A 72,089-nucleotide genomic window follows, 5' to 3' on the forward strand; every position below is an offset into this window, starting at 1 on the left:
ACATGGAACAAGCTCTTTGGTCCAACTCATCCAAGTTGCCATTCTGGGCTGGTCCCATTTGCCTGTGCTTGGTCTATAACCTTTTCAACTCTTCCTATCCATAAATCTGTCCCAATTAATGGTTTTTGAATGTCGTTATTGTGCCTGAAGCTTTAGTTCTTGAGCACTACTGAATTTTAGATCAATAATGCCAATGTGCAGTGGAGCACCCTGTCAGCCTCCTGTTAATTGGACCAAATAATTTCCACCTTGGATCATTCAGTCAAACAATTACAGTGTGTGTGTGTGTGATATATCAAACAGACTATTTAAGATGCTTAAGATATGAGTTGCTCAGACTGGTCACAATTTTCTTGTTCGTTAGATCTGATGAGATCATAATGTAAATTCCATCTGGAACGAGAACAAAGGGACAATGCCTCAAGACTCAAGGGAGTAGATTTCAGATGGAGGTGAGGAGGAAATGCTTTTCCCAGAATGTAATTAATCTGTGGAGTGTGGTGAATTGGTAGCGGCTGTCTTATTAAATATATTGAAGACCTTGTATGACAGATTCTTTTGCATTGTAGAGGAATTTAAGGATTCTGGGGTAAAGAAAGGTAGGTGGAGTTGAGTCCAGCCATGATCTTGTTAAATGGTGGAGCAGGTTTAAAAGGCCAGATGGCCTACTCCTGCTCCTATTTCTTATGTTCTTCCGTTCAAACAGATTTGTCAAAAATGATTTTCATTTCTTAGATCCATATTGATTCCGATCATCTCTGGAATAAAAAAATGAATATACTACTGCCATTTAAATGAAGAAAGTCTTAGGCTGAAGGCAGAAAAAAACATTATTTCTAATATTTCTCAAGTTCAAATTTATTGTCACATGTACCAAGAGGAAGTGATAAAGTCTCAGATCTTTAAGGAGGTACTCCCTTGGGGAACAGCACACACTGGAAATTCACATTAAAGGAACACAAATTCTGTCCAATAATTTAAATTGTAGCAGAGTGATATGATGCTCAACTAAAAATGTTCTGCAAACAGTGCCTTGTCGAGTAGCAATTTTTTTTTAACTTCATAGACACAGCACAGTAACAGTCCTCTGTGGTCCATAAGCCCATGCCACCCAAATACACCCATATGAATAATTAACCTTTTAAAGCCATATGTCTTTGGAATATGGAAGGGAATCAGATCATATGGGGAGAACATAGAAATAACTTACAGACAGCACTGGATTCGAATCTGCATCGCGGGAGCTGTAATAGTGATGAGCTAATCCCTACATTAACCATGCCATACAACTAAATTATTTCCAGTGCAATTGCGATGGAGCAAAGTAGAGTCTATAGCCATAGGTGATTAAAATTGTAGAAGGTGTGAATTTGACTGTGTTGTGGGCCAACAGCAGTCTCTGCAGCAGCTGTCAGCAATTTTGGTTTTGAACTCGAAATAACTCTAATACAGTGGAACCCCATTATGACGTGATACTTGGGGTCCAAAAAATTCCATCGTGATAAAAGCGGGTTCACACTAAATCAAGGTTTTGCTACTGTGTACAATCAATCACAGAAGCAACCCCACCATCCTGTTCTGTTCGCAGCAGTACACCCGTCTGTTCATGGCAGGACTCACCCCTCCCACTGTTAGCGCCAGCACTCACCACCCCCTCCTGTTCATGGCAGCATATATTCCCCCCCACATTCGTTGCAGCACTCACTCCCTCCCTCCCACTCCCGCTGTTTACAACAAGATCCTCCCTCTTCATCAAAGCGATGAATTTCCCACCAAGATAAACATTACTGTATTGACCTTAATCATTTAGGTGCACCACTTCTAAACATCCGCTGCACTACTGGGTGGCCATCCCTGGTACTGTATCTTTTTTAAATGGGCTCGCTTAACATCACATTTCAAAGAACAGAACGTGGACATTAAGCAGGGCATACCTTGTATATATTGCATTATATCCAAATTCGCATTAAATCAGGGCACGTTAAATAGGGGTTCCACTGTAGTCTTTGGCTTGGCTTCGCGGACGAAGATTTATGGAGGGGGTAAAGTCCACGTCAGCTGCAGGCTCGTTTGTGGCTGACAAGTCCGATGCAGGACAGGCAGACACGGATGCAGCGGTTGCAGGGGAAAATTGGTTGGTTGGGGTTGGGTGTTGGGTTTTTTCTCCTTTGTCTTTTGTCAGTGAGGTGGGCTCTGCGGTCTTCTTCAAAGGAGGCTGCCCGCCGAACTGTGAGGCGCCAAGATGCACGGTTTGAGGCGATATCAGCCCACTGGCGGTGGTCAATGTGGCAGGCATCACTGTAGTATTACATAAAGTAATAGGTATCTGTTCCAGCTATTTGCTGAAATTCAATATTTGGAACTTGGATGATTTTACAAACATTTTATCTTCAGATATCACCAGAAACAACATCCCTACTGACACCCTCAACACAATTTACTGAATTTCAAGCTAATTATGTGTGTATTTCACAGATTACTGCAGGGATTATTTAGAATTCAAAAACTTGCAAACTTCAACATCTACTTCAGCTTTTTCTCAACTATGCATATAGAGATGAGGTGCAGTCGTTAATGGACTGTTGCACAGCCAACAATCTGTATCCTGGTGCGGACTAGAAGGGCCGATATGGCCTGTTTCTGTACTGTAATTGTTATATGGTTACATGAACATTAAAAAAAAACAGAAGAGATGGTTGTCAACTTCAAGAGGGCCCAGAGGACCACACACTGCTGACCATAGACAACTCCACCGTTGAGGTAATTAAGAGGATCAAGTTCCTTGGCAGAGAACTTCACCTGGTCCCTTAACACCAGCTCCATAGCCAAGAAAGCCCAGCAGCACCTCTACTTCCAGCCAAGGCTGATGAAAATTCACCTCCTACTCTCCATCCTCACTACATTCTGCAGAGGATGTATTGAGATCATCCTGTGGAATTGCATCACTGCCTGGTTTGGAAACTGTACCTCCTCAGATCTCAAGACCCTGCAGTGGATAGTGAAGTCAGCGGAAAAGATCATTGGGGGCTCTCTTCCTACCATGAAGGACATTTACAATACTCAATGCATGTGAAAGGCAATACACATGAAGGATTCCATACATCCCTCATGTAAACTATTCTCCCTTCTGTCATCTGGTAGGAGGTATAGCAGCACTTGGGTTCTTACATCCAGATTGGGCAACAGCTTTTTCCCCCCAAGCCATCAGACTCCTGAACTCCCAGCACATTTAGGGATATGGTACCATGGACTGTTAATTTATAAGTCTTAATATTTTAATGTGTTTAACTTCTATTCTAACAAATTTATGTAAACATGTTTCGTGGTCCTGGAGAAATATCAGCTTGTCTTTGCCGTGTGAGCATTTTTGAATGATAAACAAAGGTGACTTGACTTGACCTGACTTGAATTTAAAAGCGGAGCACAGCATCAGCTGGTACTATATTGGCTGTTTGATGTTTATCATCCATCATCCCTCAGGAAAAACCTTTTATAATACCAGTAGTTTTGCCTTCAAGTCAGTCTCCATTATTCACTGAGGTGGACATTTACCACACGATGACATTATTTACAGAATATTTTGGGGTGTTGTGACTAATAATACTTTGGCATAGACTAGATAGGCTGAAGATCTCTTGCTGTGATGCAGTGTTCTATGTTTCTAATAGATAAGACTGAAGATTAGCAGATCAGATAACTTGGCCATTTATCTTGCTCCTGCCTGTTTGCCTACATAGTGATTACACTTCAAAGCATTTAAGCATGATTGAGGGTGTGAAAGGTATTAAAAAAATGATGTGATTAAACAAGAAAGTAATGCAGATACCACTGTCACAAACACAATTATGAATTGCAAAAAAAGGATATGTGATCACTTTCTATTATTTAGGGATGAATGTTGTGACGTTCCCGATTCAGTGACTGCAACTGCCTTTCATTTCAACTAACTGGTCAAGCAATATTATGCATCTATATTTACGACACAATCAATGAGATGGTGCCAGTTGTAAAAATTAGACAGTTTTCTCTTGTTTGTATTAAAAAGACAGCGTTCATCTGTCGTTAAAAAAAACACAAAATGCGGGAGAAGCTCAGCAGGTCAGACCGTGTCCTTTATGGAGCAAAGGTAAAAATACAGAACCGATGTTTTGGGCTTGAGCCCTTCATCAAAGTATTTGTATGAGAAATTGCCAGCAAAAGAGTAGGTGGGGGAAGGGGGAGGCAAAAGCAGGAGATGATAGGTGGAGAAAGAAGGGAGGGGACAGCAGCAGTGAAAGGGAGGTGGGATGGCTGGGTGGGTAGAATTGGAAAGACAGGAAAAGGGGAAGGGAAAGAAAAGGTGAACAGGTTTAATGGAAAGCAGTAAAGTCAACGTTCATGCCATCTGGCTAGAAAGTGCCCAGACGGAAAATAAGGTTTTTTTCCTACAATCTGCGGGTGGTCAGGGTGGGGTAGTGCACAAGCCCATGAACAGACATGTGAGCGCGAGAGTGTGGCTCAGAATTTAAAGGGTTGCAAATGGAGCAGAGATGCTGAGCGAAGCGATCTTCCAGTCTGCGACCGATCTCTCTGATAATCTGTGGGATAAATTTAATAACGCTACCTTATTTTTCTTGTATACAAATACTGCAAGTTTGGAAGATTAGGGGTGGTTTGGTAATTTAGTTCCACTTAGATTGGTCTCATGGAGGAAAACTATTTAAACTGGGTGCAATATACAAAATTGCTGGAAAACCTGGTCACGCAGCATCTAGAAGATGCAAAGGGTTAGAACCAACATTTTGGGCGTGAGACAAAGGCATCTTGATAAAGGGCTCAAGTCTGAACAATGGATTGTAAATATCCTTTTACTGTGACACTGTGATTTGGAATCGATACTCAGACTTTATCTTGAAGATGGAAAAGGATCCAAATATAAAGGCAATGGTAGGGGACAATGAACTACAGTAGTAAGAGGAAAATGATATATAATACCATGTCTTTCTCATTTCTACATTTAAAATGGATAACTTTTCATTTAACAAGATTTTGGGAATATGTATCCACAAGCTGAAGAAGATGGCTCGTCACTACCTTCTGAAGAGCAATTTCAGATAGATGACAGATGCTGGCCTTGCCAGCAATGCCAACACATCAAGGTATGAATAAATTGATATCAAGCTCAGCTTACAGGCAGCTGTTACTGCCAATGGAATATGCTGGTACTTAACCCAATCAGAGAATCACGGGAAGCGTATGAACAGGATGAGTCCAACAGGCACATCAAGTCCATATTCCCCCTACTTCTCTGTATTTATTGTCTTGAAAATTTTAATCTTTCACAGTGAAAGCACAGTTAAACACCACAGTAGAATCACTGTTGGAACTTCTTCCATTTCATATTCTCTAGATTTCATGTATTTCAAACTGAAAGATTAAATTGAGTATCTATGAAAGGAACAAAAGAACATTGTTAAAGATAAATCAGTGTCATCTATTTTTCATATATTAGATTAGGAATTGATCCAATACTTTGCCAATCTCAGGGTTCAGGTGAAGGGAAGAAAACACTTGCAATTATGCTAAACCTTGAACCTCCTTGGTCTGTGACTAGAAATCAGTCACTTCGAGGAAGTTGTTGACTTTATTTTAATGAAACTGCTCCTTAGTGTCATGATAATGAATATGTATGAGATGTACCGGAAGTCACGTGGTATGAGAGAGAGATAAGAACACAAGCAGGAGAACATTTCATATTGGAGCTTGTGTCAATTCAATGCAGTCATACAAGGATATGAAGCAAGAATTCCCCGCAGTCTTCCAAGGAGTAGGAAAGCTGAAAGGTCAACAATTGAAGCTAGCGGTAGATGAAACGGTCAAACCCAAGGCACAACCAATGCGCCGAACTCTGTTTGGACTTCGTGGGAAAGTCGAAGCCAAAATTAGAGTAGATCGAGCAAGACATTATTGAACCGGTGGAACAGTCGACACCGAAAGCTATGACTACAAAGGAAGTCGAGAGAGAGAATCCGAACGTGATCCAGAACTCATGGAAGTAAGAGAATGCATACAAAGTGGACAATGGGGCTATCATCAATTAGAGCTGGACCCAGAATCCCGAGACGTAACAACATTTGTGACTCACTGTGGATTGTACCAATACAAAAGACTATCGTTCGGCATTAATGCAGCTTCTGAGATCTACCAGTATGAGATCCATCGAGTGATTCAAGGCATTCCTGGAGTTGCCAACATTTCTGACGACATCATAGTCCATGCACCCACCAAGAAGGAGCATGACAGACGGTTGAGGCGTGTACTATCTAGGCTACAGGAGGCAGGCCTTACCGTGAATGGAAACAAGTGCCAGTCGGTGTGTCAGAAATGGACTTCATGGGACACAGACTTACACGGGAAGGACTAAACCCTACAGAGGCCAAGGTGAAAGCTATTGAAGAGGCACGTGCACCTCAGAATGCAACAGAGGTGAGGAGTTTCCTGGGATTGGTCAATTTTTGTGCAAAGTTCATTCCTAATTTCGCTACAGTGGCAGAACCACTAAGGAAACTAACCAGGAAAGGTGTACCATTTCATTTTGGATCTGAGCAGAAGAAAGCGTTCACAGCGCTGAAGCAAACTCCTGGATATTACGATCCGGCGGCATCAACCAAAGTCATAGCGGATGCCAGCCCGGTTGGTTTAGGAGCCGTGTTGGTCCAGATGCATGATGGAGGACCAAGAATCATTGCCTATGCCAGCAGATCGTTATCAGATGTGGAAAGAAGATACTCTCAGACAGAGAAAGAAGCACTCGGACTTGTATGGGCCTGTGAGAGGTTCCATGCATATTTATACGGCCTTGAATTTGAACTCATCACAGATCATAAGCCATTAGAGGTGATCTATGCACCTAGATCCAAACCATGTGCCAGAATAGAGAGATGGGTACTCAGACTACAACCCTACAAATATAAAGTAATCCACATTGCAGGGAAAGCAAACATTGCAGATCCGTTGTCCAGATTGGTGAAGGTTTGTGGTCCACAATCCAAGTCAGAATTGGGAACAGAAACAGAGAGCTTTGTACGCTTCGTAGCTATTCAGTCGACACCGAAAGCTGTGACTACGAAGGAAGTCGAGAGAGAATCCGAACGTGATCCAGAACTCATGGAAGTAAGAGAATGCATACAGAGTGGACAATGGGACAAGTGTACTCACAAGGCTTACATTCCCATTAGAGACGAACTTTGTTGCATCGGACAGTGTGTATTGAGAGGTTGCAGATTGGTGATACCACAAAGATTGAGACCGAAGATCATATCCTTAGTGCATGAAGGACACCTAGGTATTGTTGGTACCAAGCAAAACCTCAGAACCAAGGTATGGTGGCCAGGTTGTGATAAAGACGCAGAGAAATTTGTTAAAACTTGTCACGGATGTCAAATCACAAGTAGGAGTAATCCGCCAGAACCGATCCGGAGTACGCAACTCTCGACAGAACCATGGATCGACGTAGCTGTTGATTTTCTTGGACCTTTACCGACGGGTGAATCAATTATGGTAGTGATAGATTACTACAGCAGATACTATGAGTACGTGGTGTTGAAGTCCACAACCACTGAAAAAACAATACAAGCATTAGCAGAGATATTCGCAAGATATGGATTACCTGTTACATTATACTCTGACAATGGTCCACAATTCATTTCAGAGACATTTGCGGAATACATGAGGACCACAGGTATCCACCATCATAAAGTAACTCCGAAATGGCCGCAAGCCAACGGAGAAGTAGAGAGACAAAATCAGTCCATTGAAAAACGATTGCGGATTGCACACGCAGAAGGACAAAATTGGCGAGAAGCATTGCTATCTTATGTGGCTGTCTATCGAGCAACGCCTCATGCAACCACTGGAAAAAGTCCTGCAGAAGCATTTTTTGGGAGAAAAATCCGCACAAAAATGCCAGAAATAAAGGAAATCCGAGACGACCAGGAGATGAGGGACCACGATGCTGAAAAGAAAGGTGCAGCAAAGCTGTACACAGATTCGAAACGTGGAGCCAAGTACTCAGACATCATGCCAGGAGATAATGTTCTAGTGAGGCATGAAACTGGTGGTAAGCTAGACACACTTTATTACCATCAACCCTATACTGTCGTATCCAGAAGTGGCAGTATGGTGACAGTCAAGTCTCCGACTGGAGTCCTGTATAAGAGAAATGTATCAGGTGTAAAAAAGTACCAGTCCAGAGATACATCGAGCGAAGAGGTTGAAAGGCCAATACGAGATGCTGAAACTGAGAGACCTGATGATGTTCCAGAGGCAGTTACCAGCACTCCTGATGAAGTGACTAGAGCGCCAGAAACACCCGAAACCGTGGCGAGCAGTATTTCCGACGCTGAGAGTGAACAATCGAGAAGCGACGACAATATCGTAGGCAGGCCGAAACGAAACCGGAAAGCGCCCAAACGATACGAAGACTTTGTGCGATAGTTTTAATAAGAACTTTGGGACAGTATTTTAATCTTATGTCATAAAGTGCATGTATGAGTGCTGTAGGAAATAAATTTTAAGTAGTTGAGTTATAGTATTACCATTAGTTACGATGTTTGTATGTTTCCGAGGGATATTGATAAGTGAAGGTAAAGTTTATTTCTGATTAAAGGAGGGATGTCATGATAATGAATATGTATGAGATGTACCAGAAGTCACGTGGTATGAGAGAGAGATAAGAACACAAGCAGGAGAACAAAGGAAACTGGAAAATAAAGACACTGAGAAGTTTACCTGATAAAACTTGTGTTCGATGTTTTATTAACTTCACATTTCGGGCCACAAATGTAACACTTAGTGGGTTTGAAATATCAGCAAAAAAAATAACTTCTTCTTTCCAACTAAAGTTAAAGCATGATTACTGTTCCTTCATGTAATCTTTTCCACACTTCCAACTCAACTGCATTAAAGCAGCCTTCACACAAGTTTCGGAAGCACGCCTAAACTCTGACTATTCCTTATACTAGAAGTTTTGACAACATTTTTCATTGCTAATATGGATCATGACGTCAATAAATATCCAATCCCTGCAGGGGTAATGTCCTTCGATGACTCCCACTAGCTCTGCTACAATTTGTCTTCCATAAACTGTCAGCGTACAATAGCAAACCAACCCCAGGGATGATCAATCAGCAAAGATTTACTGTGTGTGCAAGAATAAAGTACAGCACTGGTCAGGCAACCAATCATCTTATCAGAGCATAATCTTGGATTTAAGTAATTGATGATCTTGTTTGGAGTAATTGCAATGCAGTATCAGTGACAAAAAGAGCTTTACTTAAAGTGATGGTTTGAACATTGACAACTGATTATGCTTTTGAGTGCTGTGGAGATTGTTAAGTGATGAGGTCAAAAGCACGGCTGATTTTTGTTTGTACACGATGTGAAGAGGTATTGAGTTCCAGAAAAAGAACATTCCAACTTGTGATTGACGTGCAGTAAATAACTTGAGAGGCTGAGACTCAGTTACTGATCTACAGGCTTTTATTCACAATGGACAAGGACCTCATCTTGTGCCACGACCTGGGCTTTCTGGGCAAGGGTCAGCATGTTAGAGGCTTTATACAAGGTCAAAAGATAGAGGGGCCACAGGTACAATCACAGGTAATCAGGAATATCGCAGTTCACCACATTCACCCCTTGTTTTTTTATTGTCCGGCGGGGTGATGTGGGGCACAAAGTCTTATAGGTTAAGCCAGTCTAGTGGTTTCATCTTCCGCACTGACCGGCAGAGCACTGGTTGTGGGGTTGTGGCTAGAGCCGCTATCTCATCCTGGATATCTAATGCTAGGGATAAAAGGGGCCCTTGAAGTCTATGCTCAGGCGCTCAAAAGGGCACGTGAATTTATCAAGTGTGCCCTGTCCAGTTGGTAGAAATGGGGCTTTCACTCTGCCCAGACCCTGCAGACCCTGGTCATGTCTCTGACATCCCCAACGGAGTATGGCAGACTCTAAGATTTGATAAAGTGAAAAAATATCGTGACACTAGGGTGGCAGACGTCATTATGGAGGGCTTTAAGGCGATCATCTTGTATGCTGGCACATGTCCCTCTTGACAGGGCATATGAGAGCTCATTGAGCTTCCTTGGCCGGTACAGGATGTCATAATTGTAGGTGGAGAGCTCGATCCTGCACCTCAAAATTTTATGGTTCTTTATCTAACCTCGTTGTTTATTGTTGAACATGAATGCCATGGCCTGTTGGTCCGTGAGCAGGGGAAAATATCTGCTGGCCAAGTAATGACTGCAGTGCCATACTGCCTCAACTATCGCCTGAGCCTCCTTCTCTATGGAGGAGTGCTGGACTTCAGGGCCCTGGAAGGTGCGGGAGAAAATGGCAATGGGGCAGCCTGCCTGATTAAGGGTGGCAGCCAGGGCGAAATCAGATGCATCGCTTTCCACCTGGAAGGGGGCAGATTCATCCACTGCATGCGTTGTGGCTTTCGCGATGTCCTCTTTATGTGGTAGAAGGCTGCCCGTGCTTCATTCGTAAGGGGGAAGGAAGTGGACCTGTTAAGGGGCGGGCCTTATCTGAATAATTTGGAGCCAACTGGGCGAAATAAGAAAAGAACCCCAGGGACTTTTTCAGGGCATTGAGGCTGTGAAGAAGGGGGATGTCTAGCAGAAGCTGAATGCGGTCAGACTTATCTTTATTGTAGGTCAGATTCAGATGTTTGGCGATGGTGAGGAATTTCTGGAGATTCGCATTATGGTCTTGCAGGTCGTGACCGCAGATCATGATGTTATCCAGATATGGGAAGGTGGTGTGCAGGTTGTTTTGGTCTACCAACCAGTCCATTTCCCATTGGAAAACTGAAACACCATTGGTGACATCGAAGGGACCCTGAGGAAGTGGTAGAGGCGGCCGTCCGCCTCAAAAGCTGTGTACTGATGGTCCTCAGAGTGGATGGTGAGTTGGTGGTAGGTGGATTTCAGGTCTATCATGGAGAACACATGATACTGGGTGATCTAGTTAACCATATCCGCGTTACGAGGGAGGAGGCACACATCCAGCTGCGTGTAGTGATTATTGGCTTGACTATAGTCGATCACCATTCTGCGTTTACCCATGCCCTTGATCACCACTACCTGAGCTCTCCAGGGGTTGGTGCTGGCCTTGATAATCCCCTCATCCAGGAGTTGTCTTACCTCCTCCTTTATAAACATCCTGTCCTCCTCGCTGTATCGCCTGCTTTTTTGTAGTGATTAGCTTACAGTTGGGGATGAGGTTGGTGAATAGCAGCAGGGGGTCAATGGGGAGGGTAGAGAGACTACATATCAGTTGGGCCTGTGGGGGAGGAGGGGATCAGAGTGGCCAGTTAAATAACTGTGGGTTGCCAACTGTGAGGGGTGGGAGTGGTCCGACATATTGCATAATTACTCTTTAAGTTGCACTCGAAGTCTAGGACCAACAGTACTGGCACACAGAGCTGCAGCATAATGAGAAGCTTAAAGGATATATATGTCATGCCCCACACCAAGAGAGTCACCATAGTGTAGCTATGGATTTCTGTGGAGTGAGATTTCGAGGCAAGGGTGACTTTATAAGTGACTGGTTTAGCTTCAAGTGGGTAGTGCTGGACAGTGTCAGGATGAATAAAGCTCAGTGCTTCCACTATCACCTGGTAGTTGATGGTGATTTCTATCATGGAGCAGGCATGTTGGTGAGGGCTGTTCTGGTCCAGCACCAGAGAGGCAAGGACTGGTCTGTGGTCTAACCTGCACTGAGTCACCATCTAGGGACATGATGGTGGAGCCCATGCAGTGACATGGGTCTCCCCGTATGTCGACAGCATCCAAGATGGTGGCCCCCATGTCGCACTGTAGTCATTCTTGGTAAATGCCAGCATCTAAGATGGTGGCTGCCATGCTGCACATGAAGTGGTGCTGGGGCTGGAGGGCTGTAATTGGCATACTCTTGAATAGTGGTCCTTCTTCCTGGTCTTGGAGCACGTCATGTTTCTCACTGGGCAACGTTTTCGGGGGTGTTTTGCCTGGCCACAGCAGCAATACTTCAGTTTCTTCTGGGAGACAGTGGCTGTGGTGGGGTCATTAATCGGGCATAGTAGCAGACCATTGGGCTGTAGATCCATATCCCAGGATGGCGACCTCCATGTGGGCCCATTTGCAAAGTACGCTTCTGCGTTTTGGGCGATCTCCAGCAACTTTGCAAGATTAATCACTCCTTTTAAGTCTAACTTAAGTCCCGCATAAACGACTGGCTTCCAAAATCAAGGCTCATGGGTTTGGGGGCAAAGTATTGATGTGGATTGAGAACTGGCTGGCAGGTAGAAGACAGAGAGTTGGGATAAATGGCTCGTTTTCTGAGTGGCAGGCGGTGACCAGTGGGGTGCCACAGGGATCTGTACTGGGACCCCAGCTGTTCACAATTTACATTAATGATCTGGATGAGGGGATTGGATGTAATATCTCCAAATTTGCAGATGACACTAAGCTAGGAGGGGTTGTGTGCATGGAAGAGGGGGTCAGGAAGCTCCAGTGTGATTTGGATAAATTGAGGGACTGGGCAGATACATGGCAAATGCACTACAATGTGGATAAATGTGAGGTTATCCACTTTGGTAATACAAACCGGAGGGCAGATTACTATTTGAATGGCAATAGATTAAGAGATGGGGAAGTGCAGAGAGACCTAGGGGTACTTGTACATCAGTCTCTGAAGGCGAGCATGCAGGCGGTTAAAAAGGCAAATGGTATGTTGGCCTTCTTATCAAGAGGGTTTGAGTATAGGAACAAGGATACCTTACTGCAGCTGTACAGGGCCTTGGTGAGACCCCACCTGGAGTATTGTGTGCAGTTTTGGTCACCTTATCTAAGGAAGGATGTTCTTGCAATGGAGGGAGTGCAGAGGCGATTCACCAGGCTGATACCTGGAATGGCAGGAATGACTTATGAGGAAAGATTCCACAAATTGGGATTGTATTCGCTGGAGTTTAGAAGACTGAGAGGGGATCTCATAGAGACATATAAAATTCTGGCAGGACTGGACAGAATGGATGCAGATGGGATGTTTCCAATGATGGGAAAATCCAGAACCCGGGGCCATGGTTTGAGGATAATAGGCAAACCATTTAGGACCGAGATGAGGAGGAATTTCTTTACCCAGAGGGTGGTGAATCTGTGGAATTCATTGCCACAGAGGGCAGTAGAGGCAGGTTCATTAAATATATTTAAGAGGGAATTAGATCTATTTCTTCAGTATAGGGTATGAAAGGTTACGGAGAGGTGGGGATGGGGTACTGAACTTTAAGATCAGCCATGATCTCGTTGAATGGCAGAGCAGTCTCGAAGGGTCGAATGACCTACTCCTGCTCCTATCTTCTATGTCTCTATGTTTACTGTGCTTGAGTAACATCTGGCGCATGTAGTCAGACCTGATGCCTACAACATGGGCATCCTGGATCATGTTCTCCATATTTTTGGTGACTAATACTGCCTGGAAGTTGCACACTCGCGTGAGTCCCCGCAGGGCCTGCAGAAATTTATCGCCCAATTCCCCTGGTCGCTGTCTGAGGGTGGCCAGCATATGTCTGGCATATACTTCATTAATTTTCTCCCTGTATTGAGCCTTGAGTATATCCATTGCTTTCATGTGTGTGGAGGTATCCCTGATCATTAGGAACTCTCGGGCTCTGACCTGGGAGAAGAGAAGATGCAGCCTGTTTGCATCAGTGGCTACGATGCCGGCTGAGTTTTGGAGGAAGACCTTGAAACTGTGGAACCAGAGTTTGAAGCTGTCTGAGACATCAGGCAACTGTGGATCAATCTCCAGCTTGTCTGGTTTCAGGAATTGGTCCATTATTAACGGTGAAAACAAAAAAAAATTGTGAATAAAATTGATGCAGAGTAAATAACGTGAGAGGCTGAGACTGAGTCACTGATTTACAGGCTTTTATTCACAATGAACAAGGACCTCATCCTGTGCCGTGACACGGGCTTTCTGGAGAAGGGTCTAGGTATTAGAGGCTTTATACAAGGTCGAAAGAGGGAGGGGCCACAGGAACAGTCACAGGACAGGGCAGAACCAGGTAATCAGGAATACAGCAGTTCAGCTCAGTGATTTAAGAAGTGAACAAGCAAGAAGAAAAAATACATCTAGCCAAGTTGAATAACAATGCCAGCCCCTTTAGTCTACTTAGTATATCTAAGCAAATGCAAGAAACAGATTCTGAACCAAATAATAAAGTCAGTGGGTAATAATGGCAGTAACGTCTATCCCTGCTATGTTCTAACTTTTTATTTGGTCTGAGCTGAAGCCACAGAAAGATCAACTACATTAGTGGTTTTGAAGTCATATATTGGCAAAATCATGTAAAGATGGCAGGACTCTTTCCCAGATGGATATTAATGAACTGAACTGCTTTTCATCAACATCTATTATTTCATGTTAACATCACTAAGACGTTTCTTTTAAACCCAAGTTATTTACGAGAATTTAAGTTCCCGTCTACCACAATGGAATTCTTTGCATCAAAGATCCATATTTCTGACTGCTTGTCACATGCCTCTGAACAAGTAGTCATTATTTTCAGTTAAAGTAATTTATTTCACCTCATCAACTTCTAAACTGGAAGCCATCTCAGAGCCACCAATGGTCTTGGTTTAGAATAATGTGCATGCAATAGAATTCAGTTTTTGAGGTGATTACTGAAAGTTTGGCAAGCTGAAGAAGAACATATATGTGCACAGATGTTAGGAAATTTATCTTGTCCAACCAGACTACCATTTACCCTCCACAACTGTTACTTTTCATGCAGGCTTATAATCCTGCAGGTCCTAATATCCTTTCAGAGTTCATCCAACTATCCAATTTCTCTTTCCATATTTTGATATAGTTCCTGTCTCTTGAACTCAATCAATCCCCCGACTAATGAAATGAAAGTGAGATGGAGAACTCAAGTTGACTGTGACTTGAAGCTCAAGGTCAGGTTTTCTGATTGAATGGAGATTTTTTTTTTGCAAAGGAGTGTCTGACATTTGCTTCTGTTGAAAAGCAAATAGTAAATTGACAAATGTTCAGATGAATCTTTGTTTCAACCAGAAGGGGGGTATTGGACAGTAGGGAGATGGAGGTAAGTGTTGCACTCCCCCCCCCCCTTTTTCCCCCCCATACTATTACTTTTAGTAATTGATTTTCATGTCTTTATTGATGTTGAAGCAGGAGGGAAGGTGAAAGATGTGTGTGGGGTGGGGGTGGGGGTGGTGGAAGAGGACTGGACAAAGAATGACATCTACAAGCAGAGGAACGTTCCCCTACAATGCTTGTATAACACGAGTTTGTAAATCTATAAATAAATTTTTTAAAAAATAGTTGAACTTTTTGTCATTTTAGGGGAAGGTATTTGTGATTTTTTTTGGCAGACTTTGCATAATGCTGAGTGTTTAGGCAAATTCTAACCATGATACCTGCGGGAAGCAGGAGCTTCAAAATAAGGTTATGTCATTTATTCAAATCCAACAGCAATGTACATCAATATCTGTATCTTACTGGTGATGATGTCATAACCTTCTATAAAAACAAGACTAATTTACATGTTAATTTACATGTTATATTTTATACACCACAGTGCTGTAGGGTGGGTGTGGATATTGGGGTTAATTGACTAAGATGCTGTGGAGGAATGATTCCTTCAGAATGTTAAAAGAGGAGGGGATACAAGAATACAGAGACTATTAAGGTGGAAGGTGAGGACTAGGTGGTCCTGTACTATGATGCTGGGAGGAAAGAGAGGGATGTGAGCACATTTGTAATAAATGAGACAATACGGTTTAGAGCCTAATACTAGTTCTAAATTCTACAGCACAGAAACAGTCCCTTCAGCCCAACTTGTTCACAAGTTGTGATTCAAGATGACCCTCTGCTGGGATAAAAGGAAATCGGAAGCACAAATTTAGGAGATGTGCTGGAGAAACAGGAAAAGTGGATGAAAAGCAGTCCATCTATATAGTCACCTCTGCTGTCATGATGTCCATCCCACACAATGGAAGCAGAGCACCCACTCCAGTAACATTGTGTGTGTTTGTGATCAATCCATATGCTACCCTGGTTTATTAAAGTTCGTTCAGATTTTTTGTCAGAATACACACATTGTATCACATACAACCCCAAGATTATTTTCCTGCGGGCCAGGAAGAATTTCTACTTATCGTATAACCATTACAGTACAGAAACAGGCCATCTCGCCCCTCTAGTCTGTACCAATTTAAGTGATCTCCTCTAGTCCCACTTACCTGCACCTTGCCCATAACCCTCCAATCCCCTCACATCCATGCACATATCTAACTTTTACTTAAATGACAAAATTGACCTTGCTGCAACCACCTCTTCCGGAAGGTAATTTCACTCAGCCACCACTCTCTGAGTGAAGAAGCTCCCTCTCATGTTACTTCTGAACTTTTGCCCCCTATGACCCCTCGTTACAATATCACCTACCTACAAGCAGAAGAGCCTATTCACATCTACTCTGTTTATCTCCCTCATAATTTTAAATATCTCTATCAAATCCCCCCTCAACCTTCTACGCTCCAATGAATAAAGACCCAGTCTACTCAATCTTTGTTTGAATTCTAGATACTACAATCCAGGCAACAATTCCCTCCCCCTTTAGGATGTCATGGACATGAGAAGTTACATCCCAGACCCTGGCATCAAGGGAGGCAAACCACCATCCAGTTTCCTTTATCAAATCCACAGAATCCCCTATCTGTCCTCTGACCATCAATTCCCCTATAACTATTGCCCTTACCCTACACTTCTGGGCTACAGAGGCCAACCTTATGCCAGAGGTACAGCCACTGATGCTTTCCCCAGCTTGACTGTTTCCCTTCCCTGCCCCCCCCCAACAGTACTCAAGGAGGAGTACCTATTGTTGAGTGCTACAGTCACAGGGGCCCTCTCTTGTACCTGTCTCTTCCCTTTCCCTCTCCTAACTGTAACCCACTGACTCTCCTCCCATGGCCATGGTGAGACCACCTGGCTATAAATCCTATCTATGATGGCCTCACTCTCCCTGACCAGAGCGAGGTCATCGAGCTGCAGCTTCATTTCCCTAACTCGGTCCCTGAGACACTGCAGCTCAGCACACCTAGTGCAGATGTGGATGTCCGGGTAGCCAGAAGACCCCAGGACCTCCCACATCTGACATTGAGATCAGCAAACTGCTCTCACACTCATCCCTTCTCTCTCCTCCCTCACCTTACAAAGAGAAATAAAAACAAAAAGTTAATATGTGACAAATATACAGTCTTACCTTAATCAGTAGTGGGAAAAAAAACTGTACTCAAGAAAATATACATATACAAAAGACAGAAATGGAAACAAAGAAAAAATGTAAACAAACAAACTGTTCAATAGAGAAAAAAAATCCAATAATAAATAATGTGCAAAGTAAGAGCCCTTAAATAAGTTTCTGATTGAGTTTGTCGTTGAGGAGTCTGATAGGGGAGGGGAGCAACTGTTCCTGAACCTGGTGGTGCAGGTCTTGTGGCACCGATACCTCTTTCCTCATGGCAGCAGTGAGAACAGAATATGCTTTGGTTAGTGCGGATCCTTGGTGATTGCTGCTGTTCTCTGATGGCAGCATTCCCTGTAGATGGTGGTGAGAGTTCTGCCTGTGATGTACTGAGCTGTGTCCATTACCTGTTGAAGGGCTTTCTGCTCAGAGGTAGTGATGCCACATCTATGGAAGTAGCCTGTAACTGAGGTTCCTTCCATAAGGCACATATGTGCAGAAAAAGCACGCTGACAGGGTTCCCCTGTGAAGCACCATTCATATACATGGTTTTAAGTTAGGTTCAAATATTAATCCATCTAATTGACCCTGGAATCCATTTCCTTTATTTGTAACAGTATCATTTCATCTTGTACCAAGCTACATGATTCTTTTAATAAGATATTTTCCTTTACTTTCTTCTTTATAAACCTCTACACCATTGATCCACAGTTGAATCTGCATAAATAGCATTCGTTTGACGAAATGAATGGCTTTTTGGTTGATAATTATGATTTTGTGACAGTTTGATTGAATGGACTTTCCAACTTCAAAAACAATTCAAAATTTGCTATGTTATGAGAGAAGACAAGCACAAGTTCTTTAATCTCCAACCAGAAAATATATATAATACAACATAAAAATTATAATGGTAGAAATGTCAGCCCAATCACTTGATAATCATACAACTCCAGAGAATGGATTACCACTGAGCTCCAAACAACCTGGAGTGAGCTGCATGCAATTTCTAATGTCACCATTTATTTTGGTGATTATATGTCAGAATTAAATTGAACATGAAGCAATTGCCCAGTTAGGAATAACTATTAAGTGGTTTGAACAATCCCTTAAACTGTAAATTGCTCATTTTTAAATATATCCCAGCTCTTCAATTCGCTGATTTCTTAAGAGCAAATTTTACATCTAAAAATATGAATTGCCTCTGAAGGTTTTTTGCCTGCTATTTATTATTGTAGGGAATTTCTTCTCCGGCATCATGGTAGAAAGCTGAAGATGATGGTGGAGAGATATTTTTCAGTCTGCAGCCTGTGACTTGTGGTGGGCCCAGAGTTCAGTGCTAGGCCCAAAAGCTGTGAGTCATCTATATCAATGGTTTAGATGAAAACATGATTATCAAGTATGTGGATGTCACTAAAATGACTGGTATTGTAGATATTGAAGACAGTTGCCAAAGATTGTGGCAGGATCTTGATTGGTTGGGTAGGTGAACAGAAGAATGGTTGATGGAAGTTAACACAGCGAAATATGTGTTGCATTTTGGGAGGTCTAATGTGGGTCGCACTGACAAAATAAGTGGTAGTAATATTGGGAGTTTTGTAGAGCAGAGGAATACATAGTATCTTGAAAGAGGCATCACTGGTAGATAAGGTGGTCAAAAAGGCTTTTTGAACATTGGTCTTTTTCAGTGTATTGACTATAGATATTGAGAAGACATTTTGCAGTTGTTGAGGCTCCATTTGGAGTATTGTGTACAATTTTGGTCACCTGTGGCAGGAAAAATGTTGTCCCACTGGAGACGTTGCAGAGAAGAATTACGAGAATGTTGCTAGGACTCAGAGAACTGAGTGACATGGAGAGGTCGGGCGGGTTAGGGGTTTATTCCTTGGAGTGCAAGAGGATCTCACAGAAGTATACTGAATATTGAGAGAAAAAGAGCAGGTGAACAAAGAGAGTCTTTTATCCAGTGAAAGGGAATTGGTAGCTAGAAGACATAGGCTTAAGGTGAGGGGGGGAACATTTAACAGGAACCTGAGGGGAAGCATTTTTACACAGAGGATGCTGGGTATGTGCAATGCAATGCCGGAGCAGGTGGTTGAGGCAGCTTCTCTTACAAGATTTTAGAAAAAAATTGTACAGATACATGGAAAGGATAGGTTCAGAGGGAGATGAGAAAATTCAGCCAGTTGGAACTAGTGTGGGTGGGACATTTTGGTCTGCTTAGGTACATTGGGCCGAAGAGTCTGTTTGCATGCTATGTGGCTCTGTGACATGAAATAATAGGCCAGGGATGAGGCTTCCCAAAGCCAGGAGATCTCATTCATGATAAGGGGCAGCACAGTTAGCGTAGCGATTAGTGCAACGCTGCTACAGTGCCAGCAATTGGGACCAGGGTTCAAATCCTGTGTTATCTATAAGGATGTTCTCACTGTGTCTGTGTGGGTTTTCCCTGGAGGCTCTGCTTTCCTCCCACCCTCCAAAATGTTCAAGGGATTGTAGGTCAATTGGGTGTGATTGGGCCGAAAAGTTATCGTGCTGTATGACGAAAGTTTTAAAAATTTAAAAATAAAAAAAAATATCCACACCAGTAGTGAAAGGTGAACTTAGTGAGTGATGGTATCCTACTTCCCACTGATGCGTGTGCTGGCAGTGGCATTGAACCCTGAGACTAACCAAATGAGTGAGATACACAATGACTCCCATTTCATATTTAAACTTTTCAAAATCAACCCCTTGGTAGGCTGAAGGGATAATGGTTCAGATCATAAACCACATCCACACACTTGTGCACACAACATAATCAATCATATTCAGGCAAGAACCATGTTCTTGCTTGACCAATGTAAATGCAGTTTTCTCCGACTGACCACAAAGATTCAATCCTCCACCCCCAGGAATGATCCTGGCCTAAAAAAATTGTGAGGCATTGGTCTTCAATACTTTTCTGGAAAAAAATCAATTTATATTTGAATTCAAGTTGCAAGCCATAATGAAAATCTGCAGACTGTGCAAGTTATAATAAGGTCATATATCACAAGCTGTAGCAGATTAATGCAATAGCAATTCAGTTCTTATTGAAAGTGAGATCATAAAATACAATAGGACACATGTAATTAGCAGAAAGTAGGGATCATTTTGTAGTTTTATCGGTTCAGTGACCCATACAAATAAAGACAGAAAAACTATAAGATCATTACTGAAATAAAACTAGAGATGTCATATTTCGGGTCACTAAATTTCACCCTGGAGACTAGTTGAGCAATAGTTAAAGGTTCACATCAGAATGAGCTTTTGACTACTGACTACAACAGATGAATGTAAAATGGGTCTGACTTTTAAAATCCCATGTTCTGAGTTAACCAAATGTAACAGGAGTGTGAATATAAAAATGTCTGGTTTAAACTCATGGTGACCACCTCAGCTGGGTTTTAATTAGCAAGTATAAAAAAAAAGAACACAGCTATGATTAACAAAGATGGGAAGCAAATTTCATTTTTCATTCCTCCTGAAGTGGGGGTGGGGGTGCTGGGAGATGTGTGAAGGACCAATACATTAGGTTGCTCTGGCTGCCTGCCCAATACCACTACCAAGAGACCTGAAGGATCAGTATGACTGAATCTCCACATATTTCCAGCTCCAATGGACTGCTCAAATATTTTGTGATAGGATTTTGGCCCCTTCTATTTTTAAAGAATACTCGCAACACTTGAAATACAGTGTTACTTTCATCCTTGGCAACTTCTATGAGAATTCAGCTGCTGGGGCTCAATCAAAGAAGAGGTAGAAGACATCAAAATCTAAAGCCCTGCCATTTTGTGATTTTAAATTTATGCATACGCCACGGTAACAGGCCATTTCACCCCACAAGTCCATGCTGCCCAATTACACCAAGTATGCTTCGAATAGTGGGAGGAAACTGGAGCCCTCGGCGAAAACCCACACAGATGGGGAGAACATCTTTACTGACAGCGTGGGATTCGAATCCAGGTCCCGATCGCTACACCAACCGTGCCACCCCCTTTAGCTGGTAATTACCTTCTTACCTTGAAGAAGGACACAGGCCCGAAATGTCAGTAACATATCTTTACCTCCTATGGATGCTGCGAGACCAGCTGAGTTCCTCCAGCATTTACTGTGTGTTTTTATGCAATCGCAGGTTCTACAGACTTTGTGTTTCACCTGGTAATTTGTTCCCATGACAGAACTGCTCAGCTGGAATGTCTGATTCAGGACTCTGGTGCAGAGAATGTGAACAGCATAACCTGACTATTTGTGACTCAGACTCAGTTGAAGTTCCAATAGAGTAAGTGTATATCTGAAAAGAGATTCTCTTCCCATGACTAGTCATAAAGGTGGCTAGGAAAATATAAGAGATGGTAGGGAATGTCAGAAGCAGTCCACAGTCTCACAAGAAATTTAATAATCTTTCCGAGACACCATAGACAGAAATAATAACTTCTACATTCTTGAGCGGTCAGCTACTGCTTTCTCACAGAATATCTTGCTCCCTGGCTGATTGCTTTTACATTTCATGTTGGAATAACCTGCTTGCAAACACCCCTTTTCATTTGTTCATTCTTGGGATGCTGACATTGTTCGTTAGGCCAGCATTTTTTGTCTATCCCTGATTGCTCCGAAACTAACTAATTACAAGTCAACCATGACTGGGCCAGACAGGGCAAGAATGACATGTTTCCTTGCCAGGGGCACACGACTGAATCAGATGGGTTTTTGCACAATCTAATGGTTTCAGGATTACTGCTACTGAAATTATAATTAGGTTTTCTATAAAATATCTGGATGCATTTAATTGTTTGTATTTATTTAATAATTGGATTATTGGTCCAGAAAATAAATCACCCACTTTCTCTGTATCATTCTCAAAGTTATCTGTTTCTCCTAATCAGCAAGAACATAACAGATAGCAGTTTCCGATACAGGCATTATCTTCTACAATTGCCACAGACTAAACAGAAACCTTCTTTTGCAAACAAACCTGGTACTGTTATGAGCCCAGAGAACCCAAAATCCCAGCAGCAAGATAAATGGGTACTTAAACAAAAGTTAATTTTAATTATATTTAAACATGAAAATAGATTCAAACTTTAACATATCACTATTGACTTACTTAACCTAACTTAACCCCCTTCTAATTCTAAGCGCACGTGTATGCAATGTGTGTGTAAGTTCAGAAAAGTTCTTTGGTTCACAGTCCTTATTCCTCCAAGTTCACTGGTTTAAGGCAATTCTTATACTGTGCACAGAATTTAACATTTATAATGTTCACCAGGCTTTGGTGCTTGAGAGGTAAATGGTTACCGCTCAGGAAGCTTCTTGTCGGTTTTCAGAGAGAGATTTGTTGATCCAGTACATCCACAACTGATTTACTTCCATCAATCACTTCAGTGCCTTGCTGACGAAACTTGCCTTGTCAGGGTTCTCCAGATGATAACCTCTTTCTTTCAGGTCATCAGAGTTCCTTTTTGTTTCTTATTCCGTGTGAAACATTAGACAGCTAGTCCTCTCCTCTTGCATGAACCACGGGCTTTGACGAGGCTGAGTCAAGCACTTACAACCCATCTTCCACATGGGGTTTTCCACAAGCTTGCCAGCTTGTTCTGTTCCAGTCCCAGCTGCTGTTGCTGGCTGTAACACTGTAGAAGTGACCTCTATCTCTCTTGTTCTCTCTCTCTGAGAGAAAGCCTGTTTGATTCTCTCTGCATGCAAAACCACATGACCCTCTTAGAACAGCAAGTGCTCTTCCAGACAGAAGGCAGCTTCGACAAGCTCTTTTATCTGTTGCCTTTTTGTAAACAACAATCCATTAGTGAAGTTTCTTGGGTACTCTCCTAAGCTCTTGAGAAGGCTGTGAGGCCCTGACATGCCTCGCATTAGCAGAGCTCCAGTATTTCAAATAAGATCTGTTTTAAAGTGTTTGTATGTGACCTACTCTAACAAATCTTTCCCAATTTATCTCCCAAAATCATATCTATATATACTCTGTCACATACATAATACCAGAAGAGCACTAAAGATGACAATGCCATGCTCAACAAGTTTCAATCCTTTTTTTTTTGCTTAAAACTTCTCTGGTCTCGCTTTTTCCCCCCGTCCTTCTGTTTCTCTTCCTCTAGTTCCCCACCCCCTTACTTTCCTTCTCCTATTAGAGAGCTATCCTTCTTAGCCCTCTACCCCTATCCCCATCCCTTCTCAGCTTCTTTGTCTTCTACCCTCCTACCTGTATCAGCCTATTACCTTCCTGTTAACCTGTACTCTTCCCCCTCTCCTCTCCCTCCTCCCCCTCCCCCCCCACCTATTTATTCAGGTATCACCTAATTTTCCTCACTCCTGAAGAAGGGTTCATGCCTAAAGCATTGACTGCTTTTAGCTTTCTCTGGATGCTGCATGACCTACTGAGTTTCTCCAGCACTTTTGTGGTCTGAATTAGACCCCTGCATCTATAGATTTTCTTGTTAACAGCCACACGTAGATGTGTCACTCACGCAGAACACTGGATCACCCGTGCCTCTCTTAGCCCAACCTTGCCTCATTATCTAGACTCATCCAGCGGAATGAGGTGGAATTCTGGGCAAAGAATACTTCAGTCCCTTTTTGCCTCTGAGCAAAGGTTCTTTTTTCTAAATTTTGTCCCATAATTTGTCTTAACTCATGCTTTAATACTATTTAAGATACTTTTGAATTTGCTTCCTCTTTCCCCTCCACCTTTATATCAAGTTAATGTTCCAATGACTTTTGACGTTTCATTATATTACAAATGCTAGGAGGCATTGTTGCATGATTTCCTCATCCATGACACAAGAACAGAAGGATGTAGGGAAATAGGAGCAAGAGTAGGCTACTCAGCCACACAAGCCTGTCCCATTTTAATTGTACTCAACCTATCCTGACCTCAACTTCCCTTCTGTGCCTATACCCCTTGAGTCTCAGTTCATCAAGTTTTCAAATAGCTGTCTATCCCCACCTTATCTATATCTAATGATCTGGCCTCCACCATATTCTGAGAGAAAAAGATAATTCTATCAAGTTTGAAATGGCCAACCCTTTATTTTGTAGGGATTTTTCCCCTTTTTCGTGGCGTCAGACTGGTGAAATTATTGCAGGAGGGCAGAACACCAGGGAGAGGGACAGACCAGAGAAGGGCTTGTATCATTACTGCTGAGATGCCAAAGGCTTTGGTGGTCAGGAGAGTCTTGGCACACCTGGACTTCGGATTTTGACAACTGGCAATTTTTCTACCCAGTAGAAAGACATAGCTGGAAGAAAGGCTAGAGTTGTGGATCGATGTTGCAGAGCACTGCAGTGATATCTTTCTGCATCTTAACTGCTTAAAAAGCATCAAAGATGGTATCACACAAGCTCCTGATGGCCTTGAAAATTGCAGGCCATCTCATACAGGCTAACAGATATATTAGCCTTGATTTTAAAGGGTCATACTGATCTGCAGTGGTGTTCTCCACCATAATGAAATGCTACAGGGTGATAACAAGAGGGAATATGAAGCTCATGTAACTCTCAGGAGGTTTATAACATATAGAAACTTTTGAACAAGCTGTAAAATTCAGACATACAGGAGACTACAGATGATGGATTGATAAATGAGGGAGAGGTAAAACATTATGGATAGTCAGCAGCAGAAGATTGGCAGATGCCAGAAAAATGGAGAGAGAGGCAAGAAAAGCAAAGAGGTTTGGGTGGAGGAAGATGAAACCTTCAGGGTGGAGTAAAAGACAAAGGCCTGCTAGTGCTGGAATCTAATAAAGAGAAGGTGACAATGGTGGTATGAGGAGAGACCAGATGGAACTGATGGGAGTGTGGGGGAGAGTATGGAAGAATCTAGTGGGGAGATGGAAGTGCAGGGAAATGAAACCAAAGTGGGCGGAGGTAGGGGGGGGTGGTGGTGGTGGAATGTAAAAAGGTGAGTGTGGATGGGAAAGAGGATAGAAAAGGCAAGGGGTGCAAGGAAAGGGGGAAGGAGGTCATTTTCTGACTTCAAGTAATGCACATGGAATTTTCCAATATGAAGTTATGAACCCCCTTCCATAACAGTTCTAATCTCTCGCCCCCCCCCCCCCCCACCACACACACAGATTGTTTTAAGCGTCAAATTTCATTGGCTTTAAAACTATCTCCATTTTAGATCAATCCCACCCACTACTTCAGGCTTACATTCCTCCAAAAGATGCACCTGATGCAAAATCAGAATGAACGAACGATGCCATCAAAGCTTAAAGAATTAAATTGACAAGGTTTCCTTCTTGCTTCTGATGAAGTTCTTGTGCAATCACTGGGTGTCTGCTTTGCATGTCTGTCATGCAAGTTGGATGGACCTCAAATCTGGCACTACAGTTTGGCAAAGGTGCAGACAATGAATGCCAATTAATTCTTTAAACATCAATATTTTACTATTTTCAGCTTGAATTTGCTTTTCAATCACATTAAAATGAACAAATAGCACTTGGTGGAAAATATACCATGATTGATGTTATTAATAATGCATTATAATTGGAATCTGGTCAAAGGCATTACAGAAAAAAATAGAGAAAAATGAATGCTAATGGATCAGGTGAATGATCTTTGTTTCCTGAATGACTGATGTTTTTCCTATAACCACAACATTTAAATGGAAAACAAGGCTTCCAATGCAATCTTAGACTGCATCAAAATGCTCCATCATGCATTTATATGTCTGATTTGGAGATAACTGCCAAGCTGTCTCTTGCACTTTTTTCATAATTTCTGAAATAACAAGCAGCCAAATCCCCTGTAGAATGCATCTTGCCATTCCCTCCCTTAGTGTCACATCCATAAGCCTTCCAGATTGGCCAAGACTGAAATATTGCCTTTCTGTCAGCATCTGCCATTCAAACTGATGAAAAATTCTATCACTGTCAGAATTATTACAGCTCATCAAAGGTGCTACAAAGATGGTCAATTTTTATACTCTTCAAATTACACAAAGGGAAATAAGACAATGCAGCTTAGATGTGTAGCCAAAAAATGAGTGAAACACGTAAGTCTACAGATGTTGTGATCATAATCACAACACAGAAATGCTGGAGAAACGAGGTAGCAGGTCTTGTTTCATCCATAGGAGGAAAAGACGTATAACAAATCTGCAGGGGTCATCTACTGCATCTGGTGCTCCCGCTATTGTGTCCTCTGCATCAAAAGAGAGAATGGACACAGACTTAGTTAAGCACATCAGCTCTGTCTGCCACAATAGCAGGGATCTCCCAGTGGCCACCCATTTCAATTCCTCACCCCATTCCCTTGCCCACATATCTGTCCATGGTTTCATGCACTGCCATTCTGCCACCACCTGCAAATTGGAGGAACTACACCTCATCTTCCATCTGGGTGCCCTCCAACTGGATGGCATTAACATCAATTTCTCTGGTTTCCATTAGCATCTTCCCTCCCAATCCATTCCTTTGTCTTCTCTCTTCCTGCTCTCTCTCTCTCTCTCTCCATTCTTCTCTGTCTCCTTTCCCCCAGCTCTGCAATCACAGAGCCAAACATCAATTCTCACTTTTGCTCACTCCTATCCAATTAAGATCTTTTGTCTGTTGGTCTGTTCTTCTTCTTCTCCCCTTGCTTTTAATTCAGGTGACTGCCTGCTTTCAACTCTGGCCCGAAACATCGGTTATAAATCTTTACCTCCTAGGGATGCTGCGAGACCTGCTGAGTTCCTCCAGTATTTCTGTATTTTTAGCCAAAAATTAGTACAGCGTTTTCACTCACCTCTCAGTAACGTAAATTTATTCCATCTTACTTTTGCTCCCTTGACCTCAAATAGCACTCTTGCTATGTACATTTTATAAATTACATACACATGATATACATGATGCTGAAACAAGCCATGAAAGACCTCAACAATGAAGACGCTGTTTACATCCGGTACCACACGGATGACAAACTCTTCAATCTGAGGTGCCTGCAAGCTCACACCAAGACACAAGAGCAACTTGTCCGTGAACTACTCTTTGCAGACGATGCTGCTTTAGTTGCCCATTCAGAGCCAGCTCTCCAGTGCATGACGACCTGTTTTGCGGAAACTGCCAAAATGTTTGGCCTGGAAGTCAGCCTGAAGAAAACTGAGGTCCTCCATCAGCCAGCTCCCCACCATGATTACCGGCCCCCCCACATCTCCATCGGGCACATAGAACTCAAAATGGTCAACCAGTTTACCTACCTCGGCTGCACCATTTCATCTGATCCAAGGATCGACAAAGAGATAGACAACAGACTCGCCAAGGCAAATAGCGCCTTTGGAAGACTACACAAAAGAGTCTGGAAAATCAATCACCTGAAGAAACACACAAAGATCAGCGTGTACATAGCCATTGTCATACCCACGCTCCTGTTCAGCTCCGAATCATGGGTTCTCTACCGGCATCACCTACGGCTCCTAGAACGCTTCCATCAGCGCTGTCTCTGCTCCATCCTCAACATTCATTGGAATGACTTCATCACCAACATCGAAGTACTCGAGCTGGCAGAGTCCGCAAGCATCGAATCCATGCTGCTGAAGTCCCAACTGCGCTGGGTGGGTCACATCTCCAGAATGGAGGACCATCGCCTTCCCAAGATCGTGTTATATGGCGAGCTCTCCACTGGCCACTGAGACAGAGGTGCACCAAAGAAGAGGTACAAGGACTGCTTAAAGAAATCTCTTGGTGCCTGCCACATTGACCACCGCCAGTGGGCTGATATCGCCTCCAACCATGTATCTTGGCGCCTCACAATAGACAATAGACAATAGGAGCTGGAGTAGGCCCTTCGGCCCGTCGAGCCAGCACCGCCATTTTACAGATCATGGCTGATCACTACCATCAGTACCCCTTTCCAGCCTTATCCCCATAACCCTTAACTCCTTTGCCCACTAGAGTCTTATCTAACTCTCTTTTGAACATAATCAGCGAATCTGCCTCTACCACCCTCTGTGGCAGAGCATTCCACAGATTCACACTTCTCTGGGTAAAAAAATGTTTTCTCATCTCCGTCCTAAAGGGCCTACCCTGTATTCTTAAACTATGGCCTCTAGTCCTCATCTCCCCCATCATTGGGACAAGTAATCCGACTTTACCCTGTCTATCCCCCTGATGATTTTGTATACCTCAATCATGTCCCCCCTCATCCTTCTAAACTCCATCAGATAGAAGTCCAGTTTTTCTAGCCTTTCAGCATATGTCAACCCCGCCATCCCTGGAACTAACCTTGTAAATCTGCGCTGCACACTCTCTATAGCTAGTATGTCCTTCCTCAAAATTGGAGACCAGAACTGGATGCAATACTGCAGGTGGGGTCTCACCAGGGCCCTGTACAACTGCAGAAGGGCATCTCTGTTCCTATACTCCAATTCCCTCTTTATAAAAGCCAACATGCTATTAGCCTTCTTCACAGCTTTCTGAACCTGCATGCTAGTCTTCAGTGACCGGTGAACAAGTACTCCTAGATCCATTTGCTCCTCCCCACTCCCTAGCTTGTCTCCATTTAAATAATACTCAGCTTTCCTATTATTGCCCCCAAAATGGATAACATTTGCTTACATTGAACGTCATCTTCCATTCAGCAGCCCACACCCCCAACCTGTCCAAGTCCCTCTGCATTTTCCTGACATCCTCCTCACACCCCACACCGCCACCCAGTTTCGTGTCATCTGCAAATTTGCTCAAGTTATTAATAATCCCCTCATCCAAATCATTTACATAAATTACAAACAACTGAGGACCCAATACCGATCCCTGCGGCACTCTACTCTTAAACATCCTGCCATCCTGAAAAAGACCCGCTTACCCCAACACTTTGTTTCCTATTTCTTAACCAATTTCCTATCCATGTCAGCACCTTACCTCCAATACCATGCTCCCTGATCTTGCCCACTAGTCTCCCGTGCGGTACCTTATCAAAGGCCTTCTGGAAGTCCAAATACACCACATCCACAGGCTCTCCCAAGTCCACCCTCTTTGTCACATCCTCGAAAAATTCCAGAAGGTTAGTCAAGCATGACTTACCCTTAAGGAATCCATGCTGACTAGCCCTTATACTATTATTTCTGCCTAAGTGTTCTGCTATTACTCCTTTTATGATAGACTCCAATATCTTCCCCACCACCGATGTCAGGCTGACCGGTCTATAATTTCCCGTTTTTTCCCTCCCTCCCTTCTTAAAAATCAGCACCACATCAGCCACTCTCCAATCCTCAGGGACCTCCCCCGAATCTATGGAACTTTGGAAAATGTCGACCAGTGCTTCCACAATTTCCATAGCAACTTTTTTAAGCACCCTGGGATGCAGCCCATCAGGCCCTGGGGATTTATCAGCCCTCAGTCCCAACAATTTACTCACAACCTCCTGTTTCTGGATCCGGATATCCATTAGATCCCCTACTTCCCCAGGAAAGTTCCCCAAGTCTCTTGACACCGCATGACCATTACCCCCTAACTGACCATAACCTATATCCTCCTTGGTGAAGAGAGTTGCAAAGTATTTGTTAAATTCCTCAGCCATCTCCTTGTTTCCGGAAATAATTTCACCCTTTTCCATTCATAATGGACCAATTTTGGACCGAACCAATTTCTTCCTCTTCACATATTTAAAAAAGCTTTTGCTATCCTCCATTATATTATTTGCTAATTTCCTCTTGTACTTAATTTTCCCCTCTCTTATGACTTTCTTAGTTACCCTCTGATGCTCTTTGAAGGTTTCCCAATCCTCTAACTTCCCACTCCGCTTCGCTATCCTATACTTACTCCCTTTGGATTTGATATTACACTTGATTTCATTAGTTAGCCACGGCTGCCATTTGCATCTCCTAGAGCCTTTCCTCCACTTTGGAATAAATTTGCCCTGAAACCTGTGAAAAATGTCCAAAAATACCTGCCATTTTTCCCCAGTTGTCCTCCCAGCTAGTGTATCTTTCCATTTTATTTTGGCTAGCTCCTCCCTCATAGCTGCATAATCCCCTTTATTTAACTGCCGTACAGATACTTCCGACTTCCTTTCTAATTGCAGCTCAAAAGCAACCATACCATGGTCACTATTCCCTAATGGCTCCCCTACATCGAGGTCACTTATTAACTCTGCGTCACTGCACAGCACCAAGTCCAGAATCGACTTCCCCCTGGTAGGTTCCTCCACTAGCTGCTCCAAGAAAGTATCTCGTAGACATTCAATAAACTCAGTCTCTTGTGCTCCTGCCCCCGTCTGATTATCCCAGTCCACCTTCATGTTAAAGTCCCCCATAACTACTGTATTGCTACCACTTTGACATGCCACTCTTAATTCCTGATTTATATTTCTACTGATATCTAAGCTACTTTTCGGAGGCCTGTAAATGACCCCCATTATGGTCCTCATGCCTTTACAATTTCTTAATTCTATCCAAACAGACTCTACCCCACCTGTTTCAATGTCTTTCCTTTCAAACGCCTGAATTTCATTTATCAACAGAGCTACCCCACCTCCTCTTCCTAACTGTCTGTCTTTTCTATAGGACGTGTACCCTGGAACATTTATTTCCCAATCCTGCCCTTCCCGCAGCCATGTCTCCGTTACTCCGACAATATCATAACCTCCCATTGCCATTTGTGCCTCAAGCTCATCCATTTTATTCCTTACACTCCGTGCATTCATACACAATACCTTGATACCATATCTCCTTTCTCCCTCCACCTTTGTTCTCGATGCACTTGCCCCTACTCTCCTATTCTTTTTAGTTCCCTTTTTCCTTATTGTTTCACCGTCTAACGGAAACACCCCTATATTCACTCTCCTACCTGCTTCCCTATCAGTCCTGTTCCCTTCCCCCTGCCAAATTAGTTTAAATCAAATCTGACAGCATTTTTAAACCTAACTGCCAGTATATTGGCCCCCATTGCATTCAGGTGTAAACCATCCCCCCTGTAGAGGTCTTGTCTTCCCCAGAAGAGATCCCAATGGTCAATGAACCTGAATCCCTGCACTCTGCACCATTCCTCCAGCCACACATTTAACCTCCTGATTTTATTATTTTTGCCCCCACCCATGTACAGCACAGGTAGCAGCCCTGAGATTACAATCCTGGAGGTTCTGCTTCTTAACCTCCTTCCGAGCTCACGGTAGTCCCTCTTCAGGTTCTCCTCCTTCATCTTATCCACGTCATTTGTACCCACGTGTATCAGGACTTCTGGCCGTTCACCTCCCCCCCCCAGGATACTCTGAACCCTATCCGAGACGTCTCGCACCCTGGCTCCTGGGAGGCAACACACCATACGGGAACACTTGTCAGGTTCGCAGAATCTTTTGTCTGTTCCCCTGACAATGGAGTCCCCAATGACCACCTTATTCCCCTTCCTTCCTTTCTGCACCACCAGTTCCCTTGGTGCAACCTCTGGCAGGTTATCTTCCCCAACTACATCCAATACACTATATTTGTTGCTAAGAGCAGTAGCCACCGGGGTGCTCACTACAGAGCTAGCAACTTTCCCCCCTCCCCTGACAGTAGACCACTTACCTGACCCCCACTAATCCAGGGGTAAGCACTTCCCTGAGCGTTGTATCTATAAATTCTTCACTCTCCCTGATAAGCCTCAGATCATCAAGCTGCAACTCCATTTCTTTAATTTTATTTTTTAATGCTTGTGTCTCATTACATCCCCTGCAGGTATGTCCTGAGGGAAGATTTAAGGTCCTTTCGCTTACCTCCTCACTCTCTCTTGCGAGCCTAAGGTCAGCAAGCTGGAGCTCCAGTTCATCAACTCGGCCCCTAAGGAACCCCACCTCTTTGCACCTGGCACAGATATGGTCATTTGGGAGGGTGGAGGTCACCCATGCCTCCCACATCTGGCAACTTGAGCAGAGCACTAACCCCATAGGCATGGCTCAGCTTTTTAATGTACAGTGCCCTCACCTAGGAAGTGCTAATAAAAACAGCCAACCTTTCGCTCCGCCTGCTTTCGCCGAAGCCTGATGAGCCAAAGCCTGGAAGTCCCACTCGCTCGCTGGGCCACTCGCTCGCTGGGCCACTCGCTCGCTGTCCCTCTTATTTATTGGTCTTTTACCAATTAACCCCTACATGCTCTCCTGTAGGCCCGTCCAACCAATGGCCACCTCCGACGCTGACTCCTCTCTGCAGGCCCCGGTAAGAGACTTTTAAAAAAGTTTTCTTACCTGCCCCCGACTCATTTCTTCTCTGTCCTTCTCCTCTCTCCTCTCCTCTCCTCTCGGCAGGCTGCAACCTCCTTTGAAGAAGACCGCAGAGCCCACCTCACTGACAAAAGACAAAGGAGGAAAAACCCAACACCCAACCCCAACCAACCAATTTTCCCTTGCAACCGCTGCAACCGTGCCTGCCTGTCCCGCATCGGACTTGTCAGTCACCAACGAACCTGCAGCAGACGTGGACATACCCCTCCATAAATCTTCATCCGCGAAGCCAAGCCAAAGAAAAGAAAGAAACACAGGGTATTCACCCTCTGTGATACAAAGCTAGTAATAACCTGAAGAATCCTTTCATATACTTCCTATCAAATATTAATGATTATTTCTTTAAAAGAATAGTCAAACTCAGTGGGACAAAATATCAAAAGGGCAGCTGGGATGGTACTGAGTGCAAATATGGGATATGCACCTTCCAGCTCCTTTGTTGGTGATCTTGCTGGAATTCATAGGGTCAAGGGTTTGATTTCCCCACTTCCTTATCAAGTGTCATCAGGTGTCCCACTGTAGCTCACTACGATAATTAACTGCAGTAAACCAACTGGAGGCTGAAAGAGTACCAATACTCTTTGTCCTTGATGAACAGCTCTACCGTGTTTCCTGAAGATCACTTTAAAGAGCCATAGAGTATTACAGCATGGAACAACTTGTCCATGTCAGCAAATTGGCATTCAGGGTTAGTCCTATTTGTACTCATTTATTCCATATGCTTCTCAATACTTCCTAGGCATATCATGGTCTAAATGTCATAATTGTGCCCACTTCTACAGTTTTATCTGGCAGTTCATTTATAGGTACAGACCACTTTCTGACTGAAACAAGTGTCCCTAGGGTATCTCTTAAATCTTTCCCCTCTCATCTTAAACCTGTGCCCCCTGGTTCTAGAATCATCTACCTTTAGGAAAAGATGGCAAACATTCATTTATCTATGTCCCTCATGATTCTACAAACCTTTATAAGGTCATGCCTCAACCTTCTACACTCCAAGGCATAAAGATTCAGCCTATTCAATCTCTCCCTATAGCTTGCCCGAGGCCAACATTGATGTAAATATCACAGCAAAGGCTTCCAAAATTTCTTCTCTAGCTTCCCACAAGGCACAAGGATGAACATGATCAGACCTTGGGGATTTCTACACCTTAATTCACTTTGAGGCTATTATCACCCTGCTCCTGTGTTTCTGGTCCAGGACATAATAAGTCATTTGCTTCAGTTCCTTAGCTTCCTTAAACTTATTCACAATAAGGACATGAGAAATATTACTTTAAAAGCTCACCCATCATCTCTGGTTCCATAGAAGGACGGCCATGTTGGTCTTCTTTAGGGATGATTTTTTTCCTTTCACTTTAATATACTCATTTACCTTCTTTAGGGACGATTTTTTTCCTTTCACTTTAATATACTCATTTACCTAATACAATATTTTCTTGGAATATCTCACAATCAGAGCATCAAAACGTTATTTGTTTTTAGATTCTCTATAAGAAATAAATTAAAGAAAACTGTTTGTTTTTAATACATCCCTGCAGAATGATTAGTTTAAGCTGTCTGAATGACATTGGCATTTCACAGTTCACAAATACGATAATTAACTGCAGTAAAATTAATCAAAGGTAATTTTCCTAATTATCATGATGATTCTATAGAGCATTATGAAAATGTTTGAAAGTGGTAGTTGTCCATTGGTCGTATTTTGAAACCAAGGATGTTAACTTTACTTTGTGACCTCAAAATGACAGAGATCTTTCCAACTGGAGACAATGTAAATGCAGATTTTCCTGGCTAGACAAGAAGATTCATTTATCATGGATACAGAGTGGAATAGAATTAAAATGAAATAAAACATGAAAATCTGTATACACTGTGATTGAAGTAAAAGCATAATGCTGGATAAACTCAGCAGGTCAACCTTATACAACAAAGATAAAGATACATAAACTATATTTCATGCCTGAGCCCTTCAACAAGGTATGAGCAAAATGTAGACAGATACTTGAATAAAATGGTGGGAAGAGAGAGGGGCAGGGAGAGGAGTTCAGGCAAGAGATAATAGAAGGAAGGGAGGACATAACAGTAAACAGGGGGAGGGGTGATGGTTCTGTGAATGGAGTGGAGAGCTGGAGGAAAGGAGATAGAGAGATAGAGAGGGAGAACAAGGAGTGATCTAGCAGAATCAAGAGAAGTTGCTATTAATGCCATCCTGTTGGAGAGCACCCAGACAGAATGTTAGGGGTTGTTTCTCAAATTTACTGGTGGTCTTGTTTGGCAGTGCATGATGCCATGGACAAAAACTGAAATGGTTGCCTGCTGGGAGATCCCTGTCATTGATGTGGACAGGGCAAAGGTACTCAGCAAAGCCATCTCTCAGTCTGCATCCAGTCTCTCCGATGCAGAAAAAGCCACCACTGGAGGATCGGATGCAGTAGATGATTCCAGCAGATTCACAAGTGAAGTGTTTAATCACTTGGAAAGACTGCTTGGGGCCTTGGATGACAGCGAGGGAGGAGGTGTGGCATTTCCTTGGGTCATAGGGGAAGATGCCGGGGAGATTTGCAGGAAGGGATGGTTGGATGAGGGTGACAAGGAGGGAGTGATTCCTTTGGAAGGTGGAGAGGGGATGAGAGGGGATGTGTCTGGTGGTGGGATCATGTTCTAGGTGAGGGAAATAGGTTGGTTGTGGAGGCTAGTGGGATGGTAGGTGAGGACAAAGGGAATCCTGTTTTTGCTGTGTCTATGGGCAAAGGGAGCCAGGGAAATGGAGGAGGTGAAGGGAAACACTGAGTTGATGGTGATAGAGGGAAGCCACATTGTTTGAAGAAGGATGGCATCTCAGACGGCATCTGGATGACCTCATCTTGGGAGCAGATATATTGGAGGTGGAGGAACTGAGAAAGGAGTAGAATCCTTTTCAGAGGACTGGGTGTGAAAATTTATTGTAGAGGTAGTTGTGGAAGTTGGTAGGTTTGTAAAAAATGTCTGTTGAAAGTTTATCTCCCAAGATGGAGACAGAGAGATCAAGAAAGGGGAGAATGTCACTGGAGATGGGCCAAGTAAATTTGAAATTGGAGTGAAAGTTAGCAGCAAAATGAATAAAGTTGACTTTAATTTTAATTGACTTTAATACAAAGGAACAATTTACAGTCATCACCTTTTCACTTTTCTTCAGTCACTTGCCTCTGGCTAGAGGCCAGTGGTCCCATATGACTGCATCCTATACACAGTGTTAGGACAGCTTCAACAGTATGAATTCATGTTCACCAGGATTCCACCACCCCCCCCCACCACTCCAAGGTCAGATCCAGTGGGGCAGAAGGTCATCAATAATGGTGTGCAAGGTTGTGTGATGATTGATGATCAGCCTAGGAATGTGCCAGGCAATAAGGTCAAAGAAGCAAAGCTTCCCGATGCTGCCCATCTCAGTCAATGTCAGGCTTGAAGCTCAGTGAAGGACCATCCTTGCAAGGTGCTTATTGAGGTACAAAGTACCCCTTGTTGACTCCTTGATTTCCCCACCAGACATCATCTTGCTAGAGGTCTAATGGTAGTCCTATTCCTCATGGGAAAGAGGCTGTTCTGATGCCATAGTTACTGTACAGACACGAGAATATGATCATTCTGTAATCAACAGCCATTTTTAAAAAAAGACCATAGAGATATATTATGCAAAGTTTTTTTTCTTTGGCTTGGCTTCGCGGATGAAGATTTATGGAGGGGTAATGTCCACGTCAGCTGCAGGCTCGTTTGTGGCTGACAAGTCCGATGCGGGACAGGAAGACACGGTTGCAGCGGTTGCAAGGGAAAATTGGTTGGTTGGGGTTGGGTGTTTGGTTTTTCCTCCTTTGTCTTTTGTCAGTGAGGTGGGCTCTGCGGTCTTCTTCAAAGGAGGTTGCTGCCCACCGAACTGTGAAGCACCAAGATGCACGGTTTGAGGTGATATCAGCCCACTGGCGGTGGTCAATGTGGCAGGCACCAAGAGATTTCTCTAGGCAGTCCTCTTCTTTGGTGCACCTCTGTCACGGTGGCCAGTGGACAACAATGTAAATGACGATAACATTTTGTGATTCTTAAATCAAATTTGGAATGAAATTATACAAAATATAAAACAGTCCATATTTTACAATGCAAATTCAAACTAAATAGAACCAAGGCCCTGATTTAAATTAAAATAGCCATGAGCTTTATCAGCTTACTTCTGGAACTTGCCCTAGTTTCAGTACATTTTAGTATTGTATGAATCTATTTACATTGCCCACACTACATACACAGATAGGCAAACACAAACACACACAAAATATTCCCACCATATACACAAACACATAAACATGAGCATGCAGTTATAGCACAGGAATAATGTTTTTGAGAATGCTGAAGTACCATGTTTTTCAAAAAGACTTTGTGTCATCATTTCCACTTTCATGTGTTGCAGATCTAGACATCATCAAAAACACCTGTACCTGTCGCTCAATAACCAGTGTAAGTTTGATGCGTTTCTCACAAGCATTCAGTCGAACACTATTTGTACACCCACTTACAGGAAGAAGAAACAAAAATATCATATAATGTTGAAAAGAGATTTGCACAGCTTTTGCACCCATCTACCTTCTACATATTGTCAATTCTTTTTGACCATGACAGGGAAGAGTGATTTTTTTCTGTCATTAAGGAAGATGTATGGTATTATAACTGCATGTTGCTGGGAAACGACAGTTGAAAGCTGAAATCTCTGAGGTGAATGACATTTATTTTTCCTTTAGAATGTGTTTTAGAAGCACAAATGTCTAGCTCCCAAATGAGAATCTGTTCTGAAGGAGTGAAGACACATTGAATGAAACGTAATGCAGGAAGCTAATAAATCGACAAAATAAAAAGGTGAGAATGAATTATTTACAAGTAGTCGACACTGTAGAGAAATAACTCAACTGTATTAGTTGGCCTGAAGTGCTGAGTATGGAAAAATATCCACATAGACATCGAGTCATAAAACCAGCATGGGATAAACCCTTCAGCCCAACTTGTCAATGCTGACCAAGTTGACATCCTGAGCTAGTCCCATGTGCCTGTATTTGGTGCATATTCTTCTAAATCCTTCCTATTCCTATATCAGTGTGCGTAAAACTATCTATAAATATGTTTGGTATTTTTGCAGAGAAAACATTATTAATTATGTTTCATCCTCAATGGTCCCAAACATTCACTTCAATAGCTAACATTTTAGAAGGGAGTAAAGTACATTTTTTTAGACATGTAGCACAGTAACAGGACCTCCGGGCCCACAAGCACGTGTCGTCCGAATATCCCAATGAACCTACAAGCCCCGAATGTTTCTGAAGGGTGGGAGGAAACTCACCCTCCAGACGCAGACACACAAGATGATACAAACTCTTTACAGACAGTGCCGGATTAGAACCTGGATTGCTGCCGCTCTAATAGCATTGTGCTAACCACTACCCTATCTGTGGAGTCCTTCATTCCTATATTCTGGTTAATAGGTCACAGAGGGCTGCAGCAGGGGAATCAGGACCTTCTGCCCACCTTCCACGCTGACCATCTACCTCCCATTTACACTACTCCCACATTAAACTCATTTTCTAATCTCCCCAGATTATCAATGGGACATGAAATAGATAGATAGTGATATAGACCGTAGGTTTCTTGCTTTCTCCCCATGCACATTAAAGTTATTCAAGCATTTGAACACTTAGCTTTATTATTTACCTCCAGTTCCCTTGCAAACAGAAGGGCTTATGCAGATTCTACCGAGCTTTTACATGGGCTTCTTAACTGCAGGTTGACAGAGATGAAAACAATACATTTTCTATTGTGAATATGGCTTGTGCAGCTGAAATGCAATACTTATACAAATTAGAGGCTTTTGGCTGATTCTATTCATCAGTCAGTAACTGCCTGTGGATTTATCATGAAAATCATTGTTCAAGCTAATGTGCTCTCACCAATGACAGTACACATTGTCCTCAGTGCCAGTGGGTGCAATCTATCGATATTCTGGTAAGATGCAGTGTGGCGGGTGAAATGTAAAAATGTATTCGTACTATAGCTTAATACTCAATGATTATATCTCAACTGTTTGGGATAGATGGAGGGTCGTTAATGCTGGGAATCTTGGAAATAGATGCAAGGCATGTCGTCCTTTAACAGAGTAACTATATAACATCGGACTTGTCAGCCACAAACGAGCCTGCAGCTGACGTGGACATTTACCCCTCCATAAATCTTCGACCGCGAAGCCAAGCCAAAAAAAAGATATAACAATATCATTTCTAAGATTCCGGACCAATTACTGTGAGTTGGTGTGACTTGATTAATATTTTTTGAGATATGGGCTTGATTAACGTGGCTCAGAAGCTATTTAAAAAAGCATGTAAGAGTCCACCATATCATTTAGATTGGGTAAAGATACAACATTACCTCTCTTGAAGGACTTTAAATATGATTTAATCACTATTGACAGTGCATTTTGTTTAAAATTTCAGATGATTAATTAAATTTGAAACCCAGATGCTGTGGTTGGATTTTGAACCAGCCTCTGGCCTCTGGATTTCTGATTTCAGATTTATTGACAGAGTACATACATGACATCACATATATCCCTGAGATTCTTTTTCCTGCGCGAGGCAGAATTACCAATTATTGGTAGTGCAAATAAAAACTGTACCCAATGTACACATGTAAACAAATAAAGAAATGTAAACAAATTGTGCAATACAGAGAACAAAAAAATTCAATATAGTGCCACAGTAAGAGTCCTTAAATGAGTCCCTGATTGAGCATGTTATTGAGGAGTCTGAGGGTGGAGGGGTAGCAGCTGTTCCCTGAACCTGGTGTTATAGCACCTATACTTATTTCTTGATAACAGCGGTGAGAACAGACCATTTGCTAGGTGATGTGGATCCTTGATGATTGATCCAACGGCAGAATACCCTGTCGATGTTCTCAATGGTGGGAAGGGTTTTGTCTGTGATATTCTGACCTGTGTCCATTACCTTTTGCAAGGCTTTATGCTCAGGGACAGTGAAGTAGCTGGTCAGTACACTTTCCACCACTTTCTGGACCAGAGAATCAGCTGTTGTACCACCATTCGCCCCATGTGAATTCATTTCAACTGCAGCATTTAAAGGGACAGTTTAAACATACAATTTAATGGATTATAAACTTGAGTAAAAAATTGATGAACGGAGCCCATACATTCAAATATGCACCTTGTTATGAGGGTGCCTCCTTGGATGTGTTACTGTAGCTACAAAATCCAATGGAAAATGCTAATCCATACCTAGTTTCCTTATAGTCTTCAAAGAAGAAATCTACCATTCAAGCAAAGAAAGTATGGATAGAGATAGATTGCATATGCCATCAGCTATATATACACATGAATTCAATCTCAAATGTGAGTTAATGACCCAAGACTTACAAAAATAAGTTATGTACAATCATTCAGATGTGTATATCATTGTGATCTCCTATCAAGATGAAAAAGAGAGTCCTTTGAGGAACATTGCATGTTCAGGGATCCTGCCACCACCTTCTGCACTTCCATAACCTCTGTAACTGGACGGCCTCTTGTCTGTTCCAACGGTAAACCTGAACTTGAGGCATCAGAATCAACCACCTTGGCCCTGGTTCCAACCCCACGAAGTGATCAGGAAACTCTCACCACCCGAGGCCATTCGAAAGCCCTGCTCACCATCAGCATCCTCACAAATCCTGGTCCTGATATTCCGTTTCCAGAAGTGTTGTCGGTCCTTTGTCCACCGAATTTCACACTGATACACTTCTATGCTGCCCTTCTGTGTTGGGTCCACTCTCAGGGTTCTCCCTCTCTGATGCCATGGAATGCCAAGCATGGGCTATCCATCTTGGGAACAGACCTCCATTGATTTTCAATGTAAAAACACTGCTGGCAGTTTAACCCTTTATGGTGCTGTCAGGTGTAATGGCCGAGCAGCAGGACCCTATGGAGGAGCTCTCAAAGACATGTCACTGCTTTCCACACTTCCCAGATCTGCACCAGCAACAGTGCTGCTGTTTTAACCATCTTGATCTATGAAGCAGGGTTAGGGAAGAGCATTAGAGGAAATCTATGCAAGAACTTAGCAGCATGGTTAACGTAGCAGTTAGTGCAATGCGATGACTGCGCCAGCGACCCAGATTCGAATCCCACATTGTCTGTAAAGAGTTTGTACATTCTCCCTCTGTCTGCATGGGTTTCCTCAGGATGATCTAGTTTCTGCTCACCTTTCAAAACATATGTAATTGGTATATTTAGGCACCACAGCTGGTGGGCTGGAAGGTCTGTTACCAGTTGTATGTTTAAATTTTAAAAATGAATTTCCTCATCCAGTGGATGGCTATAATCGGATGTACTGCTGGAGTGGTGTGGAGGCAAGTATTCTCTCAATATTGAAATATCCAGATGAATATGTGAAACTCCAAAGTGAGGACAGATTTAGACCAAGTATTAGTAAACAGGAAGAGTATAAATGGAGACTTGATGGTCAGCATGGAGAAAAGGCGTGTTTATGTGCTGTTTGATTCTATAATTTATCAACCTGAAAAATAACTCAGTTTCCTTCCCCACAGCCTGAACCCTTGATTATTTCCTGCAATATTGTGGGAAGTCAGGGAGGAAATAGCAGAGGCTCTAACGGTGATTTTTCAACAGTCATTGGAAAAAGGTGTGATGCCGTGCGATTGGCATATCATAAATGTGATTCCTCTGTTTAAAAAGGGCTCCAGGTGTAGGCCCAGCAATTATCGGCCAGTGAGTTTGACATTGCTGGTGGGTAAACTAATGGAAAGTATTCTTAGAGCTAATATGTATTAGTATCTCAAGGGGCAGGGATTGATCAGGGACACCCAACATGGGTTTGTGAGGGGAAGGTCATGTTTGACAAATCTTGTTGAATTTTTTGAGAAAGTGACTAGAATGGTTGATGAGGGTAGAGCAGTAGATGCGGTCTATTTGGATTTCTGTAAGGCTTTCAATAAGGTTCCACATGGAAGGTTGGTGAAGAAGGTTCAGGCACCAGGGATTAATGTTGAGATAGTCAGATGGGTTCAATGGTGGCTAGAAGATAGGCACCAGAGGGTCATGGTGGACAACATCTGTCAGGATGGAGGCTGGTGACGTGCGTGCCTCAGAGATCGATGTTGGGTCCCTTGTTGTTTGTCATTCACATTAATGATTTGGATGCTGGAGTGGTAAATTGGGTGAGTAAATATGTGAGCGATACAAAAATAGGGGGAGTTATGGATAGTGAGGATGGTTTTCGGGGAAAGCAGAAGGATTTGGACCGCTTAGAAGAGTGGGCTGAAAGATGGTAGATGGAGTTTAATACCGATTCGTGTGAAGTGCTTCTTTTTGGGAAGAATAATCAAAATAGGACATATGCGGTGAAGAGGAGGGTGTTGAGGAATACAGAGGAACAGAGAGATCTAGGAATAATGGTTCATCATTCTTTGATAGTGGATTCTCATGTAGCTAGGGTGGTGAAGAAGGCTTTTGGTATGCTGGCCTTTATAAATCATAGCATAGAATATAGGAGCTGGGAGGTGGTGTTGAGACTGTTCAAGACATTGGTGAGGCCAAGTTTGGAATATTGTGTGCAGTTCTGGTCTCCAAATTATAGGAAGGATATCGATAAGGTAGAGAGGGTGCAGAGAAGATTTACTAAAATATTGCCTGGATTGCAGCATCGAGAATAAGGAGAAAGATTGAGTAGACTGGATCTTTATTCATTGGAACGTAGAAAGTAGAGGGGGGATTTGATAGAGGTATATAAAATTATGAGGCTCTTCCCCTTGAGGGTAGGAGAGGTTGGAATGAGGGGTCATAAGTTAAAGGTTAGGGGGCAAAACTTTAGAAGTAACGTAAGAGGAAGCTTCTTCATTCAGAGAGTGGTGGCTGAGTGGAATGACCTTCCGGAAGAGGTAGTTGCAGCAGGGTCAATTTTGTCTTTTAAGAGGAGGTTGGATGAGTACATGGATGTGAGGGGGTTGGAGGGTTATGGGCAGAGAGCAGGTAGGTGGTACTAGTGGAGTTCACTTAAATCTGTGTGGACTAGAAGGGCCGATATGGCCTGTTTCTGTATTGTAATAGTTATATGGTTATTATTTCAATGCAAAACTTGCTGATCTCTGCAGAAACTTTGCAGGGACATCAAAATTAGTGGTTCTCACCTGTTCATCTGCAGTGACAGGAGATGCACAGAAAAAAGATGTCTGCTCATAAAGTGTTAGGAAAGAAATACAGTTGATCTTGAGACACCTATTTTCCATCATTTGGCTGCCCTAATGTCCATACCATGAGTCTGATATATGTCTGTGTTACTGAAGTGATGTGGAGTAATCAAAAATACAATTTCCATATTGACATTTTTGGATAACAAATAACCTCCAGTTCCTATGAATATGCAATCAGTGCAAGAGGTCAAATGTCTAACTCCCTTTGGGAAGACATGTCTAAAATGCAGATGACAAAGTTCTTGTAATAACCAACAAGAAACAAAGGATGCAATATCAAGTAATAACACAAAATCCTCTTTTCTGGGTTGAGAAATTATAGTAATCCCTCTGTTTACCACCACAGGAAAATCTTCCCTTTAGCTTGTAACTGTCAGGAGGCCGTCAACACAGTTGAATTCGGATTTTGTGTTGAGAATAGCACTGGTAAATGGCACAATGCTCGGCATTTAGACAGCTTTTCTGAAGACGGAAGCAGAGCTAATATGTTAGGTCAACAAATTTTCACTGGAACTTGGTCTTTGTTTGCATGTTAGATTTTCATCACCAGCAGTAATTTGTTTAGGATTGTGTTTTGAAGACGGCTGCAAGAAAATTCAAAGTCCTTTGCTCTTGATGGATTATTCTCGGATCCCTACCATGAGGGATGAAAACATAGATAAAGGCTCAAACTTACATACTCAGAAGAACTCCCAGTTAATTTGTTGATGGATTAATCTAGAACTGCAAAAGACAACTGATCTCTTCAGGTCAATCTCATCCTTTATTCATTTTTGGCAAAGGGAGGTCTACAACTGAAGATAAATTGTTGTAAGTCCCCAGAATAGCTTCACAGATACAGCGTCAATTACCTATTTAAATCAGTCCAACATTAGTCATATATTTTGTTATCCCTACAAGACTCTGAAGGAATTGTCAATTATTCTCATTGTCATTAACTTCCTCCACATTTTACCATCACTGACACACTCAGGGCAATCTACACTGTCCAATTAACCTACCAAGTGACACATAATAGGTATGTGGGAGGAAACTGGTGCACCTGGAAGAAATGCAATTACAAGAAGAACATGCAGATTCCATGCAGAGAGCAAATGAACTCAGTGAAACATGTTAGGATGCAGATGCTGTGATTGCAGCAAAAACACCAAAATGCTGGAGGAACTCAGCTGGTCTTTTTAGCATCTATAAATCCTGCTTCTGCCTTTTCTGATGTTTCCTTGAAGAAGGGCTCAGGCCCGAAATGTTGGAGGATTAGATGCTGAAAAGACCAGCTGAGTTCCTCCAGCATTTCCATGTTTTTATTACCACCTGAACTCAGGATTGAATTTGAGTCTCTTGTGCTACAAGATAATAATAACCGTTCTGTTACTTGTAATGTCAGATATTTTACAAGGAAATCTTTTGAGACATAAGGCAAAGACTCTGCTAGCCTGGATCAGCTGAGACAGAGTAGTTATTAACTATCAAGCTCAAAATGGGTAAGAGTAGTTATTAACTATCAAGCTCAAAATGGGTAAAAATAATCCAATGCCTGGGGTCCAGGATAGGGAAACGGCTTAAACCCCTGAGGAATAAAACCAATAGGAGGCAAGGACTAACACTTCCAGCCACCAGGATTAGAGATATGATTTGAATGATTTCTACATCCATTTGTTTGATCCAATTCAGGCAGTAGTGGATCCCGCACGGGCAGCTGGCTGCCGGAGACTGGCTCATGGGAACCAGGTATCGGAGCTGGGATTTGAGAGCGAGCTAAGGGGAAGAAGGGCACCCGAAGGGCCTCAGGTGCTGAAGGCTTCCTGATCATGTCGGAGGTTTGGATCTGGAGCATGGACTGCCGATGAATAAAATAGGATTCTCTGTAGCTGCAGAGGCTGCAGGAGTGTTGAAGGCAAACCCACAGACACTCACCGAACCTGAAGGGACTCTCTTTTGATTCGCTTTCTCTCTTACCGTCAGGGGTGCCGAGTAACACAAATGATGACGCTTTATCTACCTTATGACAGGCAGAAGGCAATTTCATGTAATATTACATGTTCTTTACTATTTCATGACAGTAAAGGAATCTTAAACTTGAACCAATTCCGGTAACGTTCCCTGCTGGTGCAGAGCTAGATCAGCACACAAAGAGCTGGAAGAACTCAGCAGGTCAGGCAACATCCATGGAAGCTCGTTGGCATTTTAGGTGCATCAACAGATGAAACTCCAGTGCAACAAATCAAGATTGCATCTGAAATAGAGTCGTTTTGCCATGATGAGTAATTTAAGCAAAGCAGCTGTGAGATTTTTTCATATTGTTTTGGTGCTTATGAGGAGTCCTCCAATGTGCCATTAATTGAGGTGACCTAATCGATCCTCCAGGGGAATAATTACAAGAATAATTACACACCTGACTGGTGTAAGATGAAAGTTATGATACTCATATATACTTACTTGCTTTTTTTGACAAAATTGTTTTGTATCGAGTTAAAAACAGAGCAAAAAGTAAATCAGTTTGTCTCCATGTAAATCATTTGTTCATTACTTGAAGGCTCATTGAAGTTAGCTACATTATTCTACAATATCCAAGACATTTGTGAGTCTACCCTAATACCGTGCGCAGTTCTGGTCACCTTGCTATCGGAAGGGTGTCATTAAACTTGGAAAGGGTGCAAAAAGGATTCAGGAGGACACTAGCAGGACTAGAGGGTTTGAGTGAAAAGGAATGGCTGGGAAGGCAAGGACTTCTTTCTTTTGAGGCTGAGAGGTCATTATTTTGAGGTTTTTTTAAATCATGAGGGGATAGATAAGTGACTAGGCAGAGTCCATAGTATCTAAAATTAGAGGGCAGAGGTTCAATCACAGGATGGGAGATTTAAAATGGAGCTGAGATGCAACTTTTAGACACAGTGTGTGGTTGGTACATGGAGCAATCAGCCAAAGGTAGAGGGGGGTAAAATTTTGACATTTGAAAGACAGTTCAACAGATACATGGATAGGAAAAGGTGATAGGGATATGAGCCAAGTGCACACAAAGGGGACCAGCTTTTATAGGCAACATAATCGGCATGCATGGGTTGGGCCAAGGGGGGGCCTGTTCCTTTGCTGAATCATTCCTTGACTCCAGCAACATGAACTGATTTCAAAATATGATATTGTTTGATAGATGCTTGCACTGGGTTGACATTTATGAAAACTCTCTTACGGAATAAATGAAATGTTTGTCAGTTTAAAAACAGACCTCCATGTATCTTAAATTGCAGGAGGAAACACTGAAAATACTTTGACAGCAGCACATGACTTATAATTATTCTGCTGTGGACCGACACAATTGGCTGCATCCTGCTGGCTGCAGCCACTGTTTAGAATTTCTGATGCTGAGCCTTAACACTGAAGGAAATGCCGAAACTGAAGGAACACCCTGTGATTCTGGGGTTTACTGATAGAGTGGGGCTGAATCAGTCTGTTCACTTACTAGCAGTGTGCAGTGGTATTAGGCTGGAACATTGCTATTCAGTTCCTGCACCAAATCAGACCTGGCACACGATCTAAGACCCCCATTGAATCTAAGTGGATTTTAGACTGGCAGTATATAATTTATAAATAAATATTCTATAGTTAATGTTTTTTTGTGTTTGTCAATAATTTCATTTTGTTTCTTAACATGTTTTTTATTTTTTAAATTAAAATTTAATTTGAAATTATTTGATTCCATTCTAATATATCTCATTCCATTTTAACTGTCTCAATGCTCAGTTCCTGCTGTAACTGTAAACAATGCCTCGAGACGAAGATGCTGAGTTCATTAACTCTGCTTGAGCAGAGGGATTATTGGACGTCACATCTATCTATTGCTGTCCCCTAATTCACAGAAATTTTTGGCAGAGGGTTTGGATAGAATGGATTTGTTTTTAACTGTGAAAGATAAGTAGGATTTTAAAGAAAGCAAAATGGTATGCTTGCCTTTATTAAGCGGAGCACTGAGTCATTGATGAAGGTAAGGAGGTCATGTGCAGCTACATAAAACTTCAGTTAGGCCATGCCTGACATACTCTGTGCAATTCGGGTCGCCCCTTTACAGGAAGGTCAAGGATGCTTTGGAAAGAGTATAGAAGAGATTTACCAGGTTGCTGCCTGGTTGAGAGGGTATGAGCTACAAGGAGAGGTTGGACAAACCTGGGTTGTTTTCTCTGGATCACTGAAGGCTGAGCGGAGATCCGACAGAAATTTATAAAATTATAAGAAGCGCAGATAGTGTAGACAATCAGAATATTTTAAAAATGTCACGTATGTTTAAGATATGTGGGTGGGAGGAGTTTTCAGAAGATATGCTGGGCAAGTTATTCTACACAGAATGCTAAGAGCCTGGAAGGGACTGGCATGGGTGGTTGTGGACTGTAGCATTTAAGAGTCTTCTTGATAACATAAATGCAGGGATTGGAGGGATAGGAATCATGTGCAAACAGAAGTAATTTGATTTAATCTGGCACCATGTTCAGTACAGGCTTTGTGGCTGAAGGGCCTGATCCTTTGCTGTGCTTATTCATCCTCAAGAACTCAGGCTTTTTGGACCAGGCATGGTCATCTCAGCATGGTTTACAGATATTTTATCAATAATTAGAGCAAGGAAGAAATAAAGTAAAGCAGTGGTCTCCTATATTCTGAAAGAGTGAGAAGTTTTATGAACACAAAATATTAAAGGAAAACAAATGTGGAATTATATCTTGTCACTAAGAAATCTTCACTATTGTGCAATGCATTTCATTGTTTTTGAGATATTACATGGAGGGGTACATCAGATACAAGTATCTTACAATTTATAGTAATAAATTACAAATTGTGCCCAAACAATAGCAATGTTTAAGAATAATTTAGATAGATACATGCAAGAAATTTGGGGGTGGGAGTGGGGAATATAGACCATGTGTAGATAGATGGGATTAGTTTAATTTGTCATCAGTGTTACCAGAGACATAATGGGCCAAAGGGCCTGTTCCTGGGTGATGTTCCTGCTTCAACATTTTAAAATCCTAAATGTTTTCGCGTCATCATAAACATTTTAATTAACTTTTTTTATTTCAGTTTTAAGGAAGTAGTTCATCATTCGCAATAACTATTTGTGAGAAAAAGATGTTTGTGACATTTTTGAATTTTATTACTGACCTGTCATAGTCTGCCTTCCGAGAAAGGAAATGTACTGATTTGGTTTTTCAAAATGACCAAAATCACTGTATTAGAATCTTACTTTTAAAAATTCTGTGATTGAACAATTTCTTTGGAATTAATATTGTAAATTTTGGTTCTGATAATCTTTTGTACCGTTTTAAATGACAAGTAATTATCCCGAACTGTGGATCGCCATTGCAAAATTTGACTAAGGATACAAACGGATAATTTCTGGAAATCATGGAAATTAACATTTAAAGAAAGTAAAATAGAAGTAAAATGTCGAGGGAAAATGGAAGGTTAAAGGGTGTGAGGTACAGACAAGTTAGATTAGCTTCACTGAACACCTTCTCTCCATTCGCTACAACAGTGACCTCCCAGTAGCCAGCCATTTCAATCTGAGTCACACTCCCATACTTTCATGTCTGTCTATGGCCTTGTGTACTATCTCACCCATACAACCTGCAAATTGGAGGATCAACACCTTATTTTCCATTTGGGCACTCTCCAGCCAGGTGGCATGAACCTTGACATAACTGCTTTCCACAAAACCTCTTCGCTTTTTCTTCCCCCTCCCCTTTTCTTGTCTTTCCAGTTCTTCCATCCACCCAGCCATCTCTACTCCCCTTCAATGCTGCTGTCCCCTCCCTCCTTTCTCCTCTTATCATCTCCTGCCTTTTCCACCCCTTTCCCTCACCCCCCCCCCCAATTCTTTGTTCAGACGCTTGCGGCATTTTTTCATACCATGATGAAGATCTCGAGCCTGAAACACTTGTTCTGTATCTTTACAGTTGCTATTTAAAGGACATGGTTTGACCCGCTGAGCTTCTCCAGCATTTTGTGTTTTTACAGACAAGTTAGATTGTTGTGGAGTAGGCTTACAGTACAGCATTATGAAGAGCCTGCACTGTGTTGTAATGTTTTATATTAAACTATAAAATATCCAAGCAACCTAATGCAGCCACTTTTGCTATATGCAGTAACACCCCATCTTCCTGGTCACAATCTCTTCTCACTCTCAGGAAGAAGGTTATAAGGTAGAAACCCTGAAGTCCAGCACCTCTAGATTCAAGAAGAATTTCTTTCTCCAAAGGCTTTTAGGTTCTTAAACCATCTGAACTACCTTAACTACAACCTACTCGGGACCACCAAAAGATCTGTCTGCACTATTGATACATTACTTTTTTGAACTAACTGCATGTGAATATTTACTTGACCTTTTATTTTTTTTTAATATCTCATGGTACCTTATGGTAATTTAATTTAAACTAATCTCATATCATATCATAGAGTTGTTAAAGCGTAGTGCTACGTCATAGACCAGTAGCAATAGAAATTCACTAAGACAATGGTATTTTTAAACAGTATTTTATTAAACATATATTATTAATATAATATCTTACTTAAATCTAAATTTAATCCCAACTATGTACAAATGCGTAAGTGTTTTTGTGTTTATGTATGTATCTATGGGTGTGTGTGTGTGTGTGTGTGTGTGTGTGTGTGTGTGTGTGTGTGTGTGTGTGTGTGTGTGTGTGTGTGTGTGTGTGTGTGTGTGTGTGTGTGTGTGTGTGGATTACCCAAACCATTACAACTTAGGCACAATTCTGAAAAGTCAATTCTAAGTTCAGTCTAAGAAATCCTGTGTTGAAATTCAGAATCTTTCAACTGATGCTCAGAAGTAATTATAAGGTAGGTGAGACAATGAGTCATACTTTTCCCAAAATTAAGGTTAATTATGTATCAAATTGAATTTTTATGATTACCTTTAGCTGTTTCAAGGAAATGTGTAGCTATTACTTGGAAATCAGATATGGATTTGGTGATGCAAAGATAGCAGATTGAAATGAGAACTTGTATCCATCTTGAAAAAAATAACTTATAGTTTATGTGATAGATACCACTTTTTAAAAAAAAAATGAAGCCCATTTTTACAACAAATTGGTTTGAAAATTTAAGCTCTCAATAGCTTGTCCTGGTGATGGTTTTCGATTTAATATTGGTTGATTTGAATTTATATATCTATTTAATAATCTCTTTTTCTTCTTTCTTTCTTAGGGGTGCTTGAGAAGGAAGGGGTGGTTGGGAGGGAGAGAGGGATTAGGGTTATATACTACATGTATTTTCTTATATATATATAATGAATTATTAATTGAAATGTTTTGTGGCTTTAAAATTTTAAATAAAATATTTTTAAAAAGACTTCTCAAAGCTTATTAATCCTTACCAAGTTGCTTCCAGAGAAATGTCACAACTCCCCTCTTCCTTGCATTGGGGAAATAAAACTTGTGAATTCCACAATGCTTCCACAAACCCAGAGAAGGGTTAAATGAAATGACTATTAGGATTATCATGATCCAAATACAGGAATGATCCAGGCATGGGTAAATCAAAATGACCATTACAATGGCCACAGCACTGTTTCTCCCTGGCAAGGAGAAAATAACAGTGGTGTCCATCTCACATAAAGTTACTTTATTTCTGTCTTCAGATGACTGGCTAATGATACTCAATGCTGCTTCTTCAATTGTCTCAATCACATGATGTGCTTGATCAATACTGGTTTCAGTTTCAATTTCCAAAAAGTATGAGTCATAAACATATGACCTTCTCCACTCTGAACAGATATCTTCTCCTTAGGTAAAAAAATCTATTGCTATAGTCTTGTTGAAAGCATTAACTCTGTTTATGGCTTGGATTTAGGTGCCTCTGTGTCTGTTCAAAATGTTGTTATGAAATCTATGAGTGTCTTGCATCCTGTTCCAAACCACCCCCCCCTCACAGTAACTCACTAAAAAAAATGACAGAAGCCTTCAACAATAGAAGGCAGCCATTGGCCACATTAAGTGTTCGACCATCAATCCTGTTAGTTCCTTTTGCAAATTTTAAAGCACTTTACAACTAATATGTTTGAAGACCGGTCACATGGAGATTGTGGCAAATGAGAGGCAAAAGGAAAGTCACCGTAAACTGCGCTATAACAATGATGTGAAAATAGGTTGATTTGTGTGATGTGGAGAGGAATATATGCTAGTTAGGTCACTGGGAACGATGCCCCTGATCATCTTTAAAATATTTTTATCAGATGTTTTCTTTTCTAAGTGAGAACAAAGCACATCTTTGCTTTACCATTGAAGCCAAAAGACTGGGCATTTGGCTGCATAGCACTCATTCATTTCTGTACTACTGTAAGCCTAGAAATTTGTGTTTAAATTGGTTGAGTGGAATTTAAACCCAGAGACTCTTTACTCAGCATCGAATGTGCTGCCAAGTTTGACACAAATGAAAAATCATTATTCATGGAATGTAAGTGAAATTGGAGTTTCAAAAGGCAATTTTAATTTTAATCATTTATTCTATTGTGATATATACTGTTCCTTAGTAGTCTTTTCTCGCACCACTCTGTGGAAAATTGGTCTTACTTACCAGGGTAATATGTAATAAACATGCATTATTTTTCGTAAATATTACAAAATATGACTGCATACATCAAATATCACCATGTGTGGTCATGCTTTTCAGTATTCTGACAGGGCATGATCTTTGCCCTTGTTTGATATAATTGAATGAAGTTGAATAACTCAAGAAAGGCACGCATTAAAGATGAGCATGGGGAAACAAAAACTGATCTCGATCAAACAATGAACCCAGCGGGTCAGGCAGCATTCATGACAGAAATAGATAATGTTTCGTCTGGGCCCTTTTTCGAGATTAAAGTAAAAAGGAGGTGATTTCACATACATGAAAGGGGGAGGAGCTGGGGAGGGGACAAGGTGATTCGAGTATTGGACAGAAGATGGATGATAAGTGTAGGGCTGTGGATGTTGTCAAAATGGGCATTAAAAGACTGACCAGAAAATAATGAATTAATTGTTTTGATTCAGAATTATCTGGCATGGTCGAGAGAGGGAAGAGGTGAGAGTGTTGCTTGGGCTGGAAACCTGTTATCAGAGGTGTGTTGTTCAGGCTGGAGACCTGTGAACTGGGATTCACTGGAAGTGTCCTGTACTGACGGAAGCTTATATATAAGCCTGGTTTCCCGCCTAAACCCTGAACCCCTCTGAAGCCTGTTCATGAACCCTACCTGTGTGGTAAGCTAATAAAAGTCAAATGTGAGCTACAGAGGTGTTTCTCAAGAATCTGTGTTGGAACCGCTGTTGTTTGCGACATTTATAAATTACATGGATAATGACGTTGGTGGCTAGTTTCATAAGTTTGTAGATAATACAAAGATTGATGGAGCTGTGGTCAATATAGGGGGCTATCAAAGAATACAACAGGATACAGAACAGTGGTGTTACTAGGGTTGGTATCACCCAGTGTGGTAACTCCTGGTGTCATCCCCCACCTCTTCCTATACCAGACCATAGAAAATCCTTAGTAATGTTTTTTGTACTAAGATTACTTATAAATCGTAATTCCTGTATATCACTGAATGCAATTGCAATCTCTTTTCTCTTTGGCTTGGGTTCGCGGACAAAGATTTATGGAGGGGTAATGTCCACGTCAGCTGCAGGCTCGTTTGTGGCTGACAAGTCCGATGCGGGACAGGCAGACACGGTTGCAACTGTTGCAAGGGAAAATTGGTTGGTTGGGGTTGGGTTGCAATAGTAATGAGCTAAACAACTAGCAAAATTAAAATTACTCCTTTAGAGTATCATACGTACAGCCAGCCGCAAACGAGCCTGCAGCTGACGTGGACATTTACCCCTCCATAAATCTTTATCCGCGAAGCCAAGCCAAAGACAAATACTAATTAATACAATACTGTAGCTAAAACACAAGAAAAATGGACAAAAGTAGTGACTATAAAAACATCAACAGCAACAAAAAAACAGCGCATGCATTTTGTCCAGACAAAACAACATGATTCAAAGTGTCATTGTAATTGGGTAATAATGACAGCTCTGACTGGAGCGCATTAGAAAGTTCAAAAAGTAAATTAGCACAGTTTTAGCTTTGTAGGTACGTTTGTTGCCCATTCAGAGCCAGCTCTTCAGCGCTTGACGTCCTGTTTTGCGGAAACTGCCAAAATGTTTGGCCTGGAAGTCAGCCTGAAGAAAACTGAGGTCCTCCATCAGCCAGCTCCCCACCATGACTACCAGCCCCCCCACATCTCCATCGGGCACACAAAACTCAAAACGGTCAACCAGTTTACCTATCTCGGCTGCACCATTTCATCAGATGCAAGGATCGACAACGAGATAGACAACAGACTCGCCAAGGCAAATAGCGCCTTTGGAAAACTACACAAAAGAGTCTGGAAAAACAACCAACTGAAAAACCTCACAAAGATAAGCATTTACAGAGCCGTTGTCATACCCACACTCCTGTTTGGCTCCGAATCATGGGTCCTCTACCGGCATCACCTACGGCTCCTAGAACGCTTCCACCAGCATTGTCTCCGCTCCATCCTCAACATTCATTGGAGTGCTTTCATCCCTAACGTCGAAGTACTCGAGATGGCAGAGGTCGACAGCATCGAGTCCACGCTGCTGAAGATCCAGCTGCGCTGGGTGGGTCACGTCTCCAGAATGGAGGACCATCGCCTTCCCAAGATCGTGTTATATGGCGAGCTCTCCACTGGCCACCGTGACAGAGGTGCACCAAAGAAAAGGTACAAGGACTGCCTAAAGAAATCTCTTGGTGCCTGCCACATTGACCACCGCCAATGGGCTGATATCGCCTCAAACCGTGCATCTTGGCGCCTCACAGTTTGGCGGGCAGCAACCTCCTTTGAAGAAGACCGCAGAGCCCACCTCACTGACAAAAGGCAAAGGAGGAAAAACCTAACACCCAACCCCAACCCACCAATTTTCCCCTGCAACCGCTGCAACCGTGTCTGCCTGTCCCGCATCGGACTTGTCAGCCACAAATGAGCCTGCAGCTGACGTGGACATTACCCCTCCATAAATCTTCATCCGCGAAGCCAAGCCAAAGAAAAGCTTTGTAGGTACGTTGATACATGCAAGATGGGCTTATGAAAAATGTTTTTGTTATTTGAACTAACTTCATGGATATTTTTATAAAAATAATGCATTTCTGCTGAAACTCTTCACAAAAGTTTTATAGACAGTCATTTTGGTGGCATCCCCTCTGATGGTGTCACCTGGTGAGGTCCGCACCCCCACACACATCCCCTCAGTGATGCCAGTGATACAGAACAGTTACAGATATAGGGAGAAAAATGGCAGATGGTGTCTAATTTGGACAACTGTAAGGTCTTTTGCTTTGGGGGGGGGGGCAATTGTAAGGGAACGTTTATTTAATGGCAGGATTCCGAGCAGAGGGAGAAATCTGGGTGCCCTGGCCGGTACCTCCCTAAAATTGGCCATTCAAATAGTTAGAGTGGTAAAGAAGGTGTATGTTTGGGCAGGTCATTGAGTATAAGAGTAATGAAATTATTTTGTAGCAACATCAAACGTTGGTCAGGCAACATTTGGAGAACTGTGTGCAATTCTGGTTGCTCCATGGCAGGAAGGATACAAATGGTTTTGAAAGGATGCAGAAGAGGTGTACTAGGATGCTGCTGGATTACAGGCTATGAGCTGTAAGAAAAGGTTGGATAAACACTGGTATATTGGAAGTTGAGGGGAGACCTGATAGAGATTTTAAAAAATGAGAGGCATAGGTCAGTTTGACAGCCAGAATCTTTCCTCCAGGGTAGAAATGTCAAATAGCAGAGTATATCTGTTTAAAGTGGGGTTGGGGAGTGGGGGGTAGTAATTGGGAGATAGTTTAAAGGAGCAAAACCCAAAGTGCAGGAGGAACTCAGTAAGTCAGGTGGCACTCACAGAAAACAAATAAATTGTCAATGTTTCGAGCTGTAAACCTTTATCAGAAAAAGCAAGGCAGGGGGCAGAAGCTTGAATAAAAGGATCGGGCGAGGGTCAGGAGCACAGGCTGGCAGATGATAGGAGAATACAGATGGGTGGGAAGAACTGAGAACAAAGTAAGATGGGAGGTGATAGGAGGAAAAGGCTGAAAGGTAAGGAAGATGCCCTCTGATAGGAGGACAGTCGATGGTGGAAGAAAAAGAATGAGGTGGGAAGCTGGAGGAAGGAAGGTGTGAATTGCGGGCTGGTAGTGAGGGCTTTGGATAGCAAAAATAAAGGAAAAGTGGAGGGATTGGGATAGAGAGATCAGGGAAAGCAAGGGAAGAGGGGATGTTACTAGAAATTTGAGGTCAACTTTGATGCCTCCTGGTTGGACTGGTGGGAAACAGAAGAGATGTGGATGAGGGCTGCATTGGTAGCAGTGGAGAGAAAACCACACTTTAAGGAGAACAAATACATCTCAGATGTCCTGGAATGGAAAGGCTTATCATGGGAACAGCTGTGGCAGAGACAGGAACTGAAAGAAGGGAGGTATTTGGATTTTCGGAAGGCCTGAGACTGCTTAAAAAGATAAAAGCCCATGGTATAACAGGTAGCATACTGGCATGGATAGAGCATTTGCTGATTAGAAGGATACAAGAGAAATGGAATGCAGGGATCATATTCTGGTTGGTTGCCAGTTGCTAGTGGTGTTCCACAGGGGTCGGTGGAGGGGCCTCTTCTGTTTATGTTGTAAATTAATGATTTAACTGATGGAATGAATGGCTTTGTGGCCAAGCATGCAGATGATTCAAAGGCAGATGGAGGAGCAGGTAGTGTTGAGGAAACAGGGAGGTTGCAGAAGAATTAGGAGAATCCTTTTAGATTAGGAAGATTAGGAGAATGGTCAGGGAAGTGGTAAATGAAATACAATGTCAGAAAGTGTACAGTCATGCACTTTGATAGAAAACATAAATGACCAGACTAGTTTTTAATTGGGGAGAAACTGAAAATACCCAGATGCCAAGGGATATGCCTGAAGATAAACTTGCAAGTGGAGTCAATAGCGAAGAAGGCAAATGCAATGCTGGCATTAATTTCAAGAAGAATAGAATATAAGAGCAGGAATGTGATGTTGAGGCTTGAAAAGGCACTAATGAGATCTCACTTGTGAGCAGTTTTAGGTTCCTCATTTCAGAAAGAATGTGGTGACGATGGAGAGGGGTTCAGAAAAGGTTGACAAGGATGATTCCAGGAATGAAAGAATTGTCATATGTGAAGCATTCAACAGTTCCTAGTCTGTATATGTTGGAATTTAGGAGAATGGTGGGTGGGGGTGGGGGAGTGGGGGGCTGGGGTGGGGGGGGGGGGGTGGTGTGCTCATTGAAACATTTTGAATGTTGAAAGTCATGGAGTGTATAATGCGGAAAAGGTTGTTTCCCATAGTGATAGACTATGGGACAAGAGGACACAACTTCAGGATAGAAAAGAGATGTGGAAGAATTTTTTTAAGCCAGAGACAAATCTGTGGATTTTTTCTGCTGCAGGTGGTTGTGGATGACAGATCATTTGGTATATTTAAGTAAGAGATTGATAGGTTATGGGAATGAAAGGATATGGGGAGAAAGCCGAGCTGTGTGGCAGAGTGGGAAAATGGTCACTTCATGATTGAATGGCAGAGCAGACTTGATGGGCTGAATAGGCTATTTCTGATCCTATGTCTTATGACCGTAATAGGATCCTTATAAGAGAGTAGATGGGACGAGGTGTAATCCATTTAACAGTGAAAGTCATTTGGTTTGCAAAAGATATTAGATCGCCTGTTTGTCGAGATAGAGAGATAGAGAAATGGAAGAGAGGGACCCAAGTTGGACGAAATGGATTTGAAGGCAGAGTGGAAGTTATTTAGAGCAGATGTGGGTAGCAAGCTTTTATAAACATGGGGTGCCTTGAACAGGCCACCAGGGTTAGCAGTGGAAGTAGATAGTGGGGTTTAAGAGGCTTCTAGATGAACACATTAATATGCAGAGAATCAGTATCTCATATACAGGCAGAAGATATTTCGTGTTTGGCAAAGACATCATGAGCTGCATGGCCTGTTCCTGTGCTGTAGTGTTCTATTTCTAATAAATGAAATTCAATTATATAGATCCTACTTCTAATAACAGATGGCTGTTCGTGATGAAATTACCGTGATCTTAGTTTCTCAGTGCAATGCAAACTTAAATTCGTAAGTGGATAAATGTGAAACCATTAGTAAAAAATAGATACACAGCTGGTGTTTTACTAACAAATATGGGAGTAGAAAGCATATTCAAATGAATTGCATCTCTTGACACCAAAGTGCCCTATTTTTCTGCTTGCTTTCAATAAGACCATAGGACAGGAGTGGAAGGAGGCCATTTAGCCAATGGAAGTAAAACACGAAAATCTGCAGACACCGTGGTTGAAGTAAAAACACAAAGTTGGAGAAACTCAGCAGGTCAAACAGTGTCCTTTATATAGCAAAGGTAAAAATACATAACTGACATTTTAGGCTTGAGCCCTTCATGAATGAGATCCCCATTTTCCTTTTAAATTCAAGCAAGTACAATCCTAGAGCCATCAAATACTCCTCATATGATAACCCTTTCATTCCAGGGATCATTCTCGTAAAGCTCCTCTGGACTCTCTCCAAAGCCAATATATCTTTCCTTAGATAATGAAACCAAAACTGCTCCCAATAAATCACACAATTTAAGAAATATTTTCTTGCTGTCTCCATTGGTTCCAAATGGTTTAAGTTTTTAACAATGAAGTTCATGAGTTAACAATTTACTTTATTCTATAGTCTCACACAACCTCTTGATTTAATCCTGTCAGTAAATTATAATATTGTTTCCACAAGCTGGGTCACATTAAAACTAAATAAAATTGGCTTCATTGTGGATTGCTGCAGAACTCTGTTCATCACAACTTCCCATTTAAGAAACTGTTGATAGGGTGAATGCAGAAACAGAATAGAAATGATGGGTAGATCCACAATCAGTCAGGATGTGACTTCTGGCGTCCTGGAGGAATTCCCACTAGTCTCTACATTTATTAACACTTGAAATAATGGGATAAAAGATATGCATTTAAGCTTTCCAATAAAGCAAAGGATAGGTGGCACAGATAGGAAGCAGTGTAGAGAGGAACTTTAAATTGCAAAGCGATATTAATCAGCGCATGGGCAAAGTTGACACTTAGATTGCAAAATCAGCAACTCTACGGTTCACTCTGGATCATTAAAGATAGCACAGAATTCCTTTTAAATGGTGAAAAAGGATTGCTTTGCCTTTCCCTAGCTTCTACCTTCTCGCCATTTAAAAGGTTTTCTCGGCTATCTGTAATGGTCCATAGTCGACCTTACATTTGCCAATTTTGCAATTAAGTGTCAATTTTGTCCATTTACCATTAATATCTCCACACAATGGATAGATGTTGAAAATAATCAAAAGTGCCAAGCTAGAATTACATAAAAGGAACTACAGCTGTGCCCCACTCTGGTCCACAGCCAACCATTAGCAGTTGTTGGCACCACAGTTTTGGAATTGTGGGAGCTTCCTTGGAAAATCCAACACATTTTTTTTTCTCCAAATGTTAATTTATGAGGAGGAATTACAAAAGTTAGAGATGTTTTCTTTGGAATTTAGGTTATTAAAACATAATGTAATCAAGGTGACCATGAGATAATGGGCAAAGTACAAGCTTGTCAGAGAGAAACTACCTCTTCTGGTTGGGAGTTTAGGACAGAAAGCAGAATCTAAAGTTAGATTTACAGATTTAAAGATAGGTGGAGTTGTGGGCAGTGAGGAGGGCTGTTAAAGTACATAACAAAATGTAAGTTAGTTATAGATATGGGCGGAGAAATGGTTGGTGGGTTTAACCTTGGCAAATGAAAGATGTTGCACTTTGGAAGATCAAATGTAAGTAGAAAGTATGAAGTTATTGGCAGGACTTTTAAAAGCATTTACGTGTAGAGGCGTCAATCATACTAGAATCAAGAAGAGTGTAGAAACCTGCTTAAGTGACTATTGACCAATGACACTCACATCAACAGTGATGGAATGTTTTGAACGGCTGGAGCTGAAGCATAATCAGCTCCTGTCTGAGCGGCAACATGGATCCGTTCCACTTTGCCTATCGTAGCAACAGGTCTACAGTGGATGCCATCTCATTGGCTCACACAAAGCCCTGGAACATCTGGACAGCAAAAATGCATACATCAGGATGCTCTTTCTTGACAACAGTCAGTATTTAACACCATCCTCCACTCAAAACCGATCAGCAAACTCTGAGACCTGGGACTCAACACCCCAGTGTGGAATTGGATCATGGATTTCCTTACCTACAGGCTACAATCAGTGAGATTGATAAGAACATCTCCTCCACGATCTCCATCAGTACCGGAGTACCACAGGGCTATGCACCTAGCCACCTGCTCTACACCTCTGACTGTGTGGCTCGGTACAACAATAACACTATCAACAAATTTTCTGAAGATACCACGATAGTGACTTGTATAAAAAGAGATGAGCCAACATACAACCTCACATTCACCAAAACCAAGGAGCTGATTGTTAACCAGAAAAATAAACCAATATGGGGACACCAATATCCCCAGGCATAAAGCCCTGCAAAAGATAGTGCAAACTGCCCTGGACATCACAGGCACCATCGAGAAAATCTAAGAGGAACACTGCTGTCGGAGAGCAGCAGCAATCATCAAGGATCCACACCATTCAGCCCAGTCTCTGTTCTCGATGCTATCATCAGTAAAGAGGTATTGTGCCACAAGACTCGCGCCACCAGGTTCAGGAACAGCTGCTACCCCTCCACCATCAGACTCCTCAACAACAAATTCAGCGACTCATTTAAGGACTCTTACTTTTGCATTGATTTGTTTTTTAAAATCTCCTCTCTGTATTAGAGGCAGCTGTTTACATTTATTCATTTGTTTACATGTGTACATTGTGTACAGTTTTTTTTTGTACTACAATTAAGTGGTAATTTTCTCTGGCCTGCAGGAAAAAGAATCTCAGGGTCGTATGTGATGCATGTACTCTGACAATAAATCTGAAATTTGAATCAGGCGGCTTCAGATCCTAAGCTCCTTAAAAGTAGCCACACAGGTAGATAGGGTGGCAAAGAAGGCACACAGTATGTTACCTTCACTGCACAGGGCATTAACTATAAAAATAAGAAAGTCACATTCCAGCTGTTCAAAACTTTGACTAGGATCCACCTGGGGTATTGTGTCCCATTCTGGGCACCCTGTTACAGGAAAGATATGGAGGTTTGGAAAGAGTACAAAGAGATTTATCGAGCTGCTGCCTGGATTAGAAGGTGAGTCAGTGAAGTAGGCTGAGTTCCTGAACTCGTCTGAAGATCTGAATGATTACACCAGTGCCGTTACAGACTTTATTATAACAGCTGTGGGTGAGTGGGTCCCAACCAAATTGTTCAGGGCTTTCCCTAACCAGAAGCCCTGATTGAACAATGAAATCCACAACCTGCTGAGAGCCAGATCACAGACATTTAAGACAGGAGATCCAGAACCCTACGCAAGGAGCAAGTACTACCTACAAAAAGTCAGCTCCTGGAAAAAGCAAAGATTCCGGACAATAATGGAAACCACAAAGGATACTCGACAACTAGGGAAGGGCTTAAATGATATAACCTGCAGCAAAACTAAATCCACTGCAGTAGGAGACAGCAAAGCTCCACTCTCAGATTAACTCGATGCCTTGTATGCCCAATTTGACCACCAGACAAGGTAAAACTGCTGCACCTTCTCATGTCCCCTGATAATCCTCTACTGTTAGTATCTGAGGTTGATGTGAGGGCTGCCTTTGGGAGAGTGAATCCAAGGAAAACATCGGGTCCAGACGGAGTACCCAGCCAAGTACTGAAAACCTGTGCTAACCAACTTGTTAAATGTAATCACAGATATCTTCAACATCTCACTCCAACAGGGCATGGTACCCACCTGTTTCAAACAGGCCTCAATTGTACTGGTGCCCAAGAAGAGTGTGGTATCCTGTTTAAATTTCAAGAGACTAGTGGCATTCATATCCACAGCAATGTACTGTTTTGAGAGGCTGGTGTTGAAGCAAATCAGCTCTTTTCTGAGTGGCAATATGGATCCATACCAATTTATAGCAGCAACAGGTCTACGGCAGTTGCCACCTCACTGGCTCTACAGAAAAGCCTGGAACATCTGAATGCAAAGACACCTACATCAGGATGCTCTTCATCAACTACAGTTTGGCAATCAATGCCATAATCCCCTCAAAATTGATCAGCAAACTACAAGATCTGGGCCTTAATATCTCACTGTGTAATGGATCCTGAATTACCTTACCTCCAGACCACCATCAGTGAAGATTGGTGAGAACATCTTCTCCACAATCTCTATCTGTACCGGAATACCACATGAGCATTTTTCTTAGCCCCAACTACACTCGCTAAATGCTATGACTCTATGGATCGGTACAACTACAGCATGTACAAACCTGCTGACAATACCACAACAGTGGGTTGTTATAAAAAGGGGTGATAAGTCAGCATATAGGAGGGAGATTGAAAACTTGGCTGACTGGAGCACCAACAACAACCTCACACTCAATGTCACCAAAACCAAGGAGATGATTATTTTTTAAAATTTAATTTAATTTAGGCATACAGCACGGTAACAGGCCATTTCAGCTCATCAGCCCATGCTGCCCAATCACATCCAAATGACCTACAACCTCCAGTACATTTTGGAGGGTGGAAGGAAACTAGAGCCCCCGGAAAAAAACTCATGCAGACACGGGGAGAACGCACAAACTCTTTACAGACGGCACGGGATTCAAACCCCAGTTCTAATCACTGGTGCTATGCTATCCCTGATTGGGGACTTTGGGAAGGGAAAACCAGAAGTGTACAATCCAGTGATTATTGAAGGATTAAAGGTGACTTATTGGGAGTCAATATCTGAAAGGACCTTTCCTGAATCCAACACATGAATGCCATCAAGAAGAAAGCATGTCAGTGCCTCTAATTCCTCAGAAGTTTGCGGAGGTTTGGTATGACATTGAAAACATTGACTTTTTTCTGCAGATGAGTCGTGGAAAGTGTGCTGAGAGGCTGCATCATGGCCTGGTATGGGAATGCCAATACCTCTGAGTGGAAAACATTGTTAAAGGTAGTGCACACTGCCCAGTATATCATAGGCAAAACTCTCACCACTATTGAGAAAATGTACATGAAACGCTGCCATCAGAGAGCAGCAGCAATTATCAAGGATCCACAACATCGAGGACATGCTGTGTTCTCGGTGCTGCCATCAGGAAAGAGCCATAAGTGCCATCAGGTTTAGGAACAATTGTTACTCCTCCACCATCAGATTCCGAAACAACAAACTCATTTAAGCACTCTTACTTTACACATTATTTATTACTGAATATAGTAGTTTATTTTCTGCATTGCACAGTTAGTTTGTTTACATTTCTTTCTTTTGTGTAGGCATCTTTTCTTGAATATAATTTTTTGCACTACCGATAAGTAGAAATTTTGCCTGACCCACAGGAAATATTATCTCAGGATTGTATGTTACGTACTCTGGCAGTGAATCTAAACTTCGTACTTTAAACCGCACAATTTTCTGAGTGTCCTTGTTACTATATCTGTAAAAATATTTTCCAGCATTTTCCCCACTACTGAAGTCAGGCTAACCATAGGTCATTCAAAACTGAGATATCTAGGCTATTGGTGAAATGACACAAAACCTGACAGGAAGAAGTGGATAAAATTGGCATCACGCAGTGTTAGTTTTAATGGCAATAGCATTTGGGTCCGAGCCACCATGAATCTCCTCTATTCAAGTGCCACTGTGGGAGTGCTTGTGTAAACTCATTCAGATACACATTATAAATTGTCACATAGATTCATGTTTAGGCTTCAGAACAAGCCCTGTTTCCAGAGCAGCCAGTCCTCAAGCTTGCTTTTTCCCTGTGAAAGAAGCAGGTGCAGAGAATCACCTTAAAATAAAACAGTTGTGATTACTGCTTGAGGGAAACAAATGCCAGCATCACATCTGGTGTTACCTTCACTCATACCATATATGGTGGCAAAGTGAGAATAAATTGACAGTCTCAGAAAATACAATATTCATATGAGACTGCACTGTGATTTTTGGCCATCTAAGGAAGATCCAAGGGCTCTGTGCGAGGAGTGGTTTTGGCGAAGGAGCCCAACGACAGAAAGAGAGCAGAGGAGACCAGAGCCAGGACAGTTACAGGACTATGACTGGAACAGCGGTCATCAGGAATCTTTTATTTAAAGTTTAAATTTGATTTTCCTGTCAGGTTAATGTCAATGCTATATGTTAAACGATTTCATCGTCATGTTTAATTTTGTTACCATTTTCTGTGAACTTTTTTTTCGAGATTCACAGTGATGCCTGAATGTGGTGACCTTTGGCGAGCTGCCTGTATGACATGCAAAACAAAGCTTTTCACTGTATCTCTGTACACGAAACAAGAAACAATCATTTCAGATATGCCTGCTGAATTATTCTGACTCATTGATTTAATCATCACCTTAAATACGTGAATGATGTATTAGGAAGTGTACGATCCAGGGATCATTGAAAGATCAATGCTAGAAGAATTCTGACTCTGATTCACCACCTGATATTCTATGAAATACTCCCAGATAATCCTCCTGGTGAATGATAAGTAGAGGTATTGTTGTGAGCAATGAAAAATGAGAGATAATTCATTAACATTACTTGAAAGTGGGAAGAAAATAAACATTCTGACCATCCAATCTAAACTGAGAAAAATTTCAGCCAGTGAAAAAAATCTGACACAAAATTAAAATTCACAAGTAAATGATCTCCGTAAATTACCAAAAGTAAGCAAGTTGTATGTTGACTACCATAGCAACAGATCTATGATGGATGCCATCTCACTGGCTATATACAAAGTCCTGTAACACTTGAAGAGCAAAGACACTTACATCAGGATGCTCTTTATCGACTACAGTTCGGCACTTAACATCATCCCCTCAAAACTGATCAGCAAACTCCAAGACCTAGGACTCAACAGCCCTCGGTGCAATTGGATCATCCTGGATTTCCTCACCTCCAGACCACAATCAGTGAGGATTGGTAAGAACATTTCCTCCACAATCTCCATCCGTACCGGAGCACCAGAGGGCTGCATTCTTAGCCCCTTGTGTGGCTTGGTACAACAGCACCATCTACAAATTTGATGATAATGCTTCAGTAGTGGGTTGTATATAAAAGATTGATGAGTCAGCATCAGGAGGGAGATCAAATATTTGTCTGAATGGTGCACCATCAACAACATCGCCCTGGGAGGAGTCACGTGATGGAGTAGTGGCCGGACGGTGAACTCCAGCCCTCTCCAGAAAAGTCAGAAAAAACAAAGCAAAACACAAAGACACAAAAATAAAAATCAAAGTAAAGTGAATATAAAGGTGGAAAGAAGATGGCGACGAAAAAAGAAAAGTCGAAACCAACGGTAAGAAGAGAGGAAGAGAAGACAACGGAAGATGAAGGAAAAAGCCTTACCTGTTCGAAGAGGTCTGCGGTGGAGAGAGAAACCCGCTCCCTCAGGTCGGTAGAATATGGACTACAAAAATGGCTCGCTGAGCCGAGTAAAAGTGAGCAACCGCACATGCGCGAGGAGTCGCGCATGCGCGATGCGCATGAAAAAAAACACACCGACGGGAGGGGTGACCAGCTGGGGAGTCAATCTCCACAGCCGGCAACGACAGCTGCAGAACACCTGCAGCAAGAAGAGAACATAGAAGACAATGGAAACAAGAAAGAAGAGAAGAAAAGGGCAACAAAGAAACAACAGATGGCCAACCCAGAGGAAGAAGAAGAGAAAGAGGAAGAGTACAGTGAAATAGAAGAAGGGAAAGGCAAGATAAAGGATTTACTTTCTCTTATTAAAGAGTACATGGAGTCATTTAAAGAATGGCAAACACAGGAATTTAATGATTTAAGAAGAAGAATAAACAATACAGAAGAGAAAATGAATAAAATAGATATGACCTTAACAGAAATGGGAAAAAGAATGGACAAGGTGGAAGAACGAGAAGCAGCAGTAGAAATGGAGGTAGAGGACTTAAAAAAGAAATTAGAGGAATCTAATAAAAAAGTTAGAGAGACACAAGAGCTGTTAGCTCAGAAAATAGATATAATGGAAAATTATAACAGAAGAAATACCATAAAGATAGTGGGCCTTAAGGAAGATGAAGAAGGCAAGAATATGAGAGAGTTTATAAAAGATTGGATCCCCAGGATCCTAGGATGTCCAGAACTACAGCAAGAAATGGAAATAGAAAGGGCACATAGAGCATTGGCCTTTAAACCACAACCACAACAAAAGCCAAGATCTATTTTAGTAAAATTCCTAAGATATACTACAAGAGAAAAGGTACTAGAGAAAACAATGGAAAAAGTAAGAGAGGACAACAAGCCACTGGAGTACAAAGGGCAAAAAATCTTCATTTATCCAGATATAAGTTTTGAACTCCTGAAGAAGAGAAAGGAGTTCAATACAGCAAAGGCGATTTTATGGAAGAAAGGGTATAAATTTATACTAAAGCATCCAGCGGTATTGAAAATATTTATTCCAGGACAACAAAACAGACTATTCTCGGATCCAGAGGAAGCACGAAAATTTGCAGAACAATTACAAAATAGACTGAGAGATGAAGACGTGTAACGAGAGTACAAAAGACTGCGAACTAAAAAGACATAAGTTTTGAACTCCTGAAGAGGAGGAAGGAGTCAAAACATCGAAAACGATCTTATGGAAAAAAAACTATTCTCGGATCCAGAGGAAGCAAGGAAATTTGCAGAACAACTACAAAACAACCAGAGAGATGAAGACATGTAATAAGAGTAAAAATGACCACGATTTATATGTATGTGGGTAAAGAGGTATATGTGTGTATATGTATAATGTGCATACATGAATGTATCCGTATTTAGAGGAAAATATAGATTGTATAGACAAGAATTAAGAAGGGAAGGAAAAGGAATAGAGGGAATAAGGAGGGAATTAAAAGAGTGACCTTTGTCACATATGAAAAGTGAAATCTTTTCTGGGGGGGGCTGAGTGGGGGGGTGTTACGGTCACTGCAAAATCAGCTAACGCTAGCGAGTGAATTCGCAAATCCAAATGGAGAGGGGAGATGTGGTTGTCCGGGATAAAGGACAACTCAGGAGGGGAAAGGGGGATTGGGGCTAAAGAAGTTTTAAATAGGAGAATAAGGAAAATGTTTGATGTTTTAGAAATGTTGTCTTATAAAGGATTCAAAACAAGAAAACAGAAATGGATAAGAAGGAAAGGTAATGATGAAGAAACGGAAAGGGAAGATAAACAAAGTATAAAATGGCTACGTTGAACTATATGACTTTAAATATTAATGGAATACATAACCAAATTAAAAGGAAGAAACTGTTAAATTTACTGAAAAAAGAAAAAATTGATATAGCATTTGTGCAAGAAACACATTTAACTGAATTGGAGCATAAGAAATTAAAGAGAGATTGGGTAGGACACATAACAGCAGCATCGTATAATTCAAAAGCAAGAGGAGTAGCTATATTAATTAGTAAAAATGTGCCATTTAAAATAGAAGAGGAAATAATAGATCCAGCAGGGAGATATGTAATGATAAAATGTCAGATATATTCGGAGTTTTGGAATCTACTCAATGTATATTCACCTAACGAAGAAGATCAAAAGTTTATGCAAGATATCTTTTTGAAGATAGCAGATACGCAAGGGAACATATTAATAGGAGGGGATTTCAACCTGAATTTGGATTCAAATATGGACAAAACTGGTAAAAAAATTAACAGAAAGAACAAAGTAACCAAATTTATAATTAAATCGATGGAAGAAATGCAACTTTTGGATATATGGAGGAAACAACACCCAAAGGAAAAGGAATATTCATATTACTCAGCTAGACATAAAACATACTCAAGAATAGACCTATTTTTGTTATCAGCTCGTATGCAAGATAGAGTAAAAAAAAACAGAATATAAAGCTAGAATACTATCGGACCATTCACCCTTAATATTGACAGTAAAGTTAGAGGACATCCCTCCAAGAATGTATAGATGGAGATTAAACCCCATGTTACTTAAAAGGCAGGATTTTAGAGAATTTATTGAAAAACAAATTAAAATGTATTTTGAAATAAATACAGAATCAGTGGAAGATAAGTTTATACTATGGGATGCAATGAAAGCATTCATTAGAGGGCAAATAATAAGTTATGTAACCAAGATGAAGAAGGACTATAATCAGGAAACAGAACAGTTGGAAAGGGAAATAGTAAATATAGAAAAAGAATTAGTAATAAAGGAAATTGTTACTAAAAGAAGAGAATTGGCGGATAAAAAAATAAAATATGAAACACTACAAACATATAAGGTGGAGAAAAATATAATGAAGACAAAACAGAAATATTATGAACTAGGTGAAAAAACGCACAAAATCCTAGCATGGCAGCTTAAGACAGAACAAGCTAAGAAAATGGTATTGGCATCAAGGAAAAAAGACAAACAAATTACATATAATCCAAAAGAAATTAAGGAAAACTTTAGAGAATTCTATGAACAATTATACCGAACTGGAAATGAAGGGAAAGAAGGGAAAATAGATGAATTTCTAACTAAAATTGAACTACCAAAACTACAAATAGAGAAACAAAATAAATTAACAGAGCCATTTGGAATAGTAGAAATACAAGAGATAATAAAAAAATTACCAAATAATAAGACACCAGGAGAAGATGGATTCCCAATAGAATTCTATAAAACATTTAAAGACTTATTAATTCCGCCCCTCCTGGAAGTAATCAACCAGATTGATAAAACGCAAAGCTTACCAGATTCATGTAAAACAGCAATAATTACAGTAATACTAAAGCAAGGGAAAGATCCACTCACACCAGCGTCATATAGACCAATATCTTTACTTAACACAGATTATAAGATAATAGCTAAATTATTAGCAAACAGATTAGCAGAGTATGTACCGAAAATGGTAAATCTAGACCAAACTGGATTTATCAAAAAAAGACGCACAACAGACAATATTTGTAAATTTATTAACTTAATTCATGCAGTAGAAGGGAATAAAGCACCAACAGTAGCAATTGCTTTAGACGCAGAGAAGGCCTTTGACAGAGTAGAATGGAATTATTTGTTCAAAGTATTGCAAAAATTCAGTTTACCGGAGAAGTATATTAATTGGATTAAAGCATTATATAAGGGACCATTAGCGAAAGTGACGGTAAATGGACATGTATCAAAACAATTTAACTTAAGCAGGTCAACACGACAGGGATGCCCACTATCACCTTTATTGTTTGCGTTAGCTATAGAACCACTAGCAGAATTGATAAGAACAGATAATAATATAAAAGGAATAAAAATAAAAGACAAGGAATATAAAATCAGTCTATTTGCGGATGATGTTATAGTGTACTTAACAGAACCAGAACTATCAATAAAAGAATTATATAAGAAATTGAAGGAATATGGAGAAGTGTCGGGTTACAAGATAAACGTAAATAAAAGTGAAGCAATGCCTATGAATAATGCGGATTTCTCAAAATTTAAGAAGGAATCACCATTTAGATGGCAAATGCAAGCAATAAGATACCTAGGTGTACAAATAAACAAAAATCTCGGCCAACTATATAAACTCAATTATTATCCACTAATGAAAAAAATTACAGGACGATTTAGAGCATTGGAAAGATTTACCACTAACACTAATAGGAAGGATAAACTGTATTAAAATGAACATTTTTCCAAGGATATTATACTTATTTCAGGCATTGCCAATACAACTGACAGAGAAATTCTTCAAGGAGTTAAAGAAAATAATAAGGAAATTTTTATGGAGAGGGGGGAAACTGAGGATAGCACTAGATAAATTAACAGAATGGTATAAACAAGGAGGCTTACAACTGCCAAACTTTAAAAATTAATATAGAGCCGCACAATTAAGATACCTATCAGATTTTTATCAAACAAGGGAAAAGCCAGATTGGTCGAGATGAGAATTAGATAAAATAGGGGAAAAGATACCTGAACACATATTATATAAATGGGATGAAAAATTGGTACAACATAGAAGTTCTCCAGTATTACATCATCTCCTCAATATTTGGAAGAAGATTCATGTAGAAAGAAATAAAATAAATTATCAATTACCAAAACTAATATTGACGCAAAACAAGTTACTCCCTTTTACAATAGATAACCTTTCCTTTAGAGAATGGGAAAAAAAAGGGATTAAATGAATAGAAAATTGTTTTTCAGGAAATAGATTCTTATCCTTTGAACAAATGAAAGTTAAGTACAATATAACTGGAGATACAGTGCTGGCATATTACCAATTGAGATCCTACTTGAAGGATAAATTAGGAAGCAGTTTGAGTTTTCCAGAGGGAAGTAACCTTGAATATGTGATTACAGATACAATGTTAATCAAAAGATTTATAACAAATATGTATATTAAACTGCACGAAAAGGAGAATGAGGAAACAAATGGTAAAACTAAACAAAAATGGGAACAAGATTTAAATATAAAGATAAAAAATGAAACATGGGAGAAGTTATGCTCCGGAACGATGAGAAATACAATAAATATGAGGTTACGTATGATACAATATAACTGGATACACAGGCTATACATTACACCTCAAAAGTTAAATAAATGGGACCCAACAGTATCTGATAGATGTTTTCGATGTAAAAAAGAAATGGGAACAACAATTCATGCAATCTGGACATGTGAGAACGTAAAAAAATTTTGGGAAGATCTAAATCAGATATTAAATAAAATAACAGAAAACAATATACCAAAGAATCCAGAGATCTTCCTCCTAAGTAACATAAAAAATAAAGAATTTGGAATTGATTTGGAGGATGCACAAAAAAGATTTGTTAAGATAGCTCTAGCCGTAGCAAAAAAATGTATTATGTCAACCTGGAAATTGGAAGATAATTTGAGAATACAACAATGGTAAATAGAAATGAATAAATGTATTCCATTAGAAAAAATAACATATAGTTTAAGAAATAATATTGAAATATTCGAACAAATATGGGAGCCTTACATTAAATACAATAGCGAAAACCTACCGGGGACAATCATTACCTAAGTTAACGGAAGGAAAAGGAAATGAAAAGAATGGACTCAGTAGAATTTCTGGTGTATTTTTATTGAATGACAACATTGTCTGACTGGTTTAATGTATCCGAGATTGTATACCTTAAATGGACGGGAGGGGGGAGGTAGGGAGGGTGGGATGGGAGGAGAGAGGGGGGGGGAGAAAATGGCACTGTATATGTGTGAAAAGGAAAAAGTGTGTACCATGGTTAATGTGATTTATGGTGTGAAAAATTAAAAATTAAAAAAAAAACAACCTCACCCTCAATGTCACCAAAACCAGAGATATATGATCAAGTGATCATTGGGGGAATCAGATGTGGAAAGGGTGAACAAATTTAAGTTCTTGGGAGTCACTATCTTGGAGGATATTTCCTGGAACCAACACACTAATGGCATCGTAAAGAAAGCACAAGACAGTGGTGGTGTGCTGTCTGCTTGATTTGCTGTCATCTCATGGGGAAGCTACTCCAATGGTGTGAGCCCAGTAACAGTGACGGCTCAGCAATGCGTCCCAAAGTCAGGATGAGAATCTAGAGACGATGGCATTTCCATGTCTCAGGAACCCTTGTCCTTCTGGATGGTAGAGGTTGAAGGCTTGGGAGATATCATGGCTTAGAGAGTTGCTGTGTTGTATGTATGGGGAGTACACACTGGAGCTATAGTGCCAGTACACGTGGCAAGATCTGCAACTGCTTGGAGGAGTCACCTGGCTCCTTAGTGCTTTTGCTGTGCTCTCACAAAATTCATTGTCAGGCTGCTCCAATCAAAAGAATTGAGATGTTGAAGGCGAAAATTCAGAGAGGAGCTGAATTCGCCGTGGAAAGATGCAAGGTGTTTTTTTTCCATTGTTGAAGTAGTGCCGTATCACTTTTGAATGGTGAATTTCCATTCAAGATGGTGGAAGAGTATTGGGAGAGTCAGGAGATGAGTATCTTGCAATGGAATACTTAGCTTCTGACCTGTTCCACAGTAGATATGTGGCTAACGTAATCGAGTCCATGGTGAACTCAAATACCAGTGAAGCTCAAAGCGAGCTGGTTAAATTCTTGGAGAAGGTCTCTGTGGGCCTCTTGTGCAATGCAAACATTACTGGGAATTTTACTGTTCTGCTCTTACAGCAGGTGAGGACAGTTTCAATGACCCTATGATCCAAAGGAAAACCACTGGCAATCATGTTTGAAAGCAGGACCCTGCCTTTGTGAAGCTCCAGAAGCAATTCAGTGAAAATGCCTTTATAAAAAAATTAACTTTTTCCTTTTACTGTCAAAAATCTGTTTTTAAAGATATGGAATCAAATGGGGATTTAAAAAGTTGAAGATTGTTTTGAAGCAGGGAAGTTTATATCTTTGAATTGGACGAAGGAAAAATTTCAAGACTTTATTTTTGCCGTTATCAGGTAAAAACCTTTTTGTTGTAAAAATTAGGTCATAGTTTAAAATTACCTAACCAATCTGCTTTGGTATTATTACTTACCAAGGAAGAAACAAGTAAGTTTATTTCTGAAATGTATAAATTATTACAAAATAAAATGTTTAGGTTAAATGTTCATAAATCAAGATTAAAATGGGAATCTGACTTAAATAGGAAGATAGATGAAAATGTTTGGAGAAATTGTGTAAGGACAGTATGATTAAGGTTATAAATGTAAGATATAGATTAGTACAATATAATTTTCTACATCAATTATATTTAACCCCTCAAGTATTAAAGAAATTTAATTTCTTCAGATTTGTGTTTTAGATGTGGAGAAGAGATAGGTACTTTTTTTTACAGTCGACTTGGACCTGTTCTAATATTAAGACTTTTTGGATACAAGTTAAATTATTTTTGGAGAAAGTATTAAAAATGAGTCTTCCGTTTGATCCAATGTTGTTTTTATTAGGGGATATTAAATCGATTGCTTTAGGATTGAGATTGACTATGTATCAAATCGAATTTCTATGTTTAACTTTGGCTGTTCATAAAAAATTTTTGGCCATCACCTGGAAATTTGATTCCATTTTAGGTATGCAAAAATGGCATATTGAAATGAAATCCTATATTCCTTTAAAAAAGATAATATATAATTTGAGGGATAAATATTATTTTTTAAATAAAAGTATGAAGCCCATATC

At 41.2% G+C, this 72,089-nt stretch overlaps 1 long non-coding RNA gene across 1 annotated transcript; it reads left to right on the forward strand.

Annotated features, from left to right (window-relative positions):
• The first annotated feature begins 4,043 nt into the window (after nt 1-4,043).
• On the forward strand, nt 4,044-37,356 carry LOC138753535 (uncharacterized). Its single transcript, XR_011351229.1, has 4 exons — nt 4,044-4,126; nt 5,026-5,138; nt 36,930-36,976; nt 37,258-37,356. It is a non-coding gene; the product is annotated as an uncharacterized lncRNA (long non-coding RNA).
• Nucleotides 37,357-72,089: the final 34,733 nt, after the last annotated feature.

Source organism: Narcine bancroftii, chromosome 1, assembly GCF_036971445.1.
Source record: "Narcine bancroftii isolate sNarBan1 chromosome 1, sNarBan1.hap1, whole genome shotgun sequence".
Taxonomy (NCBI): domain Eukaryota; kingdom Metazoa; phylum Chordata; class Chondrichthyes; order Torpediniformes; family Narcinidae; genus Narcine; species Narcine bancroftii.